Below are 72,089 nucleotides of genomic sequence, written 5' to 3' on the forward strand. Positions count from 1 at the left end.
GAAATAAATTAAAGCATATTTCACCAAAAAGGGCACCATTTTATGAATTTATGAAACGACCTGTAACTCTCGTTTCGCTAAAATGTTCTGTCAGTACTGCTCCCATAACGAATTAATATTTCGTTGTTTTAATCCGTCACACCACTTGAAACAGAATTTCCGGACTTCATGTATGGAAAATATTATCGAAAAATCTCGCCTACTTCAGTTACTAATGACAAGAGGTAACTATAATAATTTAATGTGAAATCTTTTATTACGGAACAAGAGACACTAAAGTGTGCGTACGCAATTACTTCGATCTAAATCAAATATTTTATACTGTGAAAAGCATTCAGTCGAAGAAAAAATTATCAGTACTTGAGCAAGACAACGCTCTTGCTTTCGTGTGTTATTGCTGTTGCTTATGCGTGTTGAGAGGATTTTCTCGATCTAGCAGGTCTCCCAGTTATAATGTCCCCATCACACAGGTTCATCAGAAACAAAAAATTTTTTGTGCCCTCATAACAGACGATACAGTTTTTCAGGTTCATTATCGACATTAGTTCAACGTTTGATTAACGGTATTAAACTTCCCCGTGTCACCTTTTCACTCAGACTAAACATTGACAACGAAAAGTAGTTGTATATACAGAATACGAATCAGCTACATCAGAGAATGGACAGCCTCTTCCAAATCGGCGAGTAGCAGCACACAAACGACACACAACTTTCGATAGATGCGTAATACGTTTTTTAGCTTGTTTAATAGAGAGTGATAGTCAGTTACTCATTCGACATCTCTATTTTTATCGGTATTCTCACGCACAGGTTTGAGATTATTTATTACTATCTGCTCCTGCTGCGTGTCAGCTGGTTTCATTCTCTCACAGCATTACGTTAGGACATTGCTTACTGTTAGATTCGTACTGTCCGCCGGTAACAGGTGAACTAAATACGACAGTAACGTTGTTTATCTTTTCTCAGACTAGAGACATAAATCCCTAAGCAAACTAGCTTATCCTTTGTGCCACTGCAGTAATAAAACACTCGCTAACTGTGCTTTCCGTTGTACCATCTGTTCGGACAGAAAGCTCATTAACGTCCCACTGCTACCCTCCAGCGTTTTGTGATCTAGTGTTTCCCCACAGCAGTTACTCCTGAGCGATGAATGAATTCCTCTTTCCGTGTTACTATGTGTTTGGCTAGGTGACCTGGTTTACTCCTTAAACCTTCCTACCTTTCTCATTTCTGTGTCATCTTTGGTTGTTTGTGTGAAATATCCAAAAGAAATAGTATAATAAAATGTGAAGAGCATAATATTTTTATTGTATTTCCTCAAAGCAGAGATATTTGAGATATCAATTTCTAAATCACATTAGAAACGGACTTCTTGAACTTACAATTCACAAGTGTGCATCATTCTTGTGCAAGGGGCCTTAAACTTTGTTTCCTTACAATATTTGCACAACTATCACAGATGGTTAACACTGGAGAAACACATTACTTTAGCCTATGTCTTGATGTTCACCACTCTGACAAACGTTACATTTCTTGCTTTTCCCGTTTACCAGCCAGTCACGTCTCTTTCTGCTCCCCTGTCTTCATGAGTTGCGTTTAATCACGTTACTATGTCTCTCCCTCTTGTACCCCGTCTCTCAAAGCCACTACTGCGAGCCCTCATACTTTAAATCTATCTTCCTATCAATGATCTCTATTGTTGTACTCTAGAACGAATGTGGATTGGGTTTACTTTTTTCTTCTTATCTAATATAGCTATTAATAAATGTTTTATTAAAAATGGTTCAAATGCCTCTGAGCACTATGGGACTTAACTGCTGAGGTCGTCAGTCCCTTAGAACTTAGAACTACTTAAACCTAACCAACCTAAAGACATCACATACATCCATGCCCGAGGCAGCATTCGATCCTGCGACCGTAGTGGTCGCGCGTTTCCAGACTGTAGCGCCTAGAACCGCTCGGCCACACCGGCTGGCAAACGTTTTATTATTCTGTATATTAGATGCAACTTATAACACGTTTATCGTACGAATATGATACAAAATTAGTAAAATGGTTTGTTATCAGTGCAGAGAAAACGCACCAGATGTCCAAAATATGCAATTTATTTATCACAACATACTTCGGGACGACATAACCCCAATATCAAGTTCTGTTGAACAAAGACACCACAAATCGTTATTTTGCATTATTACACATTATAACATACATGTAATAGAAATCTGTCTACATTCCCAATCAGTATTACTTACGTAATATGTCATTAAACACAGTCATCATAATAAGCAAATAACAAACACACATTGTCTAATGTATTCTATATGTCGTGGCATAACGTTCATAATTATCAGTGATGCTTAATACTTTCACTGAGCTCTGTTTGCTAACGAAACTCATCTGCTAATTAAACGAGTGAGGTGATGCAGTGCTTAGCACAATGGACTTACATTCAGGAGAACGACGGTTCAAACCCCGCGTCCGGCCATCTTTATTTAGGTTTTCGGTGATTTCCCTAAATCGCTATAGGCAAATGCCGGTATGGTTCGTTTGAAAGGCCAACTTCCTACCCCATCCTTCCCTAAACTCATGGGACCGAGAACCTCGCTGACTCAAGCAACCAACCATCTGCTAAGTGTATAACAAAGATTATGTTGTCTTTCTTCCTGTCAAAGGAAACTTCCCGTCATTTTCTTGGAGTAGATTTTGGGAAATCTCAATAAGACAGGAAAGATTAGCTGGTGTACGGTGACATATATACTGTAATTTTCTCCTTTCAGTACGATAATGGAATGGGACTGAAAACCTTTAATATTGGCATGGAGTACCCTCCTGCAAATTAGTTTGTGGAGTATACACGTAGATGTTTACAGTTCTTGTAGGCTACCGAAGACGGAGCATTATTCGGTACCGAAATTGCAGATACACATCTCAGCGACCTTAAACCCAATCTTCCTTCCTCCTTTTTACACAGTTCACGTAAGGTGAGGCGGAATGTAGTATCCAGAAGGCTCATGAATGTACGAAGAAAAGTTTTTCTACAAGCGTCATCACAATTGTAAGGTGAAAATTACGAGAAACTGGGTTGTTAACGAGCGAGAATGCGCAGTGGTTAGCACACAAGACTCGCATTCGGGAGGACGACGGTTCCAAACCCGCATCCAGCCAGCCTGATTTACATTTTCCGTGATTTCCCCAAATCGTTTCAGGCAAATGCTGGGATAGTTCCTTTGAAAGGGCACGACCGACTTCCAGTCCCACCCTCCCCTAATCCGATGGAACCGATGACCTCGCTATTTGGCCCCTCCTCCCAGATCAACCAACCAACCAACTGGGCTGGCAAGGCAAAAAGAGAAGTTCACTTTCGCCTGTTGCAGCGTTCAGAAGTTCTCACACGGGAACCTCCCCATCGCACCCCCTCAGATTTAGTTATAAGTTGGCGCAGTGGACAGGCCTTGAAAAACTGAACACAGATCAATCGAGAAAACAGGATGAAGTTGTGTGGAACTATGAAAAAAATAAGCAAAATATACAAACTGAGTAGTCGATGCGCAGCTGCGCAACACGAGGTCCTTGGTTCAAGTCTTCCCTTGAGTGAAAAGTTCAGGCACTCACACATAATCAACTTCACTCTCCAAAATTCCAGGACATGTTCAGATTTGCTTGGATATATGCAATTTCACGGTCTACACACGGAAAAAATTGAAAACGTTAAAAACATATGTTTTGACAGAGCACAGGAAAAATAGTGCCACAGTGAAACTGTTGCATTGATTTGTTGCAGTATATGTGTCAAACTCGTATGTTTTCATCACTTGTTTGGGAGTGATTATCACATCCACAAGAAAACCTAAATAGGGCAAGATAGAAGAATCTTTTTACCCATTCACCAAGTGTACAAGTTAGATGGGTCGACAACATATTCCTGTCGTGTGACGCACATGCCGTCACCAGTGTCGTGTAGAATATATCAGACGTGTTTTCCTGTGGAGGAATTGGTTGACCTATGACCCTGCGATCAAATGTTTTCGGTTCCCATTGGAGAGGCACGTCCTTTCGTCTCCTAATCACACGGTTTTGCGGTGCGGTCGCAAAACACAGACACTAAACTTATTAAAGTAAACAGAGACTTCAATGAATGAACGGACAGATCGTAACTTTGCGAAAATAAAGAAAGTAAAAACTTTTCAACCGTGTGAAGACTTGAACCAAGGACCTCTCGTTCTGCAGCTGCTCACGCTAACCACGGGACCACGGCGCTCGTGAGCTCAGGTTATCCTTGATGTTGCATATCGTGTGCATGGACTACTCAGTTTGTACATTTTGCTTATTTTTTTTTCACAGTTCCACACAACTTCTTCCTGTTTTCTCGGTTGATGTGTGTTCAGTTTTTCAAGGCCTATCCACTGTGCCAACTTATAACTAAATCTGACGGGGGTGCGATGGGGAGGTTCCATTGTGAGCAGCGCATTCCACGTGGCCGCGCCTTGTTTACATTTCACGAACGAGTATGATGCTTCGTCCTCTTCTCGCTCTCCCTAGTAGCCGCGCAGAGTGCCCGCGCGGTTTAGGCGTCATGTCACGGACTGCGCTGCCCCTCCCGCCGGAGGTTCGAGTCCTCCCCCTAGGCATGTGTGTGTGTGTGTGTTGTTCTTAGCATAAGTTAGCTTAAGTTAGTTTAAATAGTGTGTATGTCTAGGGAACGATTGCCTAAGCAGTTTGGTCCCTTATAAATTCACACACGTTTGAACGTCTTCCTAGTATTTCCCTACTTATATTGTCAGTTTTCTCGGAGAACCGCTTACAAGCAGTGTAGCGTACGCCGGACTGTGTGTATTTTCTTCGTCACACATTCACGGCGGTAGTGCTATATAGTTCACCGTAAAATGGTAGATCCTCCTGATACGCCTCAGGTCTTACAGTCGGCACTAGAAATCTGCCATCAACACGCACCGACAGAAGTTCCGTTGCTACCGATGTCCGACAACCACGGTGCGATCCAGCAGGGTGAATAACCACTCTTGGATTCACAGCTTCTCCAACATCAGCAACAACATCAGGAGCTACAACATCGACTCGCAAGGCAGCTTCTGTACCACCATCAACAACTACAGTTTCAGCAGCAGCAAGTGGCCCAACAGCAGCAATTTCAACTCTGGCAGCAAGAACAACAGCAGCTCCAGCAAACCCATCACCACCAACAACAGCTGCATTAGGTTAGTCAGCAGGTTAGCTATTCCAGAGATCCTTCCAGCTTCGCGCTTGAAGCCAATGCAGCTGCAAGTCAGCAGCAGTAAAGTGGTTGCTTTAGCAAATGGCTGTGAGTCGACTCACATCTACATCTACATCTACATACATACTCCGCAATCCACCGTACAGTGCGTGGCGGAGGGTACCACGTACCACAACTAGCATCTTCTCTCCCTGTTCCACTCCCAAACAGAACGAGGGAAAAATGACTGCCTATATGCCTCTGTACGAGACCTAATCTCTCTTATCTTATCTTTGTGGTATTTTCGCGAAATTTAAGTTGGCGGCAGTAAAATTGTACTGCAGTTAGCATCAAATACTGGTTCTCTAAATTTCCTCACTAGCGGTTCACTAAAAGAACGCCTCCTTTCTTCTAGAGACTCCCACCCGAGTTCCTGGAGCATTTCCGTAACACTCGCGTGATGATAAAAGCTACCAGTAACAAATCTAGCAGCCCGCCTCTGAATTGCTTCTATGTCCTCCATCAATCCGTCCTGATAGGGATCCCAAACGCTCGAGCAGTACTCAAGAATAGGTCGTATTACTGTTTTATAAGCGGTCTCCTTTGCAGATGAATCACATCTTCCCAAAATTCAACCAATGAACCGAAGACGACCATCCGCCTTCCCCACAACTGCCATTACATGCTTGTCCCACTTCATATCGCTCTGCAATGTTACGCATAAATATTTAATCGACGTGACTGTGTTAAGAGCTAGACTGCAAATGGAGTACTCAAACATTACACGATTCTTTTTCCTATTCACCTGCATTAATTTACATTTATCTATATTTAGAGTTAGCTGCCATTCTTTACACCAATCACAAATCCTGTCAAAGTCATGTTGTATCCTCCTACAGTAACTCAACGACGACACCTTCCCGTACACCACAGCATCATCAGCAAACAGCCGCACATTGCTATCCACCCTATCCAAAAGATCATTTATGTAGATAGAAAACAACAACGGACCTACCACACTTCCCTGTGGCACTCCAGATGATACCCTCACCTCTGATGAACACCCACCATCGAGGAAAATGTACTGGGTTCTCTTACTTAAGAAGTCTTCGAGCCACTCACATACTTGGGAACCAATCCCATATGCTCGTACCTTAGTTAGGTGTCCGCAGTGGGGCACCGAGTCATTTCTCCCAGACTGTGATATGTATGACTTACAGGATCCAGATCTCCAAAATAGGAATGGTACTGTGTAGACAAACACAGCACACCCTCACAGTCAACCGTTGACTTCCACTGCTGTGGTCGTACTGCCAAGTGTCAACCATCGATAGAGTCCATCAGATGAAGGCCCCTATACTGTCTTTGTGGAGATCTTAGATAAGAACGTTGGCAATCTCCATCCTATGTCGGTAGGCTATATATTATTTCCCTATAACTCTTATCTCAAGCATGAAATTGTTAAAACTACATCATCAGATAGAAACAGAATCAATACATATCTGAAAACGGCTTTGACTGCCAAATCTTTCATAGAAGTTCCTTATTTCAAATATCGTAAGTTTGACGTCTGTATTTCCAACTTCCTGCTCCATATATACGGCGTGATTCGTGATGTCGACATCAGCTTGACAGACAAGAAGATCGTTGACGCTATGGAGAGCATATATCCTGTCGCCTATTCTGGTTCTGGGGACGTGTTGTCCAGTGGAACCTTACGTCTCTCCAGTCCTTCAATGTAGAAATGGCTGGGGTTTTCATCATGGGACAAGCCACTGTAAAAGTAATACTCGTTGCAGATAGTGTGGCGGTCTCCAGGCAGTGGATTCATGTACGGTGCCGTTTCCGACATGTTTAAATTGTTCTGGTCCGCACCTAGTGACAGATCGTTTAGGCGCGGCCTTTCTCCGTGAACAAGAGCTCCAACGTGTAAATGCGTACGCCATGTCGGGTAGGGTAATTGGTAGCACGCAGCTCTCCTGCTCGGTTGCTTTTAGACAACTTTGTAGTCCCCAAAATTACCAGGATTTCCTGCCTCTACCTCCAAGGCATTACGCGCAACCGATGGTAGCTTTACGAGATCCCTCTACTCGACCAACGCCACTGCCGGTGTCACCCAGTTAGGCTATCTCTCTCAGGGTGCTGGGTATCGTCAACATGACTTCCAGTTGGCAGTGCTATCTCTGGCACGAGAGGTCCATTGAAATGCAGTGCTCCTAGGCCAGTCTGGCGACAGGGATTCTCAGACATTCATCACGAATATTCTGTCTCTCATCGTTTCACCCCTAGCCCCGCTGCAACCCAAACGTTATCTTCCTCAGTACAGTCAACAACAGCCGCCACTTTGGAATAACAACGAATATGTCAACGAAAAGATTATCTCGTTTATCACTCAACTCTTGGCAGATGCGAAGACACAGCCTTCGTCTTGTCCTTGGAGCCATGAAATCAATGCCCACCAACTCCCTGCCAGTGGAATCATCAGTCATTCCGTTGCCTGTAAGACGGCAGATGTCTGATATTTATCTCTTCATTCGATCTACGATTGTGCATCTCTTAAGGCCGTGGTTCGATTCTGGAGATCGACACAAGCACCTCATGGATGACGAATCAACAGAACTCCATTCTTAGTTCGCTGCTACGAGAAATGGCGCCACCTCTTTCCACTCGTTCTACAGGACTCAGAATTCCTCTGTTTTCTAATCTCGTTTAGTCTATTCTCACTCCAGCCCCAGTGGTATACCTGCCGTCCGATTTCCGAACGGAGACCACCACTACTCGCGACCTGGATCATTTTCTGAGCATGCAATGGCCGCAGTACGCTCATATATATACGGTTGGTTCTAAATCTAAGGCGGATGTGGGATACGCCTTCTTTAGCCCTTCTAGTGGCGCCTAACAAATGTTAGCACTTCCTCCTGTACCTTATATCTACACACCGGAGCTACTGGCCATCAAGGACTCTATTAGTTATGGTACCCGGACATTAAAGTTCGTTCTGATACTTATGGACTCTCAAAGTGTGCTGCAGGAAATGCAACATCACGCGTTTCACAAGGAGACCAACAGATACATTCTGGAGGTCTTGCCGGCCATTAGAGAAGCGCAGACCTTCATCATTGTTGTCCAATTACTCTGCATTAAAGGACGTCATTGCATTCTTCATAACGAGACTGTTGAGCGCCTTGCCTAGAGGAGTATTTTAGAAAGCCAGTTACGCCCAACGCCATTACCTTATACGGATAGCACAACGACGATACCAAAGGGTGCTTATCACATTTGGAACTGGAAATGGCATATCTCTCAGAACTCTAAAAGCGGCCACCTGGCGGCTATACAACCGGACGTCTTTTCTTGACCATGATTCGACTCTGTGCAGCTCCGTAGACGTTATGTGGTTTCTATTATTCACAGATGCTAGGACATGGGAGTTACCCCTCACATCTATAACGGTTGAAGATTATCACGTCAGGATACTGCGATAAGGACACAATGGCAATAGCAGTTCTTAACAACATCATGTTCCCATGCTCAGAATACAAGCATGCACAATCAGATTTGTACACGAAATTGGTTGCAAGAGGTTACCCCCTCCCCACCAGTGTTCCTGTTCTACTCTACCGTTTTGACAAGTATAAGTGTAACTTGCTCAAAGACTATCTGAAAGCCACCAGCAGTAGTAGGACAAAGTGGGTGTCAGCGCATTTGTTAGTGAGGGTTGCCTACACCAGAAGCAGGTATGCACTCAGCGACAGAAACATTCAGACTCTACCCTACACCTATAAGCTATATTTACTCTTACTCTTTACTCTTTTTGCTGGGAAATACACGTTCAGCTGACTAGATTGTGGTGTTGAACAGAGAGAAGTTTTAAAAGTATATTACCTACAATCATGCAGCATCTGTCGCTGTTTGACATCAGAGTTCACTACACACGACTACTAAAAATCGCCCTACAGCCCAGCTAATTGAGGCCAATACAAGCTATCATAGCTGATGGAAAAAATGCGTCACAGTTCTAATTATGCTTCGAAATTGTTGTGAAACAAGCAGCACTAATTTTGTATAGCTCATAATGCAGCACATGTGCTGGGGAAAATCGTCATCCTAACAGACTGCAGAGGGGGTGGTAGCTGAATGTGTGTTCTCCTCCATGTACAGTCACAAACTGCCGAAAATCGAGGCCCTCTCTACAACTACAGGATGGATGGTCCGAGGGAGGGAGCTGCTCTGTCGACAGCTTTGTGGCTTGTGATGGCCGCTGTCCACCTTGAAGCGATGGTCCTTTGCCAACACAAAAGCAGGTATAATTAACTAAACTGTAGGAGATAAAAGGGCAGCTTTCCCAAATGCATCTTGGTCGTCTAAAGTATAGTAACACAGCTGGTCTAATGGTTAGGGGGCGCAGGTGTGACTTCGAGCTGTCACAGACTAGACATGTCGCCAACTCCTACAATAGGCCTCTCGTTCTGGGATGGAAAACACTTTTGTTTAACGTCACGTAGGGTGCTCCACCTGGGATCAACTCGACTCCTATAAAAAAGCAACAACTAAAAAAAAACATCATCTTTTCTCACGAAAGTAGACAAAGACCATTTTCATTTAGTTTCATGAACAAAATCGGTATAGTTTTTTACGTTTGACTGAGAAATGTGGCGAATCTGCGAAGGCCTTTATGTAGCAACTATAAAAAATAGAGGAAACTGATATTTTCACTTGCGAATTACGATATCTGTGATATAACTGATTCAAAATCAGCTTTATAATTTAGAAACTCAACTAAGGTGTTTTTCATGTCTAGAGAACCAGAAAACGTGTCCTCCACCCGTCTTTCACCTGCTAGATGCACTCAACACACACCACAATCGATCTTCTCTCAACCAAATAGAGATGGGATATGTGCAGAAGCAGCCAATTGCACAATATACATAGGAGAGAATAACAGTGCAGCGCCAACACATGTCCATATTGAATCTTCTCAAATGTCCACGCGATCACGAAAGCTGTCCAACATATACTAAGTATTAGTCCTCTATTCGGCGGTCTAGAGGACTACATGGATAAGTCAACTACATTTCTACATTGCAACAGGCCTCTCCATTCGGGCTGCTGCTGCCGTTACTCGGAAATGTGAATCATTCCCGCCCAGGCCACCGCAGCCGCCACGCCAAGCATGCATAGACAGAATCATCCTACAGAATCTGTCACATATATATTTTATCGTTATACTTCCAATTAAATTTTAGGATTGCGGTTTCAGTTCAACGGAAATACACCCTACTGACGGCAGTGGCTCTGGAAAGAGAAATATCTGAACCATTCTTATGACGTGATATTCTCGTCCCTTTGCTATCACAGTATTCCACGTCAAATTCATACCTTCCTTACGACTGGACATAGTCATTTCCTTTTGCACATGTCAGAACACAAGCACATACTTTACAATTCTAGTGCTCAAGGCGAACCTATCACAAATGCACTACTGCTAAGTATAATAGTTCGACAATAACTGATTGCTGGCGATAGGAAACAATACTGACCGAAAATCAACGTTGGGTGGGCATGTCTCATACGTTTTCTTTTGAGAGGTACCACTGTGTCCTAGTAAGAGAGGTGTAATCATCTTACAAACAACCAGATGTTAAAAAACACAATCATCTATATTACCATCGCAAGCAATCTTGGTTTTACAGATGCATACAAGTATCTAAGTTGAAAGCTTTACAAGCTTTATAAATCAACGTATGGCATTACCTCTGAATGAAGTGGTGTTTTCCTGACAAATACCAAGACACTGAATGTAGACAGTGATCACCGGAGTGTGTAGTATCACACCAACAGTGCGGTTACACGTCGCCGAAGGTGCAACCTCGTAATAAAATTACTTAATTTTGAATGTGGTTCGACTAAGGGGCATGGTATGAAACGGGTATTTGAAACTCCAGACAGCGCTCTGTATACTTCTAACACCTCGAAAAAAATTTGAATTTGCTCTAGGTGCTAGCTACTGTGCTACATTTACAAGCAGGTTTAGAACCCGGAACGAGAGTTTATGTCATGATCGTGTGGATAGAATTGACATAAATAATCTATAGAATTGCGAAAAAATGATGGAAAATACGTATAAATTGAGGGAAAATGCGGTAAAATTGAGGCGTGTCTTCTGGTTGGCACAGAACAATTGTAGTACATGGGGATAAGTATATGACAGCAAGAGGAATCCGAGAAAACGTCGACATGGAAGTGAAGGGAGCCAGGAAACAGTTACTTTCTTTTCGGTCGAGGCAGCATTCTACTGTATATCTATTGAGGTAACAATCATACACTCGAGTTAACTACTGTATTTGACGCTTTTAAGGGAACCATCTGCCTCTAAACTTACATGCATCAGCGTTAAAGGATAACAGAGAGTGGACGGGGTAATAGATTGAGATGGAGCTGTAACAAGGAACAATTTAATGACAGACTGATGATGAAATCTAGAGAGGGAGGGAGATGTTGGCGAAGGTCAATTGACCATTTTTCCTGGTGTTCTGTCAGGATGCATCAGTTGTGTAACATAGCTTGCCTTCGAGTCGTATACAACTACGTGGTCTGCATTTGACTTAGAGCATTATCTACTTGCGATCGTAAACAGCAAACCTCTCCGTCATCAGAGGACTTCCATCTCATGTGTGAGGAGACGTGACCATTCTGTTTCAACACATTCTTCTAAACTAACGAAGATTTATGCGATGTAATTCATTCCCTCTGTCGCATCTTGGGCACATAATCGACACTTTAGTTTGATAAAGAAAATGATTCTAAGTTAGCGATAGGTGTTTGTGGGACACTGCAATCAGAATGTATACATCTGCTTGACTGATGTACTGTTTACAGAGTTTGTGGTGCCATGACGTGTAATTTGATATTGCACACGCCGCTGCTATGCGTTTATCTGTTTTCTTGTAAGAGGTACTCTCCGTTACTAACTATAGGACTGATGCGAGACTAGTATAATTTCTGAACCGTGATCAGATGTGAACAGTGGACGCTATACACCTCTGGAGAGCTGTATTGTGCACGTATCACACCTGGGCACTGTTTTAAGGAAGTAGTTTTTTCGTTTTATAGTTTGTTACCATAGTTTATAGTAGAGTAACCTGTAAGAAGGATGTATGTCAAGCGCTGGAGATTTGTTTCATACACTGGAATATTAAAAGCGCTGCATTCTACATGACTGATAGGTCGGAAACTGAAGCGATCTATCATTATAGCCTGTTTTAAGTGCTGAACTTTGTAGCCTTAGGAGTAAGTGTTATGTTCTCTCTTTCCAGTACTCTCCTGGTACTAATCCCAGACGCTAGAACAATACATTAAAATTTATAGCGTAGTTGATTTACATAAAACGCATCGAATTCCATCTGTCTGGAGCTCCACCATGCAAAAAAATCACCCGCTCCTGTTCTTCTTAACCGTCTGCTATTACATCACAACAATTTTAAATCTGTTATTATACACTGACATGGGTTCGTCTGGAGAAATTTTGTGCACTTGGATGGGCGAGGACTCGGCAAGCTCCACTCATTCACGAGGCGCAAAATGCAGTAGTATACTTCTGGTCAGCTGCAGATTAAATAGGTAACGGTGTTCCAGGGCAAGTTGGCCAAAGACAGTGCGAGGGGGGTCTTTCAGACTCTAAATTTATCCTAAGACTGCTAGAATGCTGTGTGACTCCCATCCGCATAGAGATAGATCGTAAATTAAGCACTATGCTCGAGATGTTATAAATATGTAGATCACTGTCTGGTATACTTTGATAATGTATGTGTTCGAGAATTAACAATGAATGGACGTACTGCACAGTCATCTATCTACCTTCGCAATGATAATCGCAAAGTAGAGAAGGGGCGGTTTAGCTAAGATACAGAAATTGGGAAACATTCTGTCGCATCATTGGTTGGTGCTGAAATTACTGTGAAATTGCTAAAACTGTTCGCACAATCAACTGTGACACTTATTATTACAGTACACCGCCAGTGTGTTTCCATCCCTTCCGTCCACTGGCACGCTGTTGGTTACCATATAATGATTGACTGACACCGCTTGTTTGAGTTGGAGAAAGTGTTTTGGTAGAGGGGCAACACCTTCTTGGGGTGGCTAACACCGAAACAGTGATCGCATACATGACTGCAATATGAGGAATCACTCGAAACAGAACGCTGAGCCATCGGGTATTCCTTCACTTTGACAGATCAGTTTAAATGTACAGTTCGTCAATCACCTTCGGACTTTAGTTTGGAAGCTCTGCACAACGCCATCAAACTCTTCCAGTTTCCTTTTGTTGTAACTGTCTTTTATTTAAAACCATCCATTGAGTGTGGTGCGCTATGGTAGCAGCAGTAACAACATGAGGTACTCCGGGCGACGTCTAGTTTCCTGTGAGAGGCATAATGTGTTAATGTCAGTTTAGAACTCGAAGTGTTGGCGGAAAAACAAAATGTATGGCAGTGTACAAAGCGTGTTACAGCAGAAAAAAACAATGTTTCAAACAATGACACGGGGTAACATGGAGTGTCTCTTGCGACTTATAATATTGTCTGTGGGATATGATCATCCTCCTATAATACAGGTGATGCAACTTTAAACTGGTCTGTGCCGTGGATCAATACCTGCATATTTAATAGCATTGACACATGTGATCGATACTAGCATGCATGTGGTATTTGTTTTCCATATGTGGGAAGCGAGAGATGTTGTAAATATCTTATCGAGTTCTCTATCGGATGAAGTTAGTGCAGCTTTTATAGTTCGTAATTTTCCTCTGTTGGATGGTACAGGATAACGAAGATGAAGGGTGATAGAAGTGAATGGACCCTAAGGGACGCGGATTCTGTAGTGCCCGTATGTAGTTTGGGTATGCACCAAATTGCAGTAACAAATTCCTTATCCTTCTTCCAGTTCCTGTTTCCACCGAATAGTCAAAACACAGTCCTTTCGCAGTAACTAAGCTTAGCCTGTTTCTACATGGGTTGCAGAAGATGGTATATATAGCTTTCTCCGACGTTTGCTCATTTCTGACTTACATTGGAACGATTACATGCGCAAAGTTGCAGGGATCGTAGCTCAGAGTCCGAGGGGCAATTGCAAGATGCATAGGGACTACCTAACACCATGTTGTAATTTTACTGTAGCAGATAGTTTCGAGAAAGGTGACTCGCTTTGAGATGTGAGGGTGCCAGTAATATGATTAACTAGTGGATGTAATCATTAAAGGAGTTTTCCATAGGATCCAACTCAGGTATGTGGTTGCACGGATAGACTTGATTCATCTGAAAGGCTAGGGTAAATTTCTTACAACAATCAGCACATCATCTACTACTGTTTGTTGTCCTTCTCAATCAACCATCGCCTAAAACGCTGTCGATATATCACCGAACCTCTGATGTGGCATCAAGACAGGTTGCATTGCAAATACTGGAGAAATATCTAGTGGCGGTGGAATGAGGGAGTTGCAAATACCGGTTTCTCACAACACTCCTTAGCGGAATCACTTTAAAAATTCGGTTATTTTATTACGAGGTTGTACCGTCGGCGACGTGTAACCGCACTGTTGGTATGATGCTATACACTCTGGCGATCACCGTCTATATTCAGTGTCATGGTATTTGTCTGGAAAAATGCCACTTCATTCAGAGGTAATGCCATACGAAGATTTATAAAACGAGTATATGTTTTAACATGGATATTTGTCTACATCTCTAGAACCAAGATCACTTGTGATGGTAACATGGTTGTGTTTTTTAACATCTCGCTGTGTGTAAGAGATTATGCCTCCCTTTCTATGACACAGTGGTATCATTTGCAAGAAAACTTATGAGACATGTCCATCCATCGTTGATTATCAGTCAGTATTATTTCGTATCGCCAGCAATCAACTGAAGTATTATACATAGTAGTAGGGGATGTGTAAGACGTTCGCCTTGAGAATTAGGCTTATAAAGTATGTGTTTGTGTTCCGATATGTGCAAAGGATATGACTGTGACCAGTTGTAAGGAAGGTATGGATTTGACGTGGAAAACTGTGATAACAAAGGGAACAGTCCATCAGGTCATATAAATGGAACAGATATTTCTATTTTCAGAGCCACAGCCTTCACCAGGGTGTATTTCTGATACTTCGCTCATTGTCGAATGTCATTCAACTGAAACTGCAGTCCTAATATTTAATTGTGAGTATAGTGATCAAATATATATGTGACCGATTTCGTAGGATGATTCTGCCTATGCGTGCTTGGTGCGGCGGCTGCGGTGGCCTGAGGTGGGAATGATTCACGTTTCCCATTTCCCAGTAATGGCACGAGCTGTCTGAATGGAGAGGCCTGTTACAATGTAGGAATGTAGTTGACTTACCCATGTCTTCCTCTATACGGCCGAATAGCTGACTAATAGTATGTATTGGACAGCTTTCGTGATTGCATGAAAATCTGAGAAGATTCAACATGGACACACAACATGGAAACATAACTAGCTCTTCATTCACATGAATTGTTGAGTGCTAAGACAAGGGATTTCAGATCGACTCCGTATTTCTGGATTTCCGTAAGGCTTTTGACACTGTACCACACAAGCGGCTCGTTGTGAAATTGCGTGATTGTGGAATATCGTCTCAGTTATGTGACTGGATTTGTGATTTCCTGCCAGAGAGGTCACAGTTTGTAGTAACTGACGGAAAGTCATCGAGTAAAACAGAAGTGATTTCTGGCGTTACCCAAGGTAGTTTTATAGGCCCATTGCTTTTCCTTATCTATATAAACGACTTTGGATACAATCTGTGCAGCAGTCTTCGGTTGTTTGCAGATAACGCTGTCGGTTATCGACTAATGAAGTCATCAGAAGATCAAAACAAACTGCAAAACGATTTAGAAAAGATATCTGAATGGTTCGAAAAGTGGCAGTTGACCCTAAATAACGAAAAGTGTGAGGTCATCCACATGAGTGCTAAATGGAACTCGTTAAACTTCGATTACACCAAATACCTTTGCATTACAATGACGAATAACTTAAATAGGAAGGAACACATAGAAAATGTGGGGAAGGCTAACCAAAGATTGCGTTTTATTTGCAGGACACTTAGAAAATGTAACAAACCTACACTACGCTTTTCCATCCACTTTTAGAATACTGCTGCACGGTGTGAGATCCTTACTAGATAGGACTGATAGAGTACATCGAAAAAGTTCAAAGAAAAGCAACACGTTTTGTATTATAGCGAAATATGGGAGAGTGTGTCACAGAAATTATACAGGATTTGGGCAGGAAATCAAAAGAAAAGTTTTTTCGTTGCGACGGAATCTTCTCACGAAATTCCAATCATCAACTTTCTGCTCCGAATGCGAAAATATTTGGTTGACACCGACCTATATAGGGAGGAACGATCACCACAATAAAATAAGGGATATCAGAGCTTGTCCTATACAAGTTTGGAATAATAGAGAATTGTGAAGGTGGTTCGATGAACCCTCTGCCAGGCACTTGAATGTGATTTGCCAAGTATCTATGTAGATGTAGACATATGTTCCCGTCTTTATTTGGTTCAGAGCATCTAGCAGGTGAAAGACGGGTGGAGGACGCAATAGACGACAGAGGGATAGAGAAGCAATTAAAATCGCTGAAAAAAGAAAAGGCCGCTGGACCTGATGGGATACCAGCTCGATTTTACACAGAGTACGCGAAGGAACTTGCCCCCTTCTTGCAGCGGTGTACCGTAGGTCTCTAGAAGAGCGTAGCGTTCCAAAGAATTGGAAAAGGGCACAGGTCATCCCCGTTTTCAAGAAGGGACGTCGAACAGATGTGCACAACTATAGACCTAAATCTCTAACGTCGATCAGTTGTAGAATTTTGGAACACGTATTATGTTCGAGTATAATGACTTTCCTGGAGACTAGAAATCTACTCTGTAGGAATCAGAATGGGTTTCGAAAAAGACGGTCGTGTGAAATCCAGCTCGCGCTATTCGTCCACGAGACTCAGAGGGCCATAGACACGGGTTCCTAGGTAGATGCCGTGTTTCTTGACTTCCGCAAGGCGTTCGATACAGTTCCCCACAGTCGTTTAATGAACAAAGTAAGAGCATATGGACTATCAGACCAATTGTGTGATTGTATTGAAGAGTTCCTAGATAACAGAACGCAACATGTCATACTCAATGGAGAGAAGTCTTCCGAAGTAAGAGTGATGTCAGGTGTGTCGCATGGGAGTCTCATAGGACCGTTGCTATTCACAATATACATAAATGACCTTGTGGATGACATCTGAAGTTCACTGAGGCTTTTTGCAGATGATGCTGTGGTGTATCTAGAGGTTGTAACAATGGAAAATTGTACTGAAATGCAGGAGGATCTGCAGCGAATTGACACATAGTGCAGGGAGTGGCAATTGAATCTCTATGTAGACAAGTGTAATGTGCTGCGAATACATAGAAAGATAGATCCCTTATCATTTAGCTACAAAAGTAACAGGTCAGCAGCTGGAAGCAATTAATTCCATAAATTATCTGGGAGTACGGATTAGGAGTGATTTAAAATGGAATGATCATATAAAGTTGATCGTCGGTAAAGCAGATGACAGACTGAATTCATTGGAAGAATCCTAAGGAAATGCAATCCGAAAACAAAGGAAGTAGGTTACAGTACGCTTGTTCGCCCACTGCTTGAATACTGCTCAGCTGTGTGGGATCCGCACCAGATAGGGTTGATAGAAGAGATAGAGAAGATCCAACGGAGAGCAGCGCGCTTCGTTACAGGATCATTTAGTAATCGCGAAAGCGTTACAGAGATGATAGATAAACTCCAGTGGAAGACTCTGCAGGAGAGACGCTCAGTAGCTCGGTACGGGCTTTTGTTGAACTTTCGAGAACGTACCTTCACCGAAGAGTCAAGCAGTATATTGCTCCCTCCTACGTATATCTCGCGAAGAGACCATGAGGATAAAATCAGAGAGATTGGAGCCCACACAGAAGCATACCGACAATCCTTCTTTCCACGAACAATACGAGACTGGAATAGAAGGGAGAACCGATAGAGGTACTCAGGGTACCCTCCGTCACACACCGTCAGGTGGCTTGCGGAGTATGGATGTAGATGTAGAATTGCTAGTTCTCTATATATGAGAAACACCTTAGGTGACTTTGTAAATTATAAGGATGATCTGGAATATGTTATAGCTCCGACATCAGTATTCGTGAGTGAAAATATCAGTTTCCTCTATTTTTTCCACGTAAACGTCTTCGCAGTCAGGATAAGTTTCTCAGTTGAACGTAAAAAATTATAGCGACTTTGCTCATAAAACCAAATGAAAATCGGCTTTTTCTATTTTGGTGGAAAGAGGACATTTCTTTACGAGTGTTTTTTCCCTTTTTAAATTGTTGATTTATTATAGGAGTGGAGTTGAAGTTAAATAATCCAGCGTGAATGGCGGGGGAGTTCTGTATGAGACTGTGGCTCTCGCTCGTTCACAGGTGGAGCGTCCTACGTGACGTTAAACAAGAGTGTTTTTCCATCCAAGAACGAGAGATCTATCGGGGGCATTGAGGGCCTGTCTAGTCTGTGACAGCTCGTCACCACATGCGCCCACTAACTCTTCGGGGCCGCTGTGTCACTATACTTTAGACGCCCAACATACAGTTGGGAAAGCTGCCCTTTTATCTCCTATAGTGTACTTAACTATACCTGCTTTTGTGTTGGCGAAGGACCATCGCTTCAAGATGGACAGTGGCCATTATAAGCCACGAGGCTGTCGGCAGAGCAGCTCCCTCCCTCGGCCTATCCACCCTGTAGCTGTAGACAGAGCCTCGATTTTCGGCAGTTTGTGATTGTACATGGAGGAGAACACACGTTCAACTACCATCTTCTTCTGCAGTCTTTTAGGATGACGATTTTCCCCTGTACATGTGCTGTATTAAGACCCGTTCAATACGAGTGCTGGTTTTTTCACGACAATTTCGAAGTGTAACTAGAACTGTGACGCACTTTTTTCATCAGCTGTGATAGCGTGTATAGGCATCAGTTAGCTGGGCTGTAGGGTGTTTTTAGCAGGAGTCTATAGCGAACTCTGATGTCAAACAGCGATAGATGGTGCATGCTTGCAGGTAATATGCGTTTTAAACTCATCTCTGTCCAACACCACCATCTAGTCAGCTGAAAGTATTTCCCACCAACAATAATGAAGGTAGTACCTTAAACGCCAACCTTTTTCCCCCTAGCTTGTAGGTATAGAGTAGAGTTTGTCTCTGTTGCTGGTTTCGAGTGGTATTGCGAGTTTTTTTTTCCAGCAGGATAACACCAGTTGTATGGCTCGTTAGTTTATGAGCTGTATTGCCATTTTAACCCATCCTTGTGCAGCGCTATCGATATAGTTGCATAATTAGGAACGACATTTGTGACTGATTCCTTAAATGGTTCAAATGGCTCTGAACACTATGGGACTTAACTTCTGAGGTCATCAGTCCACTAGAACTCAGAACTACTTAAACCTAACTAACCTAAGGACATCACACACATCCATGCCCGAGGCAGGATTCGAACCTACGACCGTAGCGGTCGCGCGGTTCAAGACTATAGCGCCTAGAACCGCTCGACCACCCTGGCCGGCGATTGATTACTTAATTAGGATCGATATTTGCGTCAGTTTCCCGACAAAGTAAATAAAGTACATTAACCTACCCCTCCTCTCTCGCATCTGAACAGTTTCCATGTGTTAGGGAGTGCACTTAGGGTTTCCTTACGGTAGAATCAGGGTTCGAGTCGCTGATACAATGCGTTTGTTATGTCCACTAAGTGTTCGTGCACTGAATTATTTTCGGGTGTTTAAACGTTGCGAGCGCGTTTGTATAGTATTACACATGCATTATTCCGGTGATCTATGAGTAGTCTGCATGGCTGTATACTGCATTATTGTGTGTAATTTACGCGTTTCTGCACATCAATATACTACATTATCTATGAGTAGTTTCCAGGTCTGTAAACTGTATATTGTGACCCAGGCACATCAGGTTGAGTGTTTTGTATCAGTGTAATAAATAAACTATATGAAGTTCGTCCCGAAATAAATTGTCCCAAAAGTAAATAAAGTACACACCTTCCTCTCTCCAGCAGTTCAGAACAGGCTGACTCCTTTTCCTGCCAATTCCCAGGTGGGTTGGGCACATCAGCAAAACCCTGGAACAAAGAAATTCCCGGCAAAATTCGAAATTCCCACCAATAGGGTATGCTGGGGCACACGTGCAACTGGGAAAACATGCGACGTGATCATGATGCTATGCTACTATTGACTAAACTGCAAAATCACGTGACCTGTCGCGGAAAACTCGCGTACTAGCTCAATCCTTTGGTCTGCTGGATTGAAGGCAGTTATCTCTGGTTGGGTGGGAGGTTATATGTAGATTTTAGAAATGACAGACAGCTCCCACAGTGACAGATGTTTCCATGCATATGTAATGCATCTTTAATGAAAAGCATTGCTTTGCAGGACTGTATTCTTGCTCTTCACAAGTTCAAGCAGTAATGTTCACTTCCTTCTTCATGCAGTGAGCTGTGGATGCACTCCTCGGCTGAATGAGTGCATGTAATACAGCTATTAAGGTTCCCACTGTCTGGCACCAATATCTTGCTAGTTGAACACATGCTCTTCCACACCAACAGCTCAACAAGCAATGATAACTCAGACTCTTGTGGTGGTAACACCACACTAAGTCAATACTGCTGTAGGTAGATAACAAAATTAAACAAATTTCAACAAATTTAAATAAATTCATACAAATGTAAACAAATTCATACAAATTTAACCAGATATAAAGAAATTATATTCGAACTGAATAACATCATGAGCAGTCTCTAGATTGGGCAACACTGTGCTAACTCCCGTCAGGTACAAGAGTAAGCTTTTAGAGCAAAATTCCACTTCAAAATTCGAAATTCCCCCCATTTTCCAAGAGGATGACGCACCATCATGTGAATAGTCGGAAAGGGTGGGATAGAGGACTGCTGGGTGACCTCTACAAGCACATAATTCAATTTCCCTCCAGAATTAAATCTTCCTGCCAGGTAGGCATGGCAGGCAGCATGGCACTTTCCTGCCAAAAGCATCCATCTTGGATAACAGTACTCACATCACCAGCTGACTTCACGACTGCCATCTGGGATGACATCATGCACTGTTGCCAAATCTACAGGGTGCCATCATTGGAGTGGGAGGGGTGGTGGGACAATAGGTTAAGTGCCTGTCAATCAAAACGAAGGATCCTTTTAGCAGAACAATAGTCAATCCAACTGATAAGAGTGAGAGGGGCTATTCCAATAACTCAGACTTGATAGTGTACCTGTAGCAACGAGGGGAGGGGGGGGGGTTGGAGGTTACCTTAGTGTGGAGGGGGGTGCGAGGGGGTGGGATTACCATAGATGAAGTGCCTGTCATTCAAAAAGAAGGTTCCTTTTAGAAGAACAATGGGTTAAGTACCTGTCAATCGAAGGAGAAGAGTAGGTGTGCCCCCGAGTGCATACCTGACCCTGATGTCGGCAACCCACACTAACAATATATACTGACGCCTGATTAGTCTTTCTACTACCAGCAACTAAATTAAATTTAAGGGTTGCCGATATCTTCATTTTCACATCGCATCAGCCCTGTTTGCAATCAGGTGAGACCACCATTTGTACATTAAATTTTCATTGTTGCTCTCTTGGACATTTTATGTCACTGTTCTGATGCCACTATTGTACATACCGTTGGTTGTACTTCGTTCGTTATTTTGGATTTCTCTTTTACTGTAAGAACGTTTGTATGTGTGCTACATTTCTCATACTGTTATTTAATGTTATTTGCAATTTTGTTCTTTAGCTATTGTTGTAGTTATTGTATGATTACGGTGTTTGTCCTTGGATGTTTTGTCTTTTACTGTAAGAGCATATGCATATTTGTCATAATGTGGCTGTATAGTGCTGTTTGTAATTCTCCTCCAATGTCATTGACATCACTGCCGTCAGCTGTCTGGTGTTTGTCTAATTGTGGCTTTACTTTATTTTAGGAGTGTTTTTGTATGCTAACCTCGTAATTTTCTGCAGTTTCGCTTTTCTGCCATTATATTTCCGTGGGAATTTATAAGCGTTGTTGGCTATATGGTACTTGTAACCCAACGCCAAAACAAAGAAATTAAAAAGAAGTTTCAAAGAGCTGCCCAAGGTTTACAACAAATAATTTTTGCTCAGTGCAGTTGAAGGAGGTGGTGTCTGATAGAGTGGTGGACAACATTTGCCCGTAAGCAACGCCCAGCATAAGCGTGAAATGCAGAGCTTGCAGTAGCAGTGTTATCTCCATCATAAAAAATGTCTCCCCCCCATGAACCATGGACCTTGCCGTTGGTGGGGAAGCTTGCGTGCCTCAGCGATACAGATGGCCGTACCGTAGGTACAACCACAACGGAGGGGTATCTGTCGAGAGGCCAGACAAACGTGTGGTTCCTGAAGAGGGGCAGCAGCCTTTTCAGTAGTTGCAGGGGCAACAGTCTGGATGATTGACTGATCTGGCCTTGCAACATTAACCAAAACGGCCTTGCTGTGCTGGTACTGCGAACGGCTGAAAGCAAGGGGAAACTACAGCCGTAATTTTTCCCGAGGACATGCAGCTTTACTGTATGATTAAATTATGATGGCATCCTCTTGGGTAAAATATTCCGGAGGTAAAATAGTCCCCCATTCGGATCTCCGGGTGGGGACTACTCAGGAGGATGTCGTTATCAGGAGAAAGAAAACTGGCGTTCTACGGATCGGAGCGTGGAATGTCAGATCCCTTAATCGGGCAGGTAGGTTAGAAAATTTAAAAAGGGAAATGGATAGGTTAAAGTTAGATATAGTGGGAATTAGTGAAGTTCGGTGGCAGGAGGAACAAGACTTCTGGTCAGGTGACTACAGGTTTATAAACACAAAATCAAATAGGGGTAATGCAGGAGTAGGTTTAATAATGAATAGGAAAATAGGAATGCGGGTAAGCTACTACAAACAGCATAGTGAACGCATTATTGTGGCCAAGATAGATACGAAGCCCACACCTACTACAGTAGTACAAGTTTATATGCCAACTAGCTCTGCAGATGATGAAGAAATTGAAGAAATGTACGATGAAATAAAAGAAATTATTCAGATAGTGAAGGGAGACGAAAATTTAATAGTAATGGGTGACTGGAATTCGAGTGTAGGAAAAGGGAGAGAAGGAAACATAGTAGGTGAATATGGATTTGGGCTAAGAAATGAAAGAGGAAGCCGCCTAGTAGAATTTTGCACAGAGCACAACTTAATCATAGCTAACACTTGGTTTAAGAATCATGAAAGAAGGTTGTATACGATGAAGAACCCTGGAGATACTAAAAGGTATCAGATAGATTATATAATGGTAAGACAGAGATTTAGGAACCAGGTTTTAAGTTGTAAGACATTTCCAGGGGCAGATGTGGACTCTGACCACAATCTATTGGTTATGACCTGTAGATTAAAACTGAAGAAACTGCAAAAATGTGGGAAATTAAGGAGATGGGACCTGGATAAACTGAAAGAACCAGAGGTTGTACAGAGTTTCAGAGAGAGCATAAGGGAACAATTGACAGGAATAGGGGAAAGAAATACAGTAGAAGAAGAATGGGTAGCTCTGAGGGATGTAGTAGTGAAGGCAGCAGAGGATAAAGTAGGTACAAAGACGAGGGCTGCTAGAAATCCTTGGGTAACAGAAGAAATATTGAATTTAATTGATGAAAGGAGAAAATATAAAAATGCAGTAAATGAAGCAGGCAAAAAGGAATACAAACGTCTCAAAAATGAGATCGACAGGAAGTGCAAAATGGCTAAACAGGGACGGCTAGAGGACAAATGTAAGGATGTAGAAGCTTATCTCACTAGGGGTAGATAGATACTGCCTACAGGAAAATTAAAGAGACCTTTGGAGAGAAGAGAACCACGTGTATGAATATCAAGAGCTCAGATGGCAGCCCAGTTCTAAGCAAAGAAGGGAAGGCAGAAAGGTGGAAGGAGTATATAGAAGCTTTATACAAGGGCGATGTACTTGAGGACAATATTATGGAAATAGAAGAGGATGTAGATGAAGACGAAATGGGAGATACGATACTGCGTGAAGAGTTTGACAGAGCACTGAAAGACCTGAGTCGAAACAAGGCCCCCGGAGTAGACAACATTCCATTAGAACTACTGACGGCCTTGGGAGAGCCAGTCATGAGAAAACTCTACCAGCTGGTGAGCAAGATGTATGAGACAGGCGAAATACCCTCAGACTTCAAGAAGAATATAATAATTCCAATCCCAAAGAAAGCAGGTGCTGACAGATGTGAAAATTACCGACTATCAGTTTAATAAGCCACGGCTGCAAAATACTAACGCTAATTCTTTACAGACGAATGGAAAAACTGGTAGATGCAGACCTCGGGGAGGATCAGTTTGGATTCCGTCGAAATGTTGGAACACGTGAGGCAATACTGACCTTACGACTTATCTTAGAAGAAAGATTAAGAAAATGCAAACCTACGTTTCTAGCATTTGTAGACTTAGAGAAAGCTTTTGACAATGTTGACTGGAATACTCTTTTTCAAATTCTAAAGGTGGCAGGGGTAAAATACAGGGAGCGAAAGGCTATTTATAATTTGTACAGAAACCAGATGGCAGTAATAAGAGTCGAGGGGCATGAAAGGGAAGCAGTGGTTGGGAAAGGAGTGAGACAGGGTTGTAGCCTCTCCCCGATGTTATTCAATCTGTATATTGAGCAAGCAATAAAGGAAACAAAAGAAAAATTTGGAGTAGGTATTAAAATTCATGGAGACGAAGTAAAAACTTTGAGGTTCGCCGATGACATTGTAATTCTGTCAGAGACGGCAAAGGACTTGGAAGAGCAGTTGAACTGAATGGACAGTGTCTTGAAAGGAGGATATAAGATGAACATTAACAAAAGCAAAACGAGGATAATGGAATGTAGTCAAATTAAATCGGGTGATGCTGAGGGAATTAGATTAGGAAATGAGACACTTAAAGTAGTAAAGGAGTTTTGCTATTTAGGAAGTAAAATAACTGATGATGGTCGAAGTAGAGAGGATATAAAATGTAGACTGGCAATGGCAAGGAAAGCGTTTCTGAAGAAGAGAAATTTGTTAACATCGAATATAGATTTATGTATCAGGAAGTCGTTTCTGAAAGTATTTGTTTGGAGTGTAGCCATGTATGGAAGTGAAACATGGACGATAACTAGTTTGGACAAGAAGAGAATAGAAGCTTTCGAAATGTGGTGCCACAGAAGAATACTGAAGATAAGGTGGATAGATCACGTAACTAATGAGGAGGTATTGAATAGGATTGGGGAGAAGAGAAGTTTGTGGCACAACTTGACTAGAAGAAGGGATCGGTTGGTAGGACATGTTCTGAGGCATCAAGGGATGACAAATTTAGCATTGGAGGGCAGCGTGGAGGGGAAAAATCGTAGAGGGAGACCGAGAGATGAGTACACTAAGCAGATTCAGAAGGATGTAGGTTGCAGTAGGTACTGGGAGATGAAGCAGCTTGCACAGGATAGAGTAGCATGGACAGCTGCATCAAACCAGTCTCAGGACTGAAGACAACAACAACAACAAAAAATATCTCTAACCAGTGGTGTCTAAACAGGTAGTTCAGTCCTATCAACGTATTGTCGAGTGAGGTACTAAAGTGCTGAACATCCTACGGTTTATGTTGTTCACGGCGAGACTTGTTTCAACCGTGCTCATGTTTTCATCTGCGACAATGCCCATGTATGGAGTGATAATAACCCAGATTCCAGCCAAATCTCAGATCGGTATCAATAAAAATCTATCGTCTTTAAGATTGCAACCGCACATGGTCAAGTAATAGGCTTTATCTCCTGCAGCCCTAATTCAAACGGGCTCTTCATCTGGTGTTGATTAGAGATCTTCTGCCATAATTCTTGGAAACTGTACCTTTCGTTTTCCATGAGAGAATATGGTTTAAGCACTATAGTGACCCATCCTACTTTGATAGTAATGTTCATCAGCACCTAAACAATAGATTCTCTCACGCTGTATTCTAAGGATCTCTGGACCTCAGTCCTATGGATTTACACAAGCACACTGCTCATGAAACGCTAGTAGAATCTCAAGAGGAAATGACAGGTGAAGTGAATGGAGTTCAGCCATAAAGTGCTTTATATTAAATATGTGTTCAACTACAATGAACATTCACGTTGCTGTCATATATACTGCACAGCTTATTGGGTTATTTCACAATGAACGTAGGCTAGAAACAAGTCATCAAGTAATAAAGGGAATCAGTACTGCAACTTTGATGGTTCTCTGCAAATTATTGCGTAATTTGGTTATATGTAATGCCCCGCTACCTGTCTCATTCTACAGCCGGCAACAGGAGCATTTGACAGAGTGTGGCAAATTATAATTTAACGTTGTAATTAATGTATTAAGACTTGCGGTCTTCATTTAAAACAGTTGCTATATTCTTTAAAAAAAATTCTATTAGATGTAAGTTTTCTAAATCACTAAAGTACTAGACTTCTTTCCCATCAATGATTGTCTTATTAATTTAGGATACTTTACCATATGCAGAAGATTGATCATAAAGTTTTGAGATACATTTCCTATCAGAACTCTATCACAATATCCAAACTGTGTAGGCGAAACAGTTTTTGATATATGCTACTGTTAACAAAATTTTTAACCAACTGTATAGGAGGAAAAGTAGGTAGAATATTATAATTAACGGACGATATGTGACACTTAAGATACACAGATAACTTCGTTGGTAACATGGTTTGCTCAGCAACAGTCCAGCAGCCGTTAGACCTTCAGTATAAAAAGTGATTTATCTGCTTCTCTTCTCTGTCTCCACACATATCAACTGAAGTTGTTTGCTCGCGTCCGTCTGTATATGCAGGCTAATCTCAGGACCGTTGTAGGGATTTTGATTCTGTTTTGACTAATATATGCGCAGATTCATGAGGAAGATTTATGTATATAATTTATAAACACTTGTACAAGTTTCTGTATCAGGATGAAGTAAAGTTAAGTTATGAAAACGATGCCAGTGCCACATAGCAAACTGTCGCCATATCTCGAGAGAGCAGCAGTGCTTCGAGAACGCAGAAAATGGGATCTAATTTGCATCTGGTGTGGTGGTCTAGCAGTAGAGTGTGTACCTGGAACCCAGGATGTTGTGGGATGGAATCCCAGCTGGCTCATCTTTCCTCACATGACTGTCAGTTATGTGGACACAATCATTTCGAGCTATTACGACAGTTCCAGACCGCCAGTTACTGCTTAATTCAGATTAGCAATCGCAAATTGTGGTGTCCGAAGAGTGCAGTCCCATTTCAAAGTTGGTACCTCACGACGAATCGTAAAGTAAGGACGATGACTGACGTAGCAACGAATGAGAGACGTCGGCGTAGAAACGCCCTCAAGAATCACCATACGCCGCCGCTGCCAGAAAATTACCTCGGTCTGCAGTCATTGGTTACGGGGACAACGTTATTTTACTTCGGATCCAGTAGCCCGAGTTGTGTTACAAGAACTATATCGAAGTTCATAATCAATTGTAAATTGAGACATAACTATAATCTGTATTGTATCAAGTAATAGTTAACTAATCAGCCAGAACATGATGACCACCGACCTACTATCGATATAAGCCCTTCCAGGCGATAACAGTGTCACCTGGCAAGGAATGACTGCTACTCAGACACGCACGGTGCATGTGGTATCACTGAGCGTGCTCTCTATGAGTAGAACTGGTAATGGAAATGAAATGAGCGTTGGGCGTCGTTGGACGGGAGGCCCCTTACGGGGCAGGTTCGGCCGCCCTGGTGCAGGTCTCGTTACATTCGACGCCACATTGGGCGATCTGAGCTCCGGATGGGGATGAAATGATGATGAAGGCAACACAACACCCAGTCCCTCACCGGAGAAAATCCCTGACCAAGTCAGGAATCGAACACGGGCCGCTTAGGATGGCAGTCAGTGACGCTGACCATTCAGTTATCGGGGCGGACTGTAGAATTGGTAAAGTGTACGACCTCCCTGAGTTGACCAAGGGCAGATTGTGATAGCCAAGAGGCTCAGCACGAACAGTTCACAAACTGCACGACTTGTCGAGTGTTCGCCGAGTGCTGTGGTGAGAGTCTTCAATATGTGACGAAACAAGCGTGAAACCGCGTTCAGACATCAAAGGGTGGCGGGACAACCCATCATTACACATGTCGGACGTCGTAGGCTGGGCAGATTATTAAAACAGGACAGGCAGAACTAACATCAGGCGGAACTAGCATGAGACTTTAATGCTGAGCATAGTACAAATGTGTCTGAACATACAGTCCTTCGAAAACTATGCAGTAACGACCCATGCATGCGTCAATTTCGGCAACTAAAACTGAAATGGGCACGTGACCAACGGCACTGAACGTTGGCGCAGTGGTATAATGTTGCATTGTCTTATGAGGCCCAACATCATCGTGGCGATAGGAGGGCGCGAATCCATCGCCTTCCAGGGGAACAGCTCCGTCGCACCTGTACTGGACGTAGACAAGCAGGAGCGGCTCCATTATTCTCTGAGGAACATTCACGTGGACATCCGTGGGTTCTGTGGAGCTCGTGAAAGGCACTATGATGGTCAAGTAGTAGCGTACGCTGGTTGCAGACCACGTACACCCCTTCATAACGATCATGTTTCCCAACGGCAGTAGTACTTTTCAACAAGATAACGCCCAATGTCACAAGGTCAGGAGTGTGATGGAGTTGTTCGAGCACACAGTGGTGAGCTCCAATTCATGTGCTGGCGCCCCTACTCTCCAGATCCGAAACCGATCGAACATATCTGGTTGTGAGTAAAACTGGCGCCAGAGCTCATCGCCCCCCTTCCTGGAATTTAGGGGAATCAGGTGAATTGTGTGTACAGATGACGTGCCAACTCCATCCAGCAACGTAGCAAGGCCTCATTGCTTCCATTCTGCGACTGGTCGCCGCTGTTATCCATACCGAACGTGAACATAACGGCTATTAGGTAGGTGGTCATAATGTTCTGGCTGACGGTCTAAGGCGCTGCAGTCATGGACTGTGCGGCTGGTCACGGCAGAGGTTCGAGTCCGCCCTAGGGCAAGGGCGTGTGTGTTTGTCGTTAGGATAATTTAGGTTAAGTGGTGTGTAAGCTTAGGGACTGATGACCTTAGCAGTTAAGTCCCACAACATTTCACACGCATTTTTTTTTGTTCTTGCTTATAAATGTATATTGAGTAGCGACAGTAACAAATACATAACTGTCGACATGGGTGGTTTCCAAGTATTTCAGATTGTTCAAAGATAATAAAGTGATGTAATGTATTGTGTGTGTCGTATGATCTGCTCGACCTCTTCCATCTGGGCTTGTTATGGCTAACTACTGTGGCGACAACTCTTTTTCGTCCGGCATTACGCAATTCGAACTCTTAATTCACTGCAAAGTTATCGAGCAGTTGGCAGTGAGCTACTCAGCTTCGAAGTATAGTAATAAAGTAATGTAATGTATTGTGTGTGTCATGTGATATGCTCGACCTCTTCCATCTTGGCTTGTTATGGCCAAGTGATGTAATGTATTGTGTGTGTCGTATGATCTGCTCGACCTCTTCCATCTTGGCTTGTTATGGATAACTACTGAGGCGACAACTCTTTTTCGTTCGGCATTACGCAATTCGAATTCTTAATTCACTGCAAAGTTATCGAGAAGTTGGCAGTGAGCTACTCAGCTTCGAAGTGTAGCAATAAATATGACCAATAACGAGAAGATAACCACTTCATCATCATGCTATGATGTGTGACTTACAGTATGAAATAATGAAATATTTTCCCCGCAATCGTTTGAGAAAACTGCACATCGAAAAAATATTCGAATCTAAAATATTTGGTGTTTTAATTTCTCTTTTGTGCTGCAAGTAAAATCTTTCCTGAAAATCTACAACAGCAACTTCAGTAACTTTCTTTCGTTTGCATGTAGTACATTCTTTTCAGCAGCGCAGCAGATTACTCAGTTTTTTGCTTTCTGTCTTCCTTGAATAAAAACTTGATGTTGACAATATTCTTCGTGTGGCATGGCGGGGAACTGCTGCAATTAGTCTTAACAGTGCATCACAGTACATTTCAAGCTTCACAACAGGAGTGTAGTAACATAAACTAAACATTTACATCATGCGTGTTTTAGCCATTTTTTTTTATTTGTGCCACTTCAGCCAATCTCGTAAACATATTTTACCACTCACGCACACATACACTCGTGATTCACATACGATATTTACATTATTTCTAAATATATTACTTACATCACGTCGGGTCGCTAGCTGTTTAGTAGTTTACTGATTTTGGTGAGAAGTGTGATACGCCGTCCTCTATATACAGTGATGAACCAAAAAATTATGTTCACATGCTAAATAGCGTGTTGGTCTACCTTTGGAGCGCAATACATAAGCGAGTCTGTGTGGCCTGGATCATTGGTTTGTCGCCTCGGATGCCTATGCAAAGCGCAACCATTTCCTGTAACTTACTTTTCGGCGGTTTTTAGGCACGGAAGTGATGCCCAGTACCATCTCAGATGTGCTCCAGTGTTCAGATCACACATTAGTTGCCCAAAACTGTCAATGTGAGTTCGCACGACTTTGGTCTTGTGACATTGACACACATTTGGCTGGAAGCTCCAGTCGCCGTGGTGGGAGATATCTACATCTACATCTACATGGATATTCTACAAATCACATTTAAGTGCCTGGCAGAGGGTTCATCGAATATCAAGCATGAAGGGATGCAGACGGTCTGAATTAAGGTCTAAGTAGCCCTCAGCTGTACCTTAGATTACTACCACAGGTCTCATAAAAAACCTAGTGAAAGTCCGCTATATCTCCCACCGCCCTACATCTGTTGCGTGGTGCTCGTTTCGAACAACTGACCGCCTAGGTGACAGCACATGTGGACACGACAATCGACATGCCACAACAGTGAAGATTTATTCGACAAAGCAACACGTTTCCACTGACCCACGGTCTAATGTCGATGATCCCGTTGCCACTGAAGCCGTAACTGACGACATGGTTGAGCCAGCATGGGAACACGCAGGGGTCGTGAAGTTACAGCGATACTCATGTTCGACCATGTGCACTGAACGGAGTGCTCCGAAACACTATACCTGCACCATCAGTGTGCTCTATCGTCAGATGTATCGCAGATGGCAGTCTATGCCCCTTAACAGAGCGGACAAACCAACGACGTTCAGGTTCTATGATGAGGTCCGATAGTCGCTTATTTGTGGTTTCATTGCCCCTCAGCGTCCTACCGTTGATGCTCACGGCAGTAGGACGAGAACAGCAACCAGTTTCACCCCTGCTGAGATGGTCATTCCCAGACGCCTAGCCTTAAGAGTGACTTCGTCAAAGTCCCAAATGTCACTGGATATCCCCATTTGTCGCACGTGTTATCGCTAGAATATTTCCTCATTCGTTTCGGCTCCACTAATATACTTTTCTTATCACGTGCACACATCGCCATCACACAGAATTCAGACTCACGGTGGGCAGTGTTCATAATGTTTTGGCTCCACATCTCTGTTTATATAAATAAATTTCACAGTGTAATGGATGTTTTTGATGACTCGAATTACTTTCCTTATAACTAATGTTTTGAATAATTTTCAAATTTGCTATTGCAACTACTATTTTGTGATAGATATGCTCATATATTTGACGTGTCCATAGCAACTTTTATGAAAAGTATGTTTGCAAAGTTAAATTCTTTACAACCAAAAAATTATTGTATCTAACAAACTTTGATGACCATGTTCTTCCTTCGATAAACGTCGGAATTGATATATAACGTCTCCAACGTTTTTGAGTAAGTACAGTTGTGTAGGTCGGTCAACGTTCAGGCATCTAAGACTTTTGTTGCTCCAATAGTTTAAAAGTTTCCAGAAGTTTGAAGCGTTGTCTTATTGACAAAAAGCATCTTATGATTATTGTTTCTGTCTCGTGTACTGAGTTAATTTCAGTTTTGGCGTTATGAAGAGTGGGGTGGAACGACATTTAAGAATCCATGCAGCTACTGCAATGGAAAATATTCTGCTAAGTACATCATCCATTTTATAAGATTTTAGTGCTTTTGTTAGTCATAAATTGGTAAATGTCTGTTCATGCATTTAGTCAGATGCGTGATGACGACTAATAACAACCGCAACAGGTAGCAATAGTTAGGTTCTCATGGTAAACAAATATTGGTCAATATCTTCATGCTGTGAGGCATGAAATACTGAAACTATATCCACTTAAATAAGAGTTGTAGTTCCTGGACTCAAACATCACTGGTCATCAGTCGTGTACGTACGATTATGATGCAGGAAGATCACTCTATCCGCGCGGTTAGAGGCGTCATGTCACTGATTATGCGGCCACTCCTGCTGGAGGTTCGAGTCCTCCCTCGGGCATCAGTGTGTGTTTTGTTCTTTGTATAAGTTAGTTTAAGTAGTGTGTAAGTCTAGGGATCGATGACCTCAGCCGTTTGGGCCCTTAGGAATTCATAGATTTTAACATTTTGAAATCGCTCTAATTTTCACTGTTGATGTTGACAAACTCTCTGTTTTCGAAGAAGTCAATGGGGATAGATAGTGTAAAACGTTACACTAGATCTGGAGCTGTTTGTTAGATCTACGTCCACGCGTACATATAGACTGTGCAAGACACTATATAGCGCATGGCAGAAGGTATTTAGTACAACTGATACCCATTGTCTTGTTTTTTGTCTCAAACAGGAGACTAAGGAGAAGTGATTGCCCATATGCCTCTTTACGTGTCATGAACTCCTACATTTTAATCTTAACGGTCGGTTTACAAGATGGAGATTTGAACCCCTGAATTGCGTCGATGTCATCCTTTAATCAAACCGGTGGAAAGCCCAAACTGTGAAGTACTACTCCAGAAATAGTAGCACAAGCTGTCTCCTTTTTAGGATCGCTATACTTTTGCGGAAGTTTACCTACGCACAATATTTGTCCATTCGCCTGCCATATAACTGATTTTACCGGCTCGTTGCATCTGATGTTGGTACGCGATGTTTGGTCCATAGATTTAATCGACATGACTGAGACAAGCAACATACTATTATATCTGTGTTTGAACTATACACGATTGTGTCTTTTACCTACCCGAATTCATTTACATTGATCCACTTTGAAATCAGACTGTTCTTCACGCAATCGTCTACAGAGTGAATATTGCAGGGATGGATTCCTGGCTGGAAATGGAGGAAGAAACGTACTATGAACACGTCTCCGGAAATGGACGGTGTGTGGACGACGACAACAAATCGTTCCGGAACAGAGTACAGAAATGCATCGTATCCAAGTGAAGAACAAATGTTCAAAGTGGCCTCCGTGGAATGCAAAGCACGTGCTCATGCGTCGCGTCATGGATTGCCGCTCTCTTTCGCATGTTCCGTCATCTCTCCGAATAGCGTCACAGTCGTGAACACACTGGTGAAGGAGCTGAACATCAAGAACTGGTTCTACATACACAGCGCTTTTCATATGTCTCAAGAGGTAAAATTCGGGAAGATTGAAGTCCGGTTATCTAGCAGGCCATGCTATGGGGCCTCCGCGTCCTATCCAACGTCCGGGTAAGATGTTGAGGTGTCGGCGAGGTGCAATGCGGAAGTGGTGCTTCCTCATGCAGAAACCACATAACCTGTCGTAGTACGAAAGGCACATTCTCAAGCGGCCCAGCCAGAGTATTCCACAGGACGTCAGCGTACATTCCTTCGTCGAAGAGTTGTGAAATTATAACAGGTCCGCGAATGTGTTCACCTAGAGTCTTTGTCCACACATGAATGCTGAACCGATGCTGGTGAGAAGATTCAACCATTCCCCAAGGATTGCCTGTAGCCGACAGATGACAATTATGTAGATTGAAGATGTCAGTTCTGATGAAGGTTGCTTCGTTAGTAAAGAGGACTGATGACAGAAATCCCATTATGCTGATGGTCTGGTGCAAAAACCATCGACATAATTCTTCTCGCAGAGGGGAAACCGCTGCTGATAAACCTTGCACTCGTTGCACGTGATAGGGACAGTAGCGGCTGTCTTGCAAGAAACACGTCGTCTTACTTTGGTTTACCTCATGTTTGCGGGCCACTTGCTGGAGTAGGGTTCGTCTCAATATCCTGTAGAACCCGGTCCTTCAAATATGGTGTACGCAGACTCCGCCACCTCCCTGCACGTTCTTCCGTCCGAAAGGACCCATGATCACACAAACGCCCAGAAAGGCTTAAAATGTTGTGTAATGTACTTCGTGCCTGCGACGGTATGTTTTTGGTATAGACATGTTGCCTCTCTAACTTCTCCATGTCCCTTACTACTTCGTAGCGCCGGCCAGTGTGTCCTTGCGGTTCTAGGCGCTTCAGCCTGTTACCGCGTGACCGCTACGGTCGCTGGTTCGAATCCTGCCTCGGGCATGGATGTGTGTGATGTCCGTAGGTTAGTTAGGTTTAAGTAGTTCTAAGTTCTAGGGGACTGATGACCACAGATATTAAGTCCCATACTGCTCAGAGCCATTTGAACTTCGCTGCGTTGTCTTGATAAATTGAAACAAATGCTGAACCACAGATTAATGATAAGTATAACATTTCTAAATCTTTGGATTTTAATGAGCAACATGCAGTTGAGCAAAATTGATTCTGGCGCAATCTTGTTTAGCGTTGTTCATTCACTGCTACGCAGTTAAACGAGGGGAGACGGGCTGACCTGGCCGTTTTGACGACTATCTTACGGTTGTGGATTCTCTTTTGCACTGTGTTCAGGTTTTTTCGTCCGGTATTAAGAAATTTGCGTCGTTGATGATCAAATTCGATTCTTTATTAAATTGATACATGATAGTGTGTACTGCGTTAAGGCACAGTGAGCTCGTTCACGTCACTGAAATGAAGCTCTGGCACTGCCTGTACTGTGTCCGGGAACATATCTCCGTTAACAAAATGTAGTAATTTCTCGTGTCACCACACAGCACACCAATTTGTGTTATCTGCTCCATTCCTTTCAACCTTTTAACCACGACTTACATTTCATAATTTCTGCTTTTATCGGTGTAATTAATTACTTTTTTAATTTAAGGAAGTAGCGCATATTTAACAGTGAGTGCTGTACATGGAGGCAGACCAGATGCGCTCCATTAAGCCGGAACGTTAATAACGCGCGCCAGAGGCGTCTGTTGACCGCAAACCTTGTTGACGAACAAGCGTTCTATTAATAGAGACGCCAGGGAGCCGCCCGCTGCTGCCGCTGCTGCTGCTGCAGGGTAAATCTACTTGGCGCAGAGCCGAGGTCTCCGCACCCTTCTGCTACAAGTTCCCCTGCACGAACTTCGCTGTTAATTCATCACGATGTATGTAAACAGCAGATGGCAAAAAGTTGATGTAGCCGTTGCTGGAGCTGTACTGCTCCGCCTCTGGTCTCGTAAGCCAGTCTGTCGATCAGGGAGCTTCGCATTCACGTCTCCCCACGTAACAGAATTATGCCTACTCCGTGCTTCGCGCTTCTGATTTATTGCAAGCGAGTGATGTACTGAGGTGGCTACGGAACTGTATTCGTGCTTCGAACAAAAAGCGTTCTAAGTGGCCTCAGCACGCTGCCCCTGGCCTTTCTTTGCCGAAATTAATTTTCGTCTGTTTGTAGAATTATTTCGTTAACGAAACAGTGGCCGACTCTTTCACACCATACTTGTATCGAATATCATGTTTTGCATTCTCCAGTGATTAGCTGTTGGAAAACATCACCTTAACGCATAATTCTTTAAAGCACCAGCAACAAACATTGTTACCTGTACGAAAGATACGTCAGCATGGACATATAAGAAGTGAATAGTAATTTTATAAGTCGTCAAAAAAACTCAAAAAATTAAATTAGTTTCAGTTCATTATGTCCATTTAAAATTATAAATAATTCCGAGTCACAATGCGTATAAATCTTTAATTTCACGAGTGCATCTAAAAAATGTCACTACGGTTTACCATAAAGACCATCTATCCCATGAGACACTAGTAGCAAGTTGCGGTTATCGTCATTCTGGTAGAGGCCCATTCACTTGTATTACTTACATGTTTGGTCTCGCGGTTAAGGCGCTCAGTCCGGAACTGCGCGACTGCTACGGTCGCAGGTTCGAATCCTGGCTCGGGCATGGATGTGTGTAATGTCCTTAGGTTAGTTAGGTTTAAGTAGTTCGAAGTTCTAGGGGACTGATGACCACAGATATTAAGTCCCATAGTGCTCAGAGCCATTTTGTTTAGTCTCCCTTTGTTGGATAAGAAAAGCTCATCCGGTTTGTTAACTGTAGTAATTGCCCCAATCAACACATGGGTTTTTTAAATAGCTCTGAATTTTCCCATCGGCTGTGTGATTAACTGTCACAGCTGTAATCGAGAGGCCCATTCACTTGTATTACTTACATGTTTGGTCTCGCGGTTAAGGCGCTCAGTCTGGAACCGCGCGACTGCTACGGTCGCAGGTTCGAATCCTGGCTCGGGCATGGATGTGTGTAATGTCCTTAGGTTAGTTAGGTTTAAGTAGTTCGAAGTTCTAGGGGACTGATGACCACAGATATTAAGTCCCATAGTGCTGAGAGCCATTTTGTTTAGTCTCCCTTTGTTGGATAAGAAAAGCTCATCCGGTTTGTTAACTGTAGTAATTGCCCCAAACAACACATGGGTTTTTTAAATAGCTCTGAATTTTCCCATCGGCTGTGTGATTAACTGTCACAGCTGTAATCGCGAGCGTTACTTTGATTCCTATTGTAATCGGACGAACTGCAGCTCCAAATTATTAACCAAATTTCTGACATCATGCTATGACATCATTCTGCAGCAGGTAGGTACCTTATGTACATTCGAAAGGTATTGCGTTCATTTTTTAAGAGAAGAAATACTGGCCTCAAGACCATATAGCAATAATCACCAATTCTTAAATGCTTCTATTCGAGCGGAAAAGCTTCAAATACGGGTTGTAAGAAAAGGATCCTACCATCTGTTTTTAATATCAAGAAACTACTGGTCTTACGCGGAAAGTAGTTGCTTGGCTGGCGTAGAACAGCGTGGAAACACTGTCAACATGTAATTGCCTTGCTAAATTAGATGTGGCTGAGGTAAATGCATCTTTTCACAACTTTGACATTATTCTGGGTGTTATTGTTATTTGTAGTTAATGTAATATTTGGTGGGTGTTTATTCACATTTTTTTAGTATGTGTTGTCGCCAGGTAGCATCAGAGGAGTTATCGTAACGATAGAAGTTACATCTTAAACATTACGGTGAACTGCATGTAGATGTCACATGCTTAGCTTAGAATGAACCTTAAAAATTTGCTGTGTGTCCGGGATTCCATGTGCTGTAGTCAAACATGGTATATGATGGTCCCAATGCCATTACGAGGGTGTGCTGAAAAACGATGCATCCGAATTTTTTTAGTGTAATTTTTTTTTAAATAATATAAACAATATTAACATTCTACAGCTTTGTTCTTCGTGTCTACATTCTTATTTCTCATCTTAGTCATCCTGGCGACGAACACATTTCTCTCAACGAGATACCAGTTTGTTGCTACCGTCACAGAAAATGGTTTGGTTTTGATGACGGAACTACAACCTCACCTTCGTCTGCACCACGTCTTCTCTATAAAATTGATGTTCTCGGAAGTTTTCCTTAAATTTTGGAAGCAGAGGAAAATCGGATGTGGCCAAGTCTGCACTGTATCGACGATGATCCGATGACAGTGATCCCGAGGCGTCGGATTGTTGAAGATGTCGTTGCGCTCGTCTGTGGTCTTGCATTGTCATGCTGAAGCGGAGGGTACACCATGTGTGGATTAACTCTTCGAATTGGTGGTTTCAATTTTCTGGCGGTTTCGCAGTACATTTCAGAGCTTGTGATGGTATCTTTAGACATGAATCACACCTAAAACGTCCCTGAAAACTCTGATGAGTTCATCATCTTGATTCCGATGAGTCTCGACGTTTGCCGTACACTGTCGTCCACTCCCAAATTTGTCAGACACGTTGAAATTAGTGCTACGGTTTCCTTCATTACGAGCTCAATCAACCCAATGTTGCACATTGCTGATGTCGATACAATCATCAATGTACTTTCTTCCATTACCCTATGGATTTGAATTGGATGCACGCTTTCTGCAATTAGAAACTCAACTACAGCACGTTGTTTCTCACACACCACTATGTTACATGCTACAATTCGGGGCTCTTTAGCGACAGAAGCCTGCACCTTGTGTTAGCAAATCGAGAAACTCGACCTAGTAATATGCATGACATGTAATTCGTCAACCGCTATTCAGGACGGAATAAAAAAAAGGGAGCATTACCTTTCAGAACACCCTCCTAGCGTCCGGTAGTGAGGACTTCACCCTCATCAAGTAGAGGAAGACTGTGCTCGAGCACTTGAAAAAAGGATTCATAGACGACTGATGTTAACAATTCGATGCAGTACGTAATGCTTTTTTCGTAGACATAAGGGACAGTGAAATGAAACCGAGACAGATGGAGAAAAAGAGTGAAGTGTTCATTGTTTTATAGTTACCAGCAAATTTATTCTACTGTGAGACAAGATGGTCAATACCATCATCGGAAAATGTTTGCGGTTTCCTACGGAAACGCTATTGTACGCAGACATACACCTAACAGTCCGAATCAATTCGACGGCCTCGGATATCCCTCTTCCGGGCTCCGAAAATATGGAAGCCGCAGGAGAAGAGGGTGCGACTGTATGAAGGCTGTGGTACGGCTTCACAGAAAAAATTCTACAGCGTTGTCGGAACAACGTTGGTAACATGTGGGCGGGCAACATGGTCCGTGGGCAACCGAAAACAGTTTTCCACCAAGGCATTGACCCTATTGTCTCAGTCACATAAATGTATTAACAGTTCTGGCAATTATGTTCGAAATAATACTTAATAGTTGTTTTTTCTATCCGTCTTGTTTTCGTTTGAGTCCCCCTTCTAATAAACAGCGACGGCGCTTAAATTCAACAGATTTTGACGATTTAACTAACGAAATAACAGAATTTTTTCTCCAGGGTCCCCTTTTGGAAGGGGATCACAGTTTGTTATTGTCTTCCACCCTCAACCTCCCCACAAATATTTCCATAGAACAATATGTTTTTACATCGGTACGTAGTGTAATGCTTTGGCATAACATCTATGAATATGAATTGGTCCGAAAATTTGAGAACATGTGTCCTGCCATAACTGAAATAGTAACAAATTCTCTCACATTTAATGACATCACAATCTGCACGTTTGGGACACAGTCCAGTCACAATAACGTGACTACCTGTCAAAAGCCTGAATAACCATATTTTCCAGCTACGAGACGTGAAGGAAGAGAGTCAGTAATGTTCGGAGGATACTGACAGGGATGTGGAGCCATGCTGATTCCAGCGCCGTGGTCAGCTGTGCATTCCAGAATGACGAAACCATCCGGGGATTTTCACTAAAACATTCCACAGGCCTTAACGCTCCCTCCTCCTCCGTTTCACGCCGTATATGCCGACGGCCATTGTCCGGTGGCTCCTAAAACGTGATTCACCTGAAAAGGCTACCTGTCGCCTTTCAGTGGACTACCAATTGTGGTACAGGCGTGCTGTTTCCCGCCTTCGTCACCTATGAACAGCAATCAGAATGGGTTCGCGAACCAGGAGTCTGCTGCGGAGGCCCATTCGCAGAAACGTTCGCTGAACGGTCTTTGAAGAGACAATGCTGGTAGCCTGTTGGTACATCTGGGCGGTCAGATGTCCAACAGCTGCACGCATATTCGCCCGTACACATCTCCGAAGTTGCCGTCTCCCCTGTCATCTACTGTCCGTGGCGCACCACAGTTGCTTCGGCGCCGGGTTTCGATAGAGATATTTTGCCATGCACGGTACACGTTAACCACATTCGCACGCCAATAGTTTGCCAACTCAGCCGTTTCAGAAATGCTTCCACTCTTGGCCCGAAAGCCAATGACCATGCCCTTTTGGAAGTCAGACAGATGGCAAACGTTTCCGCATTACAACGACTGCACTGTTGTCAGATCCCCCGAAACGCTTTATACACACTGTGCTGCTAGTGTAGCCAATTGCTGTCTGTGAATAGTTATGTCATAAATTGGCGATGGTCACATTGATGAGACTGGACCTTGTATAAAATGTATCAGTATTCCGTTTAGCAATACGAGTGGAAACACAGGTTTGAAGATTGTAGCTATGCGAGAGTGTAACTGAGTGGAAGACTTTCTTTCTCGCTTTCAAAAAGGCAGTCTTTCTATTTCTTCTTTTTTTCTCAGTTGAAGTTCTTCCGCTTTCTGTGATTCCTTTCTCAGCTTCCTATGGTTTGGCAGTTCTACCTGAATACTTACGAACCATCTCGGATTTCTAGTTAAAAACAGGTACGGTCAGGCTGGCAGCCATCCCTCTCACTAACAACTAAGAAGTATCATGTGTAAAATGTACAATGTAATTTATATTATACCTATTCATGTTGGTAACTTTTATTTTACACATAAATTTCTTTTGTGAAAGTGAGCTGTGAAATTTTGAAACTGATATACAGGGCAATTCAGCCAAGCTGCTCTCCTCTGATATTTCCCGGAACGTTAAAATATCGTAATTCTGCTTACACACAAATGAACTGTAAAAAATCACTCGCTAAATAATGTTTAACCTCTTTTCGTAGCTATATTTCTTACAAAAACATACGCATCAACCTCGCTTTTTGAAATGGAATTAAAGTAATCTCTGCTGCTCATATCGTATTTCCAAAAGAAACGAATTTAACGGCGTTTCACTCCTGAAAATGCGAGTAGTTGTTTCGAAGAAATTATAAAACATAAAACTTAACTCAATATCTGTTTTGAACATGAGACTGATTGCTGTGAAAATTCGTGTCATTATACAGAACTGTCATGCCAGGCTCAAGACTCGCACCTACTTGATGCACGTAAGAGTCTACTTACAAAATCAAAGTAATGGAGAAAGGATTAATTTATAACTGATACTAATCACACTTGGCTACATATGGTCGGACTGATACACCAGCCGTAAAGCAAAGGACGTGGACTCTAGAGATGATTCAGCAGTTAATTTCCGTAACAGTTCTGCTCTTGTTTCTACCAGAATCTTGCAAGAAAGCTGCTCGTAAAAAATTGAAAGTACTTTTTGAACAGGGAAATATGGTATGCGCACTGTTAAATAATAACCTTGCGGAATGTGTCTAGATACACACATTGCAAAATTACCTCAGCAACAGAAACATAAAGATAATTTTTAAAAAATTGATGATAACCACAACCTTAAAATTCCCTTTACGTCCTCATGTGTTCTGAATACCCACCGTCTTTTGCAATACACGTTGAAGTAACTGGCGTAGGGCTTCTTGAGAGACTGAAGAGATTCTTTAGATATCATTACACATGCCACAACATGTGATGTTTCATATCTTATACAGTCGTCGTAAGTTGTAAATGGACTTCATTTTTGGGTTTACCCAAAAGGTAAGAGGCCAGTGACGTCAAATTAGGTGAACGTGAAGCTAGCTGATGACGCCTTCACGTTGTATCCAAGGACCAGCGAAGAGATAGGTCAGCGCTTTCCCAGCCGCAAGTGGTTAATGAGTTTTGGATACATTGTGCTAGTAGCACACAGATCTACGTATTTCATGTGGTACTTCCTCTAATAGTACCAGCAGAACTTCGGTAAGCAATTGTAAGCATCTTTTACCGTTAAGGTTTCTTTAACGAAAGAATCCGCACCAAACATTAACGCTCCACTATCTCTGCTGTTCAAAATGCCTCAGCCTGTATAGAACCTCAGCGGTTCGGTAATGAGTATTCCTTACATTTAGCTACACATGAGATGTAAGGGCAGCTTAATTGGCCAAGGGAATCCTTTGAAGAAAGCGTCTATCGTCCCGATGTCGCATCACAACCGAATGACAGAATTCCAAGCGCTTTCAGCAAATCCCCTGGTTGATTTGCTTCTGGAGTGACACATGATGAGGCTGGTAGCCATATTCACGCAAAGTGGGAACAACTCTGAGTTGACGTATTCGAAGAACAATCGAAGTTTCTCTAGAGGTAACATGTGGACTATGCGCAACAGCTGTCAGAACACATATTTCCTTCGCTCTGCTTGTTGGAAGCTAGCTCTTTCCCCTTTTGCGTGGTATTCCATTATCCTCCCAATACAAAGTTTTTTGTCTTCGTATTCGCTAAATTATCATCCACGTTGAACATATGTTGTCGAGACACCTTGGTGCATACATCTCAGTTGTACCCTGTGTGTTCTTTCTGCATTATCCATTGAGACCTAGTATACCTACACGGTCCAGTCCCACTAATGTGACCTCCGCCTACGGTCGACGTCGGCTTGCACTAACCACTGACAGAAGACAGGTGGCTGCACTAGCAGTGAAGTGTGTATAAAGCGTGTCGGGGCGACGCGGGCAGCAGTGTAGTCGCGGTCGTGCTGCGGAAAATGAGCAATTTATCTGAATCCCTAAAGGACGTGATCATTAGCTTTCGGGACAAGGCTGGAAGCAGTTCCGAAACGGCTCAGTTTGTAATCTAATCACGTGCCGCAGTGCTTACAGTATACAGTGCGTGGTAAAATGGCGCCATTCAACATCGGCACCGAAGCAACTGTGGTGCACCACTGGCCATAGTTGACCGGTGAATGACACTTATTATAGGGATGTTATTATAGGGTGAATGACACTTATTATAGGGATGTTACTGTCGTCTAACCACTCCGCCACAAGAACTGCATTATGAACAGGCACTCCATCGTTGTGAAAGATGCAGTCGCCATCCCCGAATTGCTCTTCAACAGTAGGGATCAAGAAGGTGCTTAAAACATCAATGTAGGTCTGTGCTGTGATAGTGCCACGCAAAACAACAAGGGGTGCAAGCCCCTCCATGAAAAACACGACCACACCATGACACCACCACCTCCAAATTTTACTGTTGGCACTACACACGCTGGCAGATGACGTTCATCGGCCAATTTCCATACCCACACCCTGCCATCGGATCGCCACATTTTGTACCGCGATTCGTCACTCCACACAACGTTTTTCTAGTGTTCAATCGTCCAATGTTTACTCTCCTTACACCAAGTGAGGCGTCGTTTGGTATTTACCGGCGTGATGTGTGACTTATGAGCACCCGCTCGACCATGGAGTCCAAGTTTTCTCACCTCCCGCGAAGTACGCAGTTAGGCATTCCTGTGTGATGGTCTGGATAGATGTCTGCCTATTACACATTGCGACCCTCTTCAACTGTCAGCGGTCTCTGTCAGTCAACAGACGAGGTCGACCTATACGATTTTGTGCTGTAGGTGTCCCTTCACGTTTGCACTTCACTATCACGTCTGAAACAGTGGATCTAGGGATGTTTAGGAATGTGAAAATCTCACGTACAGACATATGACACAAGTGACACCCAAATACCTTCCCATGTTCAAGTCCGTGAGTTCCGCGGAGCGCCCCATTCTACTCTTTCACGATGTATAATGACTTCTGAGTTCTGTTATATGGAGTACCTGGTAGTAGGTGGCAGCACAAAGCACCTAATATGAAAGAGGTATGTTTGTGGGGGTGTCCGGATGCTTTTGATCACCTGGTCCATTTCAGGGGTTTAACATTCTGTTTCGTGCATATCCTTATTTGAATGTAAAATCATGAACTTACGCACAACATAGCAATCGGTTAAATGTTCAAAACAAATTTCTCTTTAGTCCTAAAAATTGTAATTACTCCGTAATCAGTAACCGGATTTGAAGAGTGAATGCCATAGAATTCGTCACTTTTAGAGTTATGATACTAGTAGCACAAACTGCTATAGATTCATTGGTGATACTGGCATCTTCATAATTAATATAGCTATCAGACAACACTAAACGTCGCTTAGGTACCACTTTCTCATAATTCATCTGGATGGAAACGGAATTACGATATCTTAAACTGTCCGAAAATATTTGAGCTGAATAGATTAGGTGAACCACTCTGTATGTAAAAATATAGACTCATCTATTGAAATGCGTTTTCGGGGAGGGGGGGGGGCGGGATATTGTGAAACCCATGACCTCCCCTCGTCTCCGGCCGTTTGGGATTGTTCCTGAGAAGCACAGGAGAATTCATTTCAAAATTTTTTTGTGAATTAACGGAAAGGAATGTACATGACTGTTCCTCTGGATGTAACAATTTTCTTCCAAAATGGTAGGTATTACGTACAACTTCTTTTTACAGAAGCTTTACACTTTATTCTTGCGGAAATCGGTAGTACAGCTGAAAGGTATTATGAAAGACATTTCTTTTTACAGGAGCTTTACACTTTATTCTTGAGGAAATCGGTAGTGCAGTAGAAAGGTATAATGGAAGACATTCATTAAAATGTTATCGAGAGATAGTTCCACTGTATAGCTAAAAATCTCATAGGGAAAAAGGGGAAGTAAAAGAAGAAAGTATGGCGGTCGTTTGGAGTTGTTCCATGCGATATTTCGACTCTTCGTGCATATTAACACCTTTTGTTCGCGACAAGGACATGTGCCTTAAGTGGTTCTTGTTTGAATGGATGCGCCTGTGAAGTGACTGCTCAGTTTCTCTAGCTCATGGCCTATGGAGAGAGTGAAAGGCAGTGGTGACAGGTACTCTGCTTCCCCAGAACAACATTTAGGGGGACACCCAATTTAACATCTTGTACCATCAATATGACCTACGTAAGAATTACATGTTCACAATAAAGCAGTGAAACCACTGGCTGCTTAAATTATCCTTTACCAGGACTACATTCCTTTGCTTGCCATTAAGAATTGACGAATTGAATTGGAGCGCAATCACTAACGAAACCTAAAGCTTTGGATGTGAGAAACAGAAGTTTTATTTATTACATCAGTTGTTACATTGTTAGGACATTCAAGCGTCAAATCTGGAACAAGGGGCTAAGTTCTACTGCTGAATTTATAATTACCTCATTATACATAAATCGTGGCTCATCATGGATCTGACTCATATTTTTTTGCTTAAACGCAGTTCTCTATCCAGTAATGTTACAATGAAATGAAATGATCGTATGGCACTGACGGCTAGGAGACACCACCTGAGGTAGTTCGGTCGCGATGATGAAATGATGATGACAACACAACATCCAATCCCCGAGTCGAGAAAATCTCCGACTCCTACTGGGAATCGAATCCGGGGCCTTTTTCTTCTTTTTAATTTTGATATTTATTGGTCTCGACATTTTGTCTGTGCAGACTTCGCGTGACACCTGTTCGTGTTGATCGTTGAATACTTTACTCACATTTTTTGGCACAGAGGACAACCACCTTCTGGCCAAACACGTTGAGCTACCATGTCGGCTGTCCAGGCACACACAACGTTACATTAATATTAGGAGACGAATATCGTGTATCTGGAAGGTCTAAAAATCTGTTAAACGTCGGGCTGCGCGTTTCCGTGTTTCACTCTTATGCTATGAAGGACCTTTTTGATATTAGCTTACCCAATACCGTAACATCGAGTAAAAAAAGACTATGTCTAATGAGTGTATTACAGGAAATGGTGCTCATTGTACACGCACAGTCGATCCAAGTTGGAGTCAGCACCGTTCATTGTAATTTACCACTGTATGCATTTTTCTATACTAGCACGTACTTTTCATTCATGTTTATGAGTTCCGTCATTCACCAAGGAATCGTGATACTGTCGCGTCGAAACCACTCTGAGATGAAATGTGAAAGCAGGATCGTCAATGAAACACAACACTTTAACAGTGAAAACACGTTTATTACGGACACCGAAGTACAGCCAGAACAGAACTGCCTGCGTTGCGGAGGGTGATTCTGTTTACACGAACATGAATGTTTCAGAATGTGCACATCTTGTAAGTAAGAGAAATTTCGAAAATCTTCTGGGAATAAAAAATACAAAATAGCACATATATACTGGAGATCGGATTTGAATTACTGACTCGCAGCTCATCAGCCGGCGACACTATGCGATATTCCAGATCAAAGTAAAGTAAGTATCTTTACCTCAGTTGGTAACACAGCGCCACAGGTATTCTGCGGCTGAGCTGGCGTAATTCTAACCAATTTCCTTACACCATAAAGGTAGATAAAACGGTAGCACGTGCTCTACGTTAGAATTTAATGAATCTTTGGCACACAATTACTGCTGAAAGACTTCTTTTGATGGTGGCGAGAGAGAAGCGCAGCGTGCCAAGATCCGCATCGATCGCCCTCCTGTGTGCTCCAGCAGCTGTGTGAACCATCGCGGAGTTCCCTCACTCAGCTCAAGTTGATCTCTGCGGCAATTACAAGATAAGCAGCAAATCTGCATTCACAATACCACTCTTATAATTAAAAGACAATGAGTGCTCATTAGAAACCGATTTATCTAGCTATAATGCTATAATGCGTAGGACTTTTAAAAGTAAGTCGCACATGTCATTCCACGCTAAGACTGTCGCTCATCAGGAGTGGTATATTGTCAGAAGTGAGTAAATGTTCAGGGTACCCTGCAGATATAGTTCTGCTGCGGTACGGATAACCTGTGGCTCACAATGTGGGAGTTAAATGGCGCGACAACTGGATACGATTTCCAAAGCTGCAGTACGCGGGACAGCGCGCCTCTTGTGGACATAGTATCTACACTATATACAGATTCACTATGAAATTCTGGCGATTTATGGACGAAATTCTACGCCACGTCCAGCCATAGTGAGATGGTCCGAAAGGGAAGAAAGGTCAATGACATCGACGACAAACGACAGTTTTCAAGAGGCAATCGGACAAAACATCGACCGCTGGGAGGGGGAGGAGGAGTAAACTTTTCAGCAATAAGGACGTTTTCACATAGCGGTTGTCGAACTGCTCCGTGGTCAATGAGCTGATTTCTGCTCTCAAGGTGTTCAACAACTGGTAGAACGTTCCGACCGTTGTTCACAGAGTACTCGCGACAACGTTGAGCAATGGTGCCATGTATCTTTGCCACTTTAAAGTGTAGTATAACATACAATAAAAGCTGCCTGGCCCGTCATAATAATGTGTAAGAACTTTTTTTACCTCCGCTTACGGGTGATACGTGATATTACTTACAGAAAAAAAAGATAAGTGATAGGAATTACAATAGAACCAGGTTCCCACAAATTGTATTTGCTCATCCATTACCTGATTTGATTCATAACTTGGGAACGGAGTATCTTAAGTAGTTTTTACTATCTGTTTAGTAACTGCTTTTTATTTACAGTTTTTGTGGAACTATTTGGGACATGCTTGAAATATAGCGGAAATTATTGTAATAAAAATTAATTTCAAACAATTCATAATGTATCGTTTTTCTTTATTTATCTGATTGACACTTCCGCCTAAGAATTTTTATCTCACGAAAGTGTCAGAGTATTATTGTCAGAACATTATTGTACATTAAGTCCTTTTTTCCTAAGGTTTCTACGATGTTTCTGTACGTAACTACTTATTTCTAATGTTTAATCTTTCTCAATAAACCATAATTACAGATTCTGTTGCGACTGATTCATTTAATATGAAGTAAAAATTAATTTATTATTAATCGCTATGAAAGCTATGAACTGAAAGCAGTTGATATATTTGTCTCAAGAAGATCTGTTGTAAATTCCATGATTAGAAAGGAGTTTACACAGTGTCTTATCGGTGTATAATAAGTAACACGTATTTGTGCCAGAGTCGTGGTGCCTCGTTCAGTGTCGCATCTAATTAAGCACATAACATGTCACGACGAGAAACTCGTACAAAGGAAATTAATGAGACTTATGGGGTACACACATGACTTGTGGAAATGTTTAAAAGCAGTTAGAGATACTAACAATGACCTCTTCCTGCCAGTTTTCACTGATGAAATCTTTTTAAAAATTTTACGTTTGAGAAAAACAAAAATAGTCAGTAAGCCATAACGTTATACAGGAAGGAAAAATTATCTCACTACCGTTTGGTGAACGTAACACTGACCATCTATCCACAGAAATAAAATATTTGTCGTTCAATAGAAATATTTACACATGCATATTAAACTGATCTCTTCATGAACATGCCTATAGGATATGTGGGAAATACCAGCTCTTAAACAGAAATAACTTATTTAACAAAGAAATGAACTAAGTTAAAGGAGCGTAACAATACACCGAAAAACTGTAAAGCACTAACCTACTAGATTATTGGTTACGAGACACTGAGAGGTTCTTTAGTCCACTAATCGAAAGCTTTCCTTTCATATATACATATTTGTGGACAAATTGGACGTTGTTTCTGGAGAGTAGTCTTCGTTGTGGGATCTTAAGTGTATGTGGATGGCTATATTGACAGTGCGTAAAGAATAATATCGTGTGTGTTTGTGTGTTCTGTGTACTTGCAGACGACAGAATAGGGAAGGGAAAGGCTCAAATCCGATGTCAGCACACATTATACTCCTTTTAAGTAAGATAATAAGGCTGCAGAAGAAATTTAAAATTGAACCCAGGACGTTAATGCATGGAACGGGATCAGAAATTTTATACCACCATTCTCCTCTTACCGGACGACCCCATTGTTGATGAAACTCCCTGTCGTCTCACGAATTCGAACGGAGTGGTTCCGACTCGATCCAAATGAAACTAACACGCTGCAGAGGTATCTGGTACGTAGGCTGGTGTGGCTACTGTAAATGAAGCTGACATGGAGTCGTGTGAGACATGTTTGTTATTGTTCAAGTTTTGTTGCACAGTCTGTGCGACGTAATTGTAGTAGTAAAAAACATGTCAAGAAAGAAGAAAGGAAGATTTACAGCAGAAAGTCCCATCGACAACGGAGTAATTTAGAGACGACGCATAAGCTCCCTTTACGAAGGGACTACTCTACATATGTCTGGACCAATGTAGGGAGACCACAGACTACTTAAATCTGGATGGCTGGACGAGGAATGAACGAGTGTCGTCACGGATGTGTGTCCAGTCTTAAAGAGAGTAAACCACTATGAAACTAGCGAGAAATGCCTCTGTGATACGAGTTGCTGTATAGAGAAATACAATTATAGATCTAGATAATGAAATGAAATCTGATGTTGATGATAAAGACTGTAATGCAAACCGACGACATGTGTGTCGTTATTAAGTGAAGATTTGGAGTTAGTGTTAAAAATAGGCGACCTGAACTGAATATCTGGGATGAATGAGATGAAACTTACACCCATTCATTTCGTGAACGGTTCAGGAAATCGAATCAACGTATGACATTACGTAACGCGATGTACTTTCTTTAACGGGATTCTACAGCTCTTAATAATAATTAATAATACAGTGACATAACGCCTGCTAATGTTGGCGCTGATACTTTTAGCAGAATTGTCCCAAAAAAAGCCACGATTGAAAGTCACGGTGTCCGGTGTCGACAGTGCGGTGTCGACGGCGCCACAAGGGGCTCTATGCCAGGAGTGCAAATCCAGGTGATTTACGGTGTATAGGTGATGTGACAACCCTGAATGAGTTCAGATCAAACAAGGCAGAAGGTCCCACAAAATTTCGGGAGAACTGCCAGATGTTTGTAACTTTCTGCCACATTATTTCGGCTCAGAGTCTTCTTTCCGACTTCTACATCTACACCTACATCCATACACGGCACGTCACCGGACGGTGTGTGGCGGAGGGTACCCTGAGTACCTCTATCGGTTCTCCCTTCTATTTCAGTCTCGTATTGTTCGTGGGAAGAAGGATTGTCGGTATGCTTCTGTGTGGGCTCTAATCTCTCTGATTTTATCCTCATGGTCTCTTCGCGAGATATACGTAGGAGGGAGAATTATACTGCTTGACTCTTCGGTGAAGGTATGTTCTCGAAACTTTAACAAAAGCCCGTACTGAGCTGCTGAGCGTCTCTCCTGCAGAGTCTTCCACTGGAGTTTATCTATCATTTCCGTAACGCTTTCGCTATTGCTAAATGATCCTGTAACGAAGCGCGCTAATTTCCGTTGGATTTTCTCTATCTCTTCTATCAACCCTATCTGGTACGGATCATAAACTGTTGAGGAGTATTCAAGCAGTGGGCGAACAAGCGTACTGTAACCTACTTCCTTTTTTTTCGGATTGCGTTTCCTTAGGATTCTTCCAATGAATTCAGTCTGGCATCTGCTTTACCGACAATCAACTTTATATGATCATTCCATCACCCCTAATGCGTACTCCCAGATAATTTATGGAATTAACTGCTTCCAGTTGCTGACCTGCTATTTTGTAGCTAAATGATAAGGGATCTATCTTTCTATGTATTCGCAGCACATTACACTTGTCTACATTGAGATTCAATTGCCATTCCCTGCACCATGCGTCAATTCGCTGCAGATCCTCCTGCATTTCAGTACAATTTTCCATTGTTACAAACTCTCGACATCATCTGCAAAAAGCCTCAGTGAACTTCCGATGTCATCCACAAGGTCATATATGTATATTGTGAATAGCAACGGTCCTATGAGACTCCCCTGCGGCACACCTGAAATCACTCTTACTTCGGAAGACTTCTCTCCATTGAGAATGACATGCTGCGTTCTGTTATCTAGGAACTCCTCAATCCAAACACTCAATTGGTTGGATAGTCCGTATGCTCTTACTTTGTTCATTAAACGACTGTGGGGAACTGTGTCAAACGCCTTGCGGAAGTCAAGAAACACGGCATCTACCTGTGAACCCGTGCCTAAGGCCCTCTGAGTCTCGTGGACGAATAGCGCGAGCTGGATTTCACACGACCGTCTTTTTCGAAACCCATGCTGATTCCTACAGAGTAGATTTCTAGTCTCCAGTAAAGTCATTATACTCGAACATAATACGTGTTCCAAAATTCTACAACTGATCGACGTTAGAGATATAGGTCTATAGTTCTGCACATCTGTTCGACGTCCATTCTTGAAAACGGGGATGACCTGTACCCTTTTCCCATCCTTTGGAACGCTTCGCTCTTCTAGAGACCTACGGTACACCGCTGCAAGAAGGGGGGCAAGTTCCTTCGCGTACTCTGTGTAAAATCGAACTGGTATCCAATCAGGTCCAGCGGCCTTTCCTCTTTTGAGCGATTTTAATTGTTTCTCTATCCCTCTGTCGTCTATTTCGATATCTACCATTTTGTCATCTGTGCGACAATCTAGAGAAGGAACAACAGTGCAGTCTTCCTCTGTGAAACAGCTTTGGAAGAAGACATTTAGTATTTCGGCCTTTAGTCTGTCATCCTCTGTTTCAGTGCCATTTTGGTCACAGAGTGTCTGGACATTTTGTTTTGATCCACCTACCACTTTGACATAGGACCAAAATTTCTTAGGGTTTTCTGCCAAGTCAGTACATAGAACTTTACTTTCGAATTCATTGAACGCCTCTCCCATAGCCCTCCTCACACTACATTTCGCTTCGCCTAATTTTTGTTTGTCTGAAAGGCTTTGGCTATGTTTATGTTTGCTGTGAAGTTCCCTTTGCTTCCGCAGCAGTTTTCTAACACGGTGACTCTTTTCCATCTCTTACGATCTTGCTTGGCACATACTCATTTAACGCATATTGTACGATGGTTTTGAACTTTGTCCACTGATCTTCAACACTATCTGTACTTGAGACAAAACTTTAGTGTTGAGCCATAAAGTACTCTGAAGTCTGCTTTTTGTCACTTTTGCTAAACAGAAAAATCTTCCTACTTTTTTTAATATTTCTATTTACGGCTAAAATCATCGATGCAGTAACCGCTTTATGACCGCTGATTCCCTGTTCTTTGTTAACTGTTTCAAATAGGTCGGGTCTGTTTGTCATCAGAAGGTATAATATGTTATCGGCAAGAGTCGCTTCTCTGTTTAACTTCTCAAGGTAGTTTTCACACAAAGCACTAAAAAAATTTCACTGGATTCTTTTTCCCTGCCACCCGTTATGAACGTTCGAGTCTCCCAATCTATATCCGGCAAATTAAAATCTCCACCCAGAACTATAACATGGTGGGGAAATCTACTCGAAATATTTTCCAAATTATTCTTCAGGTGCTCAGCCACAACAGCTGCTAGGCCGGGGGGCTATAGAGACATCCAATTACCATGTCTGAGCCTGCTTTAACCGTGACCTTCACCCAAACCATATCACAATTCGGATCTCCATGAATTTCCTTCGATATTATTTCACTTCTTATCGCTATAAACACGCCTCCCCCTTCACTGTCCAGCCTGTCTCTGCGGTATACATTCCAATCAGAGTTTAGGATTTCATTACAGTTTACTTCTGGTTTCAGCCAACTTTCTGTCCCTAGTACTATATGGGCGTTGTGACCGTATATTAATGAGAGCAGTTCTGGGACCTTTCTATAGACGCTCCTGCAGTTTACTATTAGCACATTAATATTGTCATTCCCTGTTGCATTTTGCCTACTCCTACCTTGCCGCGTCTCAGGAGGCGTCTTGTCGGGCCTAGGGAGGGACTTCTCTGACCTAAAAAACCCCCATGTGCACTCCACACGTACTCCGCTACCCTTGTAGACGCTTCCTGCGTGGTTTGCACGCCTGACCTATTCAGAGGGACCCTACATTTCTCCACCCGATAGCGGAGGTCGAGAAATTTGCACCCCATATCTCCGCAGAGTCGTCTGAGCCTCTGGTTTAAACTTTCCACTCGGCTCCAAACCAGAGGACCGCGATCGGTTCTGGGAACGATACTACAAATAGTTAGCTCTGATTCCACACCGCGAGCGAGGCTTTCCACCTTCACCAATTCCGCCAACCGCCTGTACGAACTGAGGATGACCTCTGAACCCAGGCGGCAGGAGTCATTGGTGCCGAAATGAGCAACAATTTGCAGTCGTGTGCACCCAGTGCTCTCTATCGGCGCCGGCAGGGCCTCCTCCACATCTCGGATGAGACCCTCCGGCAAGCAGACAGAGTGAACACTGGCCTTCTTCCCCTACCTTTCCGCTATTTCCCTAAGGGGCTCCATCACCCGCCTAACGTTGGAGCTCCCAATAACTAATAAACCCCTCCCCCCGAGTGCCTGCTCGGACCTTGCTGAAGGAGCAGCCACATGTCCATTCACAGGAAGAGCGGGCGATGCCACACGGCCAGCCTCCACATTTACCTGACTTCAGGTGATACTGGCGAAAACGCACTGAGCTCTGGTATTTAAGACCCCGCCGACACATGGGTGGTGGATTCCTTCGGCGTTGCGCGTGCGCTACTTGGGTGCGTTCGATTCTGCTGCGCCGCTTCCACTCGTGGTGAAAACTGACAGCATCGAGAACAATTCGATTGTCTTCCCGCGATTCCACAGCAGAAGTATGCCGGCCACGGAGGACTCGAAGTGTTTCGACGATTGGATTTCATGCCGAATTCAATTGAAAACCTCCTTTTCGATTAATAACAGACTCACTGTCAGACAGTCATATTTCCACGAATTCATTAATAATAGAGCTCCAAAAGTTACACGTATGGGCCACAATTTTGGTCTCACTGTAATTCATGACATGATCAGTGGAAATACAGTGTTCGGCGATGGTAGACTTACAAGTCTGAAGAAGACGAGTATGCCGCTAATGTTCTACAATGCGATCCTGCACAGTACCCGTCGTTTGCCCTATATAAGATTCACACGGAATCCTGTAAACACGTGCCCAGCTCTAGGTCGTCTTTGACAGATCACAACAGCGACGAAATTTTTCCAGGAGGGCGAAAGATTTCTTTCACTTTATATTTTCTTAGTATTCTGCCTATTTGCGCTGAAATATTACCAATATATGGTAAACAGGCCTCTTCCTCCTCTTTGCTCCGTCGTTTACATGTCAGCAGCGCTCTATCCACTAGCCGGGATGAATGCCCATTCTTCAAAAGTACAGTCTACAGGTGCTCCAGTTCCGTTTACAAACTAACTGTGTCAGAGATGACGTGGGCTCGGTGTATCAATGTCTTCAAAGTTATAACTTGTTGATCAGTTTTGATGTAGTTTCACTTTTTACAAATGTACCTCTTGTGGACTCACTACATCTCAAAAAATGGTTCAAATGGCTCTGAGCACTATGGGACTTAACATCTGAGGTCATCAGTCCCCTAGAACGTAGAACTACTTAAACCTAACTAACTTAAGGACAACACATACATCCATGCCCGAGGCAGGAATCGAACCTGCGACCGTAGCGGTCGCGCGGTTCCAGACTGAAGCGCCTAGAACCGCTCGGCCACACTGGCCGGCTCACTACATCTCATTGGCAATAGGTTTGGAGTTAACATTACAGCGCTGTTTGAGCACACCTTCTCCTCTACATATTTTTTATTTAACAACGAGTTTTATGAGCAATCAGATGATGTCGCCATGGGGAGTTCTTTGTCTCCCCTGGTGGCCAATCTTTTTATGGAAGATTTTGAGGACGTAGCACTCGCCTCGGCCACTTTTAAACCAACAATATTTTGACGATATGTTGATGATACATCTATAGTTTAGCCTCATGGTTTGGATCGTCTGCGAGAGTTCCTACAACATCTGAACTCCATACACGAAAACAGAAAATTTGCTATGGAGCTAGAGAAGTAGTAAAGTTACCTGCTGTTTTTAGACGTCTTGGTGCGACGAAAGAGCGATGGCACACTTGGTCATTCAGTATATAGAAAGCCCACTCACACAGACCTTTACTTGCAAGCCTCTAGTTGTCACCATTCGGCACAAACTATGGGTGTTTTGAAGACATTGATTCACCGAGCCCGTGTCATCTCTGACACCGATAGTTTGCAAACGGAACTGGAGCACCTGCAGACTGTATTTTTGAGGAATGGGTGTAGGTCCCAGCAAGTGGGTGGAGCGTTATCGACGTGTAACCGACGAAGAAAAGACGAGGAAGAGGCCTTTAAAGCGACTGCCTATTTCCTCTATATTGGTAATATTTCAGCGCAAATAGGCAGAATCTTTCGCCTTCCTGCAAAAATTTCGTCACTGTTGGGATCTGTCAAAGACGACCTAGAGCTGCGGAAGGCACGTGTTTACAGGATTCTGTGTGAATCTTATATAGGGCAAACGACGCGTACTGTGCAGGATCGCATTGTAGAACATCAGCGGCATACTCGCCTTCCTCAGCATTGTATGTCTGCCATCGCCGAATACTATATTTCCTCTGGTCATGTCATGAATTACAGTAAGACAAAAATTGTTGCCCATACGTCTAACTTTTGGAGTTCTATTATTAATGAATTCGTGGAAATACGACTGTCTGACAGTGAGTCTCTTATTAATCGAGACGGAGGGTTTCAATTGAATTCAGCATGGAATCCAGTCGCCGAAAAACTTCGTGCCCTCCGTAGCCTACGTAGTTCTGCGATGGAACCCCTGGAAGACAATCGAACTGATATCGATGCGGCGAGCTTTCACCACGGAGGGCGGGCGGCGCAGCAGAATCGAACGCACTCAAGTAGCGCACGCGCAACGCCAAGTGGATTCACCAAGCATGTGCCGGTGGGGCTTTAAATACCAGAGCTCAGTGCTTTTCCGCCAGTATCACCTGAAGATGACCAGAAGACTCTGCGCCGAAATATTGTGGCAGGAAGTTACAAACATCCGACAGTTCTCCCGAAATTTTGCAGAACAATATGTACCCCGGGAAAGTTTTAAATCTCACAACAAGCAGAAGGTGCAGATAAAATTCCATTACAATTTATAATATCACTGCGGGAAGTGGCAACAAAACTACTATTCACGTTGGTATATAGAATTTATGGGACTAGCGGAATACCATCTGGCTTTCGGGAAAACATCATCCACACAAGTCCGAAGATAGCAAGAGCAGACAAGTGTGAGAATTATCGCCCAACCAGCTTAACAGTTCATGCAACCAAGTTGCTGACAAGAATAATATACAGAAGAATGGAAAAGAGAAATGAGGACCTTTTCGATGACGGTCAGTTTGGCTTTAAGAAAGATAAAGGCACTAGAGATGCAGTTCTGACGTTGCCCTTTAATACAGGAAGGAAGACAGAAGGAAAATTAAGACGTATTCATAGGATTTGTCGACATGGAAAAGCGTTAGGCTATCTTAAGTGGTTCCGGTTGCTCGAAATTCTGCGAAAAGTTGCTTAAGGCATAAGGAAGGACGGCTAATACAAAATAAGTACAAAAACCATGTGGGGACAATAACGCAGGAAGACTAAGAAGGAAGTGTTCCAATTAAAACGAGTGTAAGACCGGAATGTAATCTTTCGCTCCTACTGTTCAATCTATACATTGAAAAACAATGATAGAAATAAAAGAAAGTGTCGAGAATGGGATTAAAATTAATGATAAACGGATATTAATGATAAGGTTGGTTGATTTACTACCCCCTGTGAAAGTGAAGAAGAATTACAGGATGTGTTGAATGGAATTAACAGTCCAATGAGTACGGAATATAGACTGAAAGTAAATCGTAGAAAGGTGCAAGTAATGAGAAGTAGCAGAATAAAAACAGCAAGAAACTTAATATCAGAATTGTTGATCACGAAGTAGAGGAAGTTAGGGAATTATGCTGCATAGGCACCAAAATAACACACGACCGAAGGAGTAGGGAGGACAGAAAAAGCAGACTAACACTGTATAAAAGGGCATTCCGGGTCAAGAGAAGTCTGTTAGCGTTAAACATGGGCATTTATTTAAGAAATAAAGCTTCTAGAACCTACGTTTGGAGCCCAGCATTGTATGGTAGTGAAACATGGACTGTGGGAAAACTGGAACAGAAGAGGATGGAATCATTTCTCTGCAGAAGAATGCTGAAAATTAGGTAGAGTGATAAGGTAAGGAATGAGGAGCTTTTCCGCAGAATCGGTAAGAAAAGGAACCTATGGAAAACACTGACTAGAAGGAGGGACGGGATAGGAGGATTTGTGTGAAGACATCAGAGGTTAACATCTATGGTAATAGAGAGCTCTAGAGGGTAAAAACTGCAAAGGAAGACGAAGACTGGAATACTTGCTGCAAATAATTGACGACATAAGCTGCAAGTGTTGCTCTCAGATGAAAAGACTCAGGAGAGGAATTCGTGACGGGCCGATTCAAACCAATCAGAAGACAGATTTTTTTTTTTTTTTTTTTTTTTTTTTTTACATGATGTGATATTTCAAACACCTACTGGTCAAGGAAGGAAACCGAAACTACTGCTCGACCCAAAACCTTAGCCATAGAGCAAGTTAAGAATAACGCACGCAGAGGTGAAATTTTTTTGTTAGGAAAATTAACTGAAGCTAACGAGTGTATCTAACTAATTTTAATCAAAGAATGTAGCACAGTGAAATTAAATGGTGATATTGAGTCCTGCGATGTTAGTTGCTCAAACAGTTGTTTCATTTACTTCCACGTCATCTGATCTGTCGATATGTGAACTAATAATGTGGAAGCTGTAGTGCCGGACCATGGAGATACCAGGCCACCGACCGCAAACTACACTCTTTCTTAATGGTTAGCACTCTGGACTTTGAATCCAGCGATCCGAATTCGAGACTCTCGCTGTGGGTACAGGATGCTGTTGTTCATAATGGCACTGGAGGTGGCCGTAGGGAGAAGGTTGAGTGGATACCACAACGTACACAAAACATTAGTTCACTGTATTTAGCTCTGAACAATATCAAATCCTTGACTCGGAAACAATCCATGTTCACAGTAATGTCCCTTATGTATTTGTTACTGTCGCCGAACACTGTGGATTTTGTCACTGGATACAACACAGAATGATGGTCTCATCTCTCAATGTACAAACGACTGTACTCTTCGATACAGTTCTGACTTGTAGTACCACTCGTGCTGCTGGATCTATGACGATGCTGTCGTTATAAGCGATGATTGCAGAGTCGGGCTGAGCGGTACTGCGCTCTGACGTTAATTCTCCTTCAGCAACGGCGGCGTATGGAGCTTCTTGAGGGTGCGTCTACACAAGCATCTGTCATTCTTCATATAGCAGACTGTTGGAAAAATATAGCATCCTTGTCGTATTCTTCGTTTGTGTTTATTGGCTTTGTTATTGTCTTTTCCATATATATAACAATGTCGGTTTTGTGTATAGATTCTTAATAGCATTTATGAGGTGAGACGGCTAACTTCGTTCAGGAGTGGCAAATGGCCAGTCTCTGACTTTATTTCCTATGGTAGTCATTAGTTGGTGAATAATAAAATGGCTTCACAGTCTTTCCCGTCTCTAACGAATTCTATGCGATCGAAATGTTATATTTCTAAAAATCGAAAAACCTGCCTGGTGTATGAGATTCTTTCTTAATCGGTTTGACAAGAAGCTACAAAACAACTGAAACAAATATACCCCCATAACACTGTGCGTACATTCCTCCTGTAAATTACGCTTATCTGTAAACTATCACGAAACAGTATATGTGAAGAATTCTTTGGAGCATACAGTAAAACATCATCAAACCCTTGTTAAACGGTCTGAAGCAGCAGAACACGATTATGGACATCAGAGTAAACCGGAAATAGAAAAGAAGCACAATAGCTTAGTTATTCAGTAAAGGGAAGTTCTGATACACATTAGACAACCAGAAAATTAAGCGAACAAGGTTGACTATGATGCACATCTTTAAGTTTTTGTGACGTAATAGTTAATCTACTAAATTTCTGTAGTGAAGGTGCATAAAATTTGTTTCTTCTTTCTCCAATATCTCTCGACGATGTTTAGAGCTAGCCGACGGAAGCTACAGTGCGCTAAAGTACTTGTTCCGCCTTTTAAAACTACATAAAAACGAGCGCCAGGCACGTTAATCGGCTGCAAAGAGTATGCATAAGCTGAATATTTACATTCACTGTAGCTCCATGCAGTGGTATTGATGTATCTGTATTAGCTGACTATAGCGACGTCATAACGAGTTTATTAAAGGAAACACCGGATTTCATTATTTGCCTAAGTTAGAATCGCTATCTTTATTAATTTAATTCTTCGTCAGATGAAACACAGATATTGTCATACCACATAGAATAACCAGTATAGATGCAGTGCCCTGCCACAGCTGATTATTTAGAGTATAAGAGTCGGTGCATCTACGGTGTTCCATGCTTCTTTCTTGGACTATATGAGTTGTCTGTCAGATATACAATATCCAGCGTCGTCACCACGGGGCAGTGACAACATGATCCATCTCAAAAGCATCCTGGCTGCCAAGATCCTAGTCACATATGCTAACCTGGACGCCACGGAACCAGCAGAGAGCCACTTTCGGCAGCTTCTGTCAGCTCAGTCACGACACAGCCGCCTCATCCGTGCCTCCATCGTCGCTTAGCTCGCACATTTATTTTCCCTCAGGGGTCTGTGCGGTAGCTAATTGAGTGTCTTTTCCGAGAGTTGCTTTGGGGGGCTGGTAATGCCTAGAGGAGCATGTCAGTGAGCAAGTACAATTTATGTAGATACAGCAGAATTTTGAATTACTCTACACCATATACGCTAGCTAAGACCACAATAGACGTTAGCTAAGTCCTTGATCAGAAACTATTGTGTAAAGGTCCAGGGAATAGATTATTAAAAGAAATGTTAACGTTCTGGAGGCAACGCGACTGATTTCTCAGACCAAGCTGTATTTCCCTATACTGGGACAGTTCCTGTTCCATGTTTCGAGAATGTTACAACCATAAGCCGCTTTCTTGGAATATAGGTCGCTAAAAATGGAAACAGTCTCAACTGCCGTTTTAGTTTTATCAACTCTTCGTCACATTATGGCTAACATTCGAAATGAACGCCATTATTTCCACAGCTATTTGACGAGCACCTTATCACTGCTTGCTGAGGAATACATTTAGTGTGGTTAATTACTGTTCCCAAATAGATCGTAGTTCTTTTGAATTCCGCACCTGTGATAATTTCTCAGTGGCAACCATACGTTGCTTTCTTGTTCTATGTCCTCATAAGAAATGACGGATTTTAGATATTTGATGTTAGTCTCCACGCCGTGTGTATTCTTACACGTTACTGGCATTTTCTGTTAGTGATTGCTCATTTTATTCAACCCTTTCTGTGTCTGCTCATTCTGGATGAGTAGATGCTAGAGAGTAGAGCCTTCCTGTCTCCCTTTTTCCAAACAAATGTCAGATATCGCGTGCACAGAAATAAAATTGAAGAAAAATATTTTTCAGTGTAGATCCACTGGTTTCTACAGGATGACAGTCTCAACGTATTCACTGTAACCATTGAAAATAAGACGACAGGATTGCCTACTACTAATATGAAGTTACGAGTGAGTTTTTGATTTGACTATTACTAATAAACAAAGCTAAATTTAATACTGAGTGAGTCATTCTAAGTCTGTGATGTTCTTAATGCTGAATACAGTTTCATGTAACAATGTGCCTGATTACTCGAAGCCAAGAAAGTAATAATGTTCAATAAAGAAGCGATCTCCTCGTTAAATGCCTGTTTCCACGCATCCCCATTGTGATAATACTGGTAAAGTTCACTAACAGAAATGCAAATCGGTAATACTCTTACAAACAATATTCCAGAACCATGTGAGGTTCAGTTGCAAGTCTGTCGTGTATTACTAAGTTTAGCTTCAGAAAGGGAACGGTGCTAAAAAACGTCTTTCGGTAATCTGAAACAAAAAGGTTCAGTATCATTTCTTTGACCATATACTTGAAGATTCAAAGTTCATCACACCGTTGCGACAACACCCTTCAGAGCAGACTTCACAACCCATTAAGAGATGGGCGAGTTAGCAACCTGTGAAATCCTGTTGCCAGGGCCTGAATACTGTTGAGGTGGGGTGGAGCAATACATCTGTCCTTAACAGTGGAAAGCTAAATTACCTGATGTCGCTGCCTGACACTGCACTGCCTTTGTTCGGGTTCAACTACTCCAAACTCGTACTACTCTGTTTTCATAGAAGTATTGCAATATTAAATACCTTGGACCATTTTATCAAAAGTGTCCGAACACCTATCAGTGGGCGTTAATTCGGGGTGAGTCCACCTTTCGTCTTTTTGACGACTTGAACTCTGATAGGGAGCTTTCGATGAGGTGTCAGAATGTCTGTGGAGGAATGGCAGCTCTTTCTACCTCAAGAGCCTCCACCAGAGAGAATAATACTGTTGAACGCTGGCCCCTGGCCCGAGCTCAACTTCCTCAACTCATCCCAGAAATGATCCTTTGGATTCAGGCCGGAACTGTGGAAGGCAAATCAGTTTCAAGAATGGTATTTTCCATAAACCACTGCCCCACAGATGCTGCTTGATGACGGGGTCCCCTGTTGTACTGATACAAACAACAGTCGCCTCCGAACTGTTCATCTACTGTATATAGGGCACAATGCTTTAAAATGTGTTCATATCCTTCCACATGTAGTGTTTTTTTTAGCGCAATAAGCGCCCCAATCATGAAAAATGCCCCCTATCACAACACCATCTCCTATGTACTGTACTATTAGCACAACACATGGCAGTAGATAAAGTTCTCTAGAAATTCGCTAATCCCAAACCATTACATCGAATTGCGACAGAGTGTAGCGTGATTCGTCATGCGGAATCATTCGTTTACATTCATCCACTGTCCAGTGGCGTAGTTCTTTGCATCAATTCAACCGTCACTGAGCGTTGACTACAGAAATGTTTCGATTATGAGGAGGTAGGTTTCAGTTCGTTTTGGCGCGTTCTATGTTCTTTTTTCCCTGTCTCCACAAACTCTGGTCCATTTAAGGTGGAAAGCATCCACACTTCTTTCTTGTCCATCCAGTTTAGAGTCATTAATGCTCCGCAGGAATTAAACTGTATTTCCCCATTTTTCAGCTTGTCTGGCAACGGTGGTAGATGTTTTCTGTTTTTGCGTTCTGTTCCGACGTCGTTTGTACATTTATCATGGAGCCACATGAAACATTCGGAGCTCGAATACTAATTGTCTAAATAAATGTTATGAAGTTTGTTGAGGTATGGCAATAACCAACTCACAACAACATCGCCAGATTTTTCCCAATCAGCATTTCGTGATTCAATTTCTGTAGTAGCACCAGTGTAGACAATATAATCTGAAAAATGATTGGTTTGTATGTCACAAAGGACGAAAAGTTTAATGTAAAGACGGCTACGTTTGTTTGGTATGTACTGCTTAAAACGGAGCCTTCCTTTGAAAAATAGCAGACTTTTGTCGATCACTAGGTTTTCAAATGGTAATACTGCCTCGCGGAACTTAGTTTTTGTGTGATCTACAATTAAACGTATTTTGCAAGAATATCTTGAGATGCGGTGGAATTGTCATTGAAGTGCAATAAACGCAGATCAACTTGTACAGGTCCCTGGCCATTATGTTAGGAAATATTGGAAGAATGTGTCAACCAATATTCATTCACCTGTAACTTTTTTCTTCTAGGCATAAGCAGAGAACACGCTAGGAAGCAATAAAATTCAGCTGGCTCTATATGCTTCCAGAGTTCTAATCTCCTGGATACTGTCGTTATTTTTTCAGTAATAAATTTATAATAATTATTGATCTGTGTACAGATGGCAGAAACGAATTCCATGGACGTGATGAAAAAAAATCAGAGTGACTTGCTGAATCCTCGAAGTCTGCTTTTAACTAAATGTGTTCACTAAACGGTGACGTTTCGTCGCTGGATGATTCTCCGGCCAGTCATATTTTCTTTTTCCTGACAAAGTTTCACTTACGTCATATTCTTTTCCGTCTTCCGAGGAAGAATCTTCTGTTCGTGTTGTCGATGATTCAGCAATACATCCAGACGCATCCGACTCTTCGTCAGAAGAAAGCTCCGACGTATCACTAGAATATTCGTCGCTACAATTAATAGGAATATCCATGCTTTCCTTGTCCGACAAATTGTGTCTCGATATGGCAAAGGCTGCACACGCGGAACGCTGTCGTCTCACCAGAAGCCAAAAGAGGACTGCCCGAATGTTAGTTTGGATTGTTTGGGGGAGGAGACCAGACAGCGAGGTCATCGGTTTCATCGGATTAGGGAAGGGCGGGGAAGGAAGCCGGCAGTGCCCTTTCAAAGGAACCATCCCGGCATTTGCCTGGAGCGATTTAGGGACATCACGGAAAACCTAGATCAGGATGGCCGGACGCGGGATTGAACCGTCGTCCTCCCGAATGCGAGTCCAGTGCGAATGTTAGACTCGTAAGCACATTCCTATACATGGACTGTGTGGCTGGTCCCGGCGGAGGTTCGAGTCCTCCCTTGGGCATGGGTATATCCTTGGATGGGTATATCCTTGGATGGGTATATCCTTAGGATAATTTAGGTTAAATGGTGTGTAAGCTTAGGGACTGATGACCTTAGCCGTTAAGTCCCATAAGATTTCATACACATTTGAACATCCCTATCTCAAATGTCGTAGTGCAGAAGTTACTCCAACTCAAATGTTAAACACTCGAGCTCCTGACCTATTATCTTGATCTCTCTCCATTCGATTAACACGCCTTCGATCTCTTGAAAAAAGCCTTAAAGTGTCGACGGTTCCTGACGGACGAGAATGTGCAGTAGACGGTTAAAGACGTCTTCAGGCAGATAATGTAGTCCTTTTAGTACGCTCGAACGAAGAGTCATTGCAATAGCCCTGACTGAGAGATATGGAAAAGCAGCTGGTGCACAATTGAACAGGCGAAAATCGGGAATTATGAACAATTGTCGCGGGTTACCTACGCAAGCGAAAGGACGCATTAAAGTGGTTACAGAGATGAAATGTTGCGGAGTGGTGTACACTAAGACAACGCGCCGCACGATCACTCTCAACTACAAATGTATCTTGAACAACATCCACGCCTGTATCCGGCTGCACACCTTACGATCCGTAGATGCGCTGCAAAAGGTCTAATTAGTTAACGCCTACTTGGTGTCGGATATTATATATTTGGCAATAATATTTCCCATGCCACTAGCGACAGCGGAAAGAGCCAGTCATAAATCTGCATTACTTAGCTGAAGGGAAACAGCAGGCCCCACTGCGCGGACGAGGTCGGTAGGCTGCGAGAGCTGCACTGGAACTAATCGCACCGAGCAGTTATGTACCGAACACCGCTGATGGTCATGCACACGCAAGCGTGGAATTATAGATGCTTAACAGTAGCTATCTTTGCGTTAGGAATTGGATTAATACATGCATTAAGATTGTTAATGGCGAAAAATGTAACCGAACTTACTTCTTAGGGGAACGAGAACTCTATAAACGGATTTGGAGCCCGTAAGAAAAACTAGCTATTACTCGGCAAAATTATTCCTTAATTTTGAATACATTAATATTCGATTAAAGAAAGTGGAGATTGACGTCGGTGACTGCAAAGGTATGGTAACATCAGGGCCGGTGAAGTAATGGTTCAAAACCTTCGAAAAGTTCTTATTTCTTAATTGTGGCTGGTCGGTAAGTAGATTTTCTTTACCAAGCAACAGGTGTTTGTAAGATTTGCAACTCCTCAAGGATGTCAACCGTAGTGTCTTTAACCTGCAGTTTAATAGCTGTGCGTTATTTGGTGGATTGGGAGCAAGGGCCAATCGAACAAGGTGCTCGGCAAAAGCCGAGCCACGCGTCCCATCACCACTTTTCGTGGGTGTATGTTCTTTATATCTAGCTGAGAGGGCTCTCCCTGTCTGGCCGATGTATAGCTCGGGCAATCACTACAGGTGATTTCCTACACCCCAGAACGAGATAATTTGTCACTGGTATTTTTTAACGAGTGGATCAAGTTCTTTTTGAGGCTGTTATTCGTAGAATATGCAATCTTAAAGCCGTGGTTCTTTAAGAGTCATCCTATTTTATAAGATGCTTGACAATTACGGGAATAGAAATGAAGCTAGTGGAGTTATCCTCTAGTGCGACACCTATTGTAGATGAGGTCGCAGTTTTTTTTACCTGTTTTCTTGTTAAAGAGCTGTCTCGCCATTTCTGGTTTATATCCATTATTATAGGCGATAACTTCTAGATTTTGTAACTCGTTCTCCATTGCGTCAGCTGAAAGAGGAATGGCGAGCGCTCGGTGTATGCAAGAATTGAACGCCAATTTGTTGGCTTGGGGGTGTGTAGAGTCGGCTGGGATGATATTATCGGAGTAGGTATTTTTCTGAAAATAGCTACCCCTCGCCATCCCTCTTTCTGCAGACCTTATGGAGAACGAGTTACTTGTGTGATCTGAGCATTCCATTTGAGATCATTTCGAATAGTCACACCCAGATACTTGACGGACGTTACTGCTTCCGAAGACTGGGCATTTATTTTGTACTCGTACATTAATGGGGATTTTCGCCTTGTTATACGCTGTAGGTTACACTTACTAATATTGAGAGATAACTGCAAGTCATTACACCACCCATTTACTTTCTGCAAATCCGCATTGATTTGTTCACAACTTTCGTGTGATACTACTTTCCTGTAGACTACAGCATCATCGGCTAACAGTCGAAGGCCGCTGTCAATACCATCAACCAGCGAATGACCCCGAATAGCGAGAAATGAGAGTTGGTTAGTGCTGTAGATAAGAAAAGTATGGAAACAGATACTCAGAATTACGTACCAAAATATTTAGGTTCCGAATGTTGTCGGATCCTGGTCTATTTTATTAGTTCTAACGTTATGATGTTCCCGCAGCAATAGAGATGTCCCGAATGATCGATATGCATTGAGCAACTACCACTGATATGATGTACAGCTTCATTTATCCATGCACGATCTGATGAATAGAATAGACTTATGTGAAGAGGCTGAAATCGTGTTCTGCACGTTATAAATAACTTGGCCTTTGAAACAAATTTTCAGCAGATATATAGGAAGGGGAAAATAAAAGTGGCTCTGAGAACAAAGTTCCCGGGGTGCAAAGAAACACAGAAGGAGAAAGGAAATACAATACTATTAGGACTATAGCACATTTTGAAAGTGACTAGGCACTTTTGGGCCCTTGCCACCAATTTACTGGAGGAAAATCGAAGCTGGATTGCAGGAATTGCTACAATGTAATCCAAAATTTACACAAAGAAATCGCACACTAACAGACCAGGTGACCTGGGTGGCCAGTTATGGCTGCTACCAGACTGACCTCTGCTAATAACACTGTCAGGCATGATGGTGTAAATGTGCTCCGAGTTTCGGCCGGCTGTATGGGCAGCTGCGCCAGCCTTTTGAAATTAACTGTAGGTCTTCCCTCCTCCGTTACTGCTGCCACAAATGGTCCAGGCTGCTTTCATTTGCCCCACCCTGCACAACATACAATAATTGGGATTACGTTCACAGAGTGGCTCTTCTGATAGAATAGAATAGGCTATATTTGACGGAGAATATTCTCTAAAGGTATAAGCACCAAATGGTGTTTTCCGATCTAACAAGATGCTATCCATTGATCACATTGGGTCAGCAGATCTATCGAATAGTTTGTTGAAGACGCTACTGTCTACAGAAATGTATCATTTAGTGGATGACTGCAAGAAGTCTCTAGCAGTATTATCATTTGGTGTATAGAATAGCAATTACCGTTGCCAAATACAAGTTGGCGCCTACAAAAAACAAAAAAAATGTTGTTCGGTTACAAGTATAGTGATGAACCAATGAACCAAGTAACATTATTTTATTTGCTGTTTTGGATATGTTAGCATGCGAATGGATCATAAATGGAAGTTCTTTTCAGGATTCTAATAGATGAACAGAGACCGATATGATAGCCTAACAAAAGGTTGTTAGATGATTTGAAGAAACATACAGAAACAGCATGGATGCGAGTAAGTACTATGACTGAGCAGGTGCATACAAGTTGCTTCTATCGAGCAGCAGATACCAAAATAATGGCTGTCCTTGGTGGTGATGACGACGATGATGGTGATGATGACGATGAATACCAATGTGAATAATTATGATGGTAAATTGAGGAGTTTTAATTGGTTCGAGAATTGAGGAGTATACCATTCATTTATTAATAAGGTTCTGTTACGATCTGTTCAAGTATTCTGCTCCAGCGTTCGGCATTATCACCAAATCAGCCAGACAGTAAACCCCTACGTAATACTTGATTGACCACTAGACGTCTCGAGAGCCGGGCCTCCCACCGTTAGTAGAAGTGGGGAGTAATGCGTTGTGAGTAGAGAAGCAGTAACACCATAAAGGGTCGGTCGCAGGAGCCGGGTGAGTTTGAACGTGGACTAGTTATTGGATGTCAGCCGAGTAAGAAATCCATCAGGGGCATTTCAGCCCTAAGGTTGCCCAGATCGACTGTTGGTGAAGCAGAAACTTGGAGGAGCAACCACTGATAAACCAAGACCAGATGGGCCTGGTGTACTGCTGGTCAGGGTCAATCAAGCACTGCGTACGAATACAAGTAACGGTTGGTGTGACATCAGGATGAGCCGGCCGGTGTGACCGTGCGGTTCTAGGCGCCTCAGTCTGGAACCGCGTGACCGCTACGTGACCATGCCTCGGGCATGGATGTGTGTGATGTCCTTAGGTTAGTTAGGTTTAAGTATTTCTAAGTTCTAGGGGACTGATGACCACAGATGTTAAAGTCCCATAGTGCTCAGAGCCATTTGAACCATTTTTTTGACATCACGATGTTTTGCCAATATGTTCCCTATCGGGCCGCACAACTTGAAGCCAGGTGACATGATGTAAGACACCCGCCTGGAGCTGTGGTGAGTGGGGTTACCTCATGCTGCACTGTCTCAGCCCCATATATGAACGGAAGTGACAACTCATAGTGATAAAACCGGGACGATCAAGTATAAATACTAGCCACTCCATGGAGCCGTATCTGTAGGTGGCTGCTACCCACACCGATAAATACTACACACCAGCTATCGACCAAATGTGGGTCAGATAGCCTCGTCTGAAACTAGCTGATGCCTCTGCCAGTTGTTGGTCTTTGGGCCACTCAAAGGACAGATGCAGGTGGTGCATGCACGAGGGCTATCCGGATGGGATCATCTCCTGGTTGTTACCAATTGACTCCTGGATGCAGAGGGGTCACAGGTCAGCACCTCGCATCCGGGTGTATCTGCAGTTGACCTACTCCTGGGGCCTGCTGCATGTATGACGCTTCCTAACCTTTCTGCAGGTGGAAGATTTGACATAGCGACTTGCTAGTAAGATCCAGACACAGCGACTCTACTGAGGCCACCTTGCTGCCTCCTGGCGGCTGTATAGTTTCACCACCATACCTTATGTTATACTGATTCAGGCTCTGTCACCTACGGTCGATGCACATCAGTGAGACACCACCAGCTGTTACTGTAAGAGTTCCTGCCAACCAAAGTATGATGTTTATATCGCTGCACTTATGATTACACAGCTGCCATAGAGCCGGTGCTTTGCACGCATCGCCTTGCTCACCATCCTGAGTGGTTATTCTGATATTTTCACTATTGAACCATCATGACACTTACGGGACTGCTTGTCCGTAACAACTGCTGCCACAAGTGTCATGGCAGTTTAATAATCAGCAAGTCTAAAGAATCGGTTGGAGCTTCCAAATTTCTGCTAGCTAGGTACTTATTAGTGTATAAGCGTGTAAACGAAATGCTGAAGCAACTTGATAGGAAAAGTCGAGGAGAAAAGTCAAGGTCTTTGACGCTAAAAACTGTTAGGTAAACCAGCATTTGCGACGGACTGCTCAAAAACCCTGTTGTTTACATTTTATTTCTTACATAGGGACTATTACATAGGTCAAATCTAGTGGATATCGTAGTTGAGCCTTAAAACAATGAAGAACGGTTACACAATTTAAAAAAAAAAGTATTTCTTAATGAGGACAAACTCTTAAACTTTACAGCAGATGTGGCTCCTATGTGCAACGGTACGGCAGTGGGTATAAATTCACTATTAACACAAACTCAATGACAAGTTCACTGACAGTACAGAACATTAATTAGGCAGAGACATCTACATAGACTACATGGACAGTACTTTGTCAGCTATACCTTACTGACACAATGAAGTAGGTATGTGGTAAAAGACTCATGGCTGAACACAGTTTGAGGATTGAGATCCGGCACCAGACATAAATAGCGTTCAGCTGAGGCAGCACTGCAAAGATACTTCATAGACGTGGGCCTTAGCAACATCATAGATGGACATGTTGGCTGGCAGCTACACTTTTGGGAGTATCCGTGTTGCCAACCTTGAGGCTCGTGATGTGAGATATTGATGTCACCACAATCTTCCACTCCCCCCCCCCCTAACCTTTGTACTTTCATCGCGTACTACTCAGGTCTGGAGCGGTGGTAGAGTGAAGATTCGGGCACAGACTTGCTGAGGGGACAGGGTCGGTGACTATCGCTGTATCGCTGATGGCAGGCCCTAGTTTCACACAGTATCCACCTTACTAGTGGTCGGGAACACCAGCCGAAAAACCGGCCACACGATGCACGCCCCCATCCAAGGACGCAGATGCTGTAGTAGTTCCATTCCAGATGGCAGCTGGGTCCTCTGCGGCGACTAGGTGTGACTTTTCAGCGGACATCGTCACAAGCTGCGGGAACGGTGGTGAAGCTGGAGGTGGCTGCTCCACATTGATTTCCATGGGCTCCCCGACCAGTGATCGTCACTGCACTGAGTATGGAGATGGAGAATACAGGCGCTGCTGCGGACCGTTGTGGAGCACTGTGTCTGCAAACAAAAGAAAGAGCAGCAAAATCATGTAGTCAAGAACGACGCAGTTGGTTCTGATGCCGCCAGGCAGCCCTGTCGGACCATGCACATTATTTGACGATCTACCCAACACATCAGTAACAACATCTTGTTCCCATCGACGACGTGGCGGAATGTAGGACTCCTGCGGCGGACACGGGAGATAAAGAAACGTGTGGTGTCAATGACTATGCTGGCAGCCTGTTGTCTCGTGGCAAGGGGCAATTGAACAGGAGACACCTCTTGAGGGCCTGGTCCCATGTATGCAAAGAGCGCAGCTTACCCATTTGCGTCTTAGAAGTGGACACAAAATGTTCAGTTTTCTGTTGGACTATGTATGAAGCGGCGCTGTCATGATGTTTAAGTGGAAAAACTGACGTAAATCGGAGAAAATGACAACGAGGAACCTTCAAGACTAAAGATTAATGCGAGGGCTTACAATGTACTGATGGTTGCTGTGGACTGCGTTTGGATGGCAAACCAGAACTTGCTGTACACGTCCACGAGTAACAATCATCGAGTATTTCACAAGCATCCCACAAAATCAACATGAAGGCGATGCTGTGGTTCTGCTGGACGTGGTCAATCGAAGAAATATTGTGCCAAAGGGGACTGGTGCTACACATAGGCCGCGTAGTGGGCAGTTAGCTGTTGTATTTGGGCATCAATACCCAGCCATCTACAGTGGTTTCAAAGAAGATGCTTGGGATGCAACGCTCTGTCATGACCCTCGTGGAGCAATTGCAGCGTCTTCTGGTGGAGGAAATGAGGAACCAAGACTCCCGCACTGTCTTTCTCCATGCAGAAGATGCGCAGAAAGATCGTGCTGGTGCGCCAACTAATGGAGTCCCAGGAACGGTTTATCTCCTTTAGACCTCGAGGCCATCCATTCCAGGTACACACAAGAATCACCCGAGAAGGATGGGTCCGACACAGTTTCACGCCAGTTGCTTGGGTACCCGCCGGCAAACCCATAAAATGTCTCTAAATCGTGGAAATCTAGTGAAACACGAATCCTCGAACGAATCAAATGCAGGATCGGCACCCAATTGTAACTGAAATAACAAACCAGTGTTGCAATGCTGAGATGTTGGCCTGTAAAAGATCTCTAACATGTAACAAGAGAACTCAGGGCTTACCATAATAGCTTTTGTGCTGTCTGTGGTAGGACAGGCTAGGAGGAGTTGAAATGGGCCCTCAGCACAAAATGGTTCAAATGGCTCTGAGCACTATGGGACTTAACATCTGTGGTCATCAGTCCCCCAGAACGTTGAACTACTTAAACCTAACTAACCTAAGGACATCACACACATCCATGCCCGAGGGAGGATTCGAACCTGCGACCGTAGTGGTCACGCGGTTCCAGACTGAAGCGCCTAGAACCGCACGGCCACACAGGCCGGCGGGCCCTCAGCTACCTGCGGTCTGTAACAAGACAAAAGCTTGACCCATACTAATACTGATGAAATTCGGTGACTCCATAAATGATGGCGAGTGTCCCTTTCTCCAACTGGATGTAGATGGCTATGGCATTGGTTGAAGTTTTTGAAGCAAAGGCGATGGGCCTGTCACTAGAAACTATCCAGTGGAAGAGGGCTGTTCCAATCCTGCACCATTATGTATCCGCTATGAGGACGACTTGCTTGCTTAGGTCGAAATGAACCACACAGCGATCACTGAGGAGGGCATCCTTGAGATACTGAAAAGGTTGCTGACATTACTTGGCCCACACAAACTGAGCATTTTTCCAGTGAAGTCGTTTCAGCATAAAATGTGAGTTTGCCCATCTCCTCCTATAGATCCTTATCATTAAAAGGTGTTGGCAAACCACTGGCCCCTAACAAATGCGACTGTGTTGGATGATTACCCTGAGAATTAATGATGTGACCCAAATATTCTACTTTTGTGTGAAGAAATTAACACTTCCCCTTTTTATGCTTGAGGCTCGCTTCTGAAAGCACTTTGAACAGACACTACAAGTTACATAAATGTTCTGGTGTGCGACCATAAACCACGGTATCATCCAGATAGTTGGAACTCAAAGGGACCTTTACTGCCAGGTGTTCGAAAACCCGTTGAAAAGTGGCGGGGCCGGCCGCGGTTGCAGAGCAGTTCCAAGGGCAGGTTCGAATCCTGCCTCGGGCATGGATGTGTGTGATGTTCTTAGGTTATTTAGGTTTAAGTAGTTCTAAGTTGAGGGGACTGATTA

This window comes from Schistocerca gregaria, chromosome X, assembly GCF_023897955.1.
Source record: "Schistocerca gregaria isolate iqSchGreg1 chromosome X, iqSchGreg1.2, whole genome shotgun sequence".
NCBI classification, from domain to species: Eukaryota; Metazoa; Arthropoda; class Insecta; order Orthoptera; family Acrididae; genus Schistocerca; species Schistocerca gregaria.